Below are 72,089 nucleotides of genomic sequence, written 5' to 3' on the forward strand. Positions count from 1 at the left end.
AACCCTCCCATGAAAGCTCATGCCCACCCTCACTATTGCCAGCAATACATTGCCTCCCTCACTTTCACCGACACCAACCCCAGACATCATAAACCCTGTATGACTCCTGTGCTGGCTAATTGTTTATTAGGGAGATCTCCACAGCTGCACCCAAAATTACAACCGTGCAACCCACTTTCATCATCCATAATACCTGCCTCTTTCTCAATATAAATGAAAAACAGCCCACAATAGGGCAGAAGGAGTAAGATGGGTAGTGAGCTGCCCGATATTTTCCTCTTCATCCCTTTTGTACAGAGAATCCTGACGTTAACAGCTGCAAGCAGGTCCTGGACTGGTTTCAGAGGCTGGCTTTGGGTTACTGTGCCAGAACGTTTGGGTGAGGGTGAGTCAGGCTATCTCCCATGACTTGTGCTAGAGATAAGGGAAAGTAGTGGCCTAGTGGTAATATTGCTGGACTGTTAATCTGGAGACCTAGGTAATGTACCTGTGGACATGGATTCAAATCCTGCCGTGGGAGATGGTGGAATTTTAATTCATTAGGGGTGGCATGATGGCTCAGTGGTCAGCACTGCTGCCTCACATCACCAGGGACCCCGGTTCCATTCCAGCCTCAGGCGACTGTGTTTGTGGAGTTTAACAAATTCTCCCCGTGTCTGTGTAGGTTTCCTTCAGGTGCTCTGGTTTCCTCCCACAATTCAAAGATGTGCAGGTTAGGTGAGTTGGCCATGCAAAATTGCACAAGGATGTGCAGGCTAGGTGGATTAGTGATGGGAAATGTAGCGCTACAGAGAAAGGGTAGGAGGGTGGTTCTAGGTGCAATGTTCTTTGGAGGGTTGGTGTGGACTCAATAGGCTGAATGGCCTGCTTCGACACTGTAGGGATTCTATGGTTGATATGGCTTTGTTTAAATCCTCCACATTGTATGGTTCGAACTAAATAGAAATTGTATCAAAGCATGGGCATACGCAAATATTCCACAATCCAAGCATGCATCAGTATCTGTGTAGTCACTTTGAAGTGATAACCTCTCAGTATCCGTGACCTAATTTATAAATTTAGATTACAGTTGTGCTCTGATGAATGCTAGTCTGTGGAACAGTGGAAGAAAATTAAGGCAAATGTGTAACAAGAATTACAATATAGGCGACAATGAAACATGGAATGTTAGACACAATATATAAAAGTAAATACATATAGATTAAAAACCTAAGAAATGTGCAAAAACTGCAATGAAATGTCATCACAACAAAGTCTTCTGTTGGAGGTCACCAAGAGAAGATAGGATGCCAGTAATGGCAAGGGAGTTCAGTAGAGCTTGGAATGCCATTCGATGACCTCTTCTGTCTGTCATATTCACTGGCTTATATATTAACGTTTAGTTTGCAAGCAAACTAAAGGTCAGGAATGTGAGGATCAGCTATCAATTTGAATTATTTTTTTCAAATTTACCTGTGAGACATGGGTGCCGCTAATGCTTGCATTTATTGCCTGTTCCTAGTTGCCCTTGAGAAAATGGTGGTGAACTCCCTCTTGAACTGCTGCAATCCACATCTGTGGGTTGCCCACAATACCCTTAGGGAGTGAATTCTGGGAGTTTGACCCAGTGACGGTTAAGGAATGGCGATATATTTCCAAGTCAGGATGGTGAGTGGTTTGGAGGGAAACTTGTAGATTTTAGTGTTCCGATGTATCTTCTGCCCTTGTCCTTCTGGATGTTAGTGGTTTAGTGTTTGGAAGGTGCTTTCTAAGGATCTTTGGTGGATTTCTGCATCTTGTAGATAGCATACACTGCTGCTACTGAGAGCTGTTGGTGAGGAAATCGATGCTTACGGATGTGCTGGCAATCAAGTGGGCTGCTTTATCCTGGATAATGTCATACTTCTTAAATACTGTTGGAGCTGTGCCAATCCAGGAAAATGGGGACTATTCCATCACACTGCTGATTTGTGCCCTGTAGATGGTAGGAAGGCTTAAGGTAGACAGTAGGCGAGTTTCTTGCCACAACATTCCCAGCTGCTGACCTGTTATTGTAGCCACTGTGTTTATGTGGCGAGTCCAGTTGAGTTTCTGGTCAAAGGTAACTCCAAAGGTGATTCAAGGATTCATATTGAATGTCAAGGGGCAATTATTAGATTGTCTCTTATTGCTGATGGTCATAGCCTGGCATTTGTATGGTGCAAATATTTCTTGTCACTTATCAGTCCAAGCCTGGATATTGTCCAAATCTTGTTGCTTTTGAATAAAGATTGCTTCATTATCTGAGGAGTTGCAAATAGTGCTGAACATTATGCAATCATCAATAAACATCCTCACTTCTGACCTTGTAATGGAGGGAAGGTTATTGATGAAGTCACAGAAGATGTTTGGACCTGGGACATTACCGTGAGGAAATCCTACAGAGATGTCCTGGAGCTGAGATGATTGATCTTCAACAACAATCATCTTCCTTTGTGCCAGGTATGACTTCAACCAGCAAAGAGTTTGCCCCCGATACCCCCAACTTTTGTAGAGCTCTCTGAAGCCACACTCGGTCAAATGCAGCCTTATTGTCAAAGGCTATCACTCTCACTTCACCTCTTGTAATCAGTTCTTTTGTCCGCATTTGACCCAATGCTGTAATGAGATCAGGAGTTGAATAGCCCTAGCAGAACCCAAATTGGGTGTCACTGAGAAGATTATTGCTGTTCAAGTGCTGCTTGATAGCGTTGTTGTTGATACCATCCATCATAGTACTGATGGTTAAGAATAGATTGATGGGGCAGTTATTGGCTAGATTGAATTTGTCCTGCTTTTTGTTTTCAAGACCTATTTGGGCAATTTTCCACATTGTCGGATAGATGCCAGTGTCGAAACTAATCTGGAGCAGCTAGTGAATGGGAACGGCAAGTTCTGCATCAAATCTTCAGTACAAATGCTGGCATGTTGTCAGGGTCCATAGCCTTTGCAGTATCCAGTGTCTCTAGCCATATCTTGACATCACATAGAGTGAATAAAATTATGGAAGACTTGTTTCAGTGATGCTGGGGATTACCAACAGAAGCCAAGATGGATCATCTACTTGGCACTTCTGGCTGAAGATTACTTAAATGCATCAACCTTATCATTTTCACTGATGTGCATTGGGATCTTCCATCACTGAGGATGAGAATCTTTTGTGGAGTTGTTTAATTGTCCACCATTATTCACAACTGAATGTGACAGGACTGCGGACCTTAGACATGATTTGTTGATTGTGATTGCTTATTTCTGTCTATCACTTGCTCCTCATCTTTTATCAGGTTGAAACCTCAGTTTCAGATATGCTAATGCTGCTCCTGGCATGCCTTCCTGTACTCTCTATTGAACAAAGGTTGATCGCCTGGCTTGATGGTGATGGTTCAGTGAGGGATATAGAGTCATAGAGTCCTACAGCATGGATATAGGACCTTCAGTCCAGCTCATCTATGCTGACCAGCTTTCTTAAACTGAACTAGTCCCACCTGCCCGTGTTTGGCCCATATCCCTCTAAACCTTTCCTATCCATGTATATGTCCAAATGTCTTTTAAATGTTGTAATTATACTTGCCTTTATCACTTCTGGCAGCTCGTTCTGTATATGCAACACCCACTGTGTGATAAGTTTGCCCTTCAAGTCCCTTTTAAATCTTCCCTTCTCAAGGACCCCGAGTACAGAAACTCCACCTTGCAATAGTTTCTAGATGACCAGAGAATGGCAGTTGTTTTGAATGACAATGCTTCTGGGGAAGCTGGGACTACTGCCAGAAAACATCTACTGGAAGCTCAGGATTCAGGAGGGACTCAGGCCACAGGTAAGTAAATGATGCACGGGGTTTAGGAAGGTCAACAGCAAGATTAGGCGTAGCATCTCAGCGATGGGTCTCTCTCAGTGATATTGTATCCCTTGATCAGGTGTTCAGTGTCTTTGAAAGAGAGACCCCATTCCTTCAGGAGACCACAAGCAGACCAAACAATTTTACCTGTCATGCCTGGAATGTTAATCCACTGGTCTGCAACTGGGCTAATGCCCTTTCCACCATGATTTAATTCTGGCAGAGAGAGGAAATGTGGCAGAATTCAAGTAAATGACAATCCTACCTAATTAAATGCCCTTCCCTCCACCAAACACACTGTAAGAGAGGCCATAAAATTCCACCAAAAGTAAATTAACATGTTAATTAGAAGCTGAACTAGCCTGTTTGAAAATCATTTTGAAAGCTGCTTTGCTGCAGTTCTGACAAGTGATTTCAGTAGATTAATTTGACTGAACATTTACATAAATCACACAGTATGAGGGCACTGTTTTACTGTAACAGGTATTCCTGAAAGTCTGAGAGTACCATCAATCATTTGTTGCATGACGGGCCTTGTAACATACTTGCCCACAGTATTGGCTGTTAACTAGAGTAGCTGATGTAGATCTGCACTTTTGCCCAACCAATTGACACTTATTTCCATTGGCAAGCCACCTTTCAGTTGCAGTTCACATCTAGAGAATAGCAAGTGGTGGCAGGGAATGCAGCTTGCTCTGGAAACCACCAGCACCAATAAATCCCACCTCACTGGCCCAGAAGTCTCCATGTCCCCCTTTCCCCACACAAACAAAATAGCCCATTTTCACTCATTTAACCAATGTGGAAACTCACCACATTTAACTTTACTATCCCTTCAGTGTTGTTGGGTCAAAATCCTACAACTTTCTCTCCATCAGCTATGTGGGCATAGCTATATCAAATAGACTGTGGCTTACCATTGCCTTCTGAAGGGCAGCTAAGGATAGGCAATAAATGCTGGCACCGCTAGTGCTTCCACATTTCATGAAAGAAATAAGACATGTTGCCATTTTTTTGTCCTTCCCTTTCACATGGTTATTAACACCTTGAATGTGATCAAATCTCAGCAGGCCATAACCGCAGATGTACAAGTGACATGAGGGTAGGAATTGGGATTGCAGTTCTAGACTTAGGATGAGGCAAAGCCATGGAGAGAATTTTGATGAGAAAAGTACAATTATATCTGGTACTTATTCTACATTTATATTTCCAATCACCTGTAACATATCCATTATGGTGAAGAGAAGCATTTATCTCTTCTGCTTCTGTACACTGATGTATTTGATCCAAATGCTGAACTCTTTCAGAGGCTCAGTTCTATCTGAATATAAGTCTGTGCTCATATTAGTAATTTTGTCATGAAGTTGATATTTATAGAAGACTCTCCATTACATCCTATCTAGTCTGAGAGTGCCATCAATCATTTGTTGCATGAGGGATCTTGTAACGTCTTTATCATCCCAGAGCTCATTCTCAGTGCTACTGACCTAAATACTCTGTATTAGGATGGAGATAACAGTTCCTATTCAAGCATAAACTATCATAGATAAGGCATTTAAACTGAACTAACAAGAATGGGAAGAAAACAATGATTAAAGCTATTTCACTCAGGTTTAAAGTTTACTATAAATCAGGCAGGAGTACCTAAGACATCTATTATGGATTGGAAAAATCCACTGAGGTTGTAACTGAAAATATCCCAAACAAAAATGAGATATAGAACTGAAGTAAAGTTAAAGATAAAGTCGCAAAGTGATATTGTATATATACACATATACCCTAACAGAATACTTGGCATTACCCCCTGCTGTGCACTTCAGTGAATCACCTCTATATATAGATTTCAAGGCAAAATTGGCTTAGGTGGTGGGAGTAGTTCCCTGTGAGACCTGCCAGCTGTAACAATGTACCACAGGAAGCTGTTCTAAATTGTTATAGATAAGCTGTGTTCAAAGTGCCAGGCCAAATTGTAATTGTCACCTTCAGGTTCTTGTTTTTTTTGTATAATTCAAGTTCCAATGTTTTAAACAAAATCACAAGAACCACATAAAGTGGGAAAGAAACAAATAATAGCCTTGAAACTTATATTGTGGGAATCTAGTGTGAGGGGGTTGGTATATTTATTTTAAGCCAATTAATGTCTGCCAAAGTAGGAGATAAATGAACTTCAGGTAAAACACATTAAGCATTGTATTCTAGCATCGAGGCCAAATCTATCACCAGAATAAATTTTTATTATACATTAACTTCTGCAGTGCAACCAATACAATCTGCAAGCTGAGTTTGGAGAGGCTAGGTGGGCAGATTTCAGATGTTCAGCAGGAATGAAGACAATAACTGGGTGACATGATCGAAGTTGTGACAGATGATGTGGATTTTCAAACAGCATTTTGGCGTTGAAGAAATAAGTAATGAGGTAGAGGAATATAGGACAAGAATTCCAGATATTAGTGCTAAAATAGCAGGGAGTGATATAGAAGAGATATTAAGGGGACAAACCCAGCAAAGCACTATGTCACTTGACACATTTTGTTTATAAATTATACCATGGTTACAAAATTTCTGATCAATTAATTACTTGGAACAAACTTTGAGCTGAATCTTCATCCCAAACTGGGGGCAGGTTTGGAAGCAGATGTGCTAGTGATTTCTTGCAACCAGCCAAAATGTCAGTCTGCCAGCATATATCCTTTCTGATCTATTTTCAGGGAAGCAGCTCCTAGGATTGATGGCTGCATGTCTGTCAGCAATGTGTGGCCTTGTATCAATTAAGGGCACTCATTACAGTATCTGGACTTTTGAGATGGAAGTGCAGCTGGAGCTCATAAATGAAGGATTGGTGGTCTTAAAGATATGTCTTTGAGAGGAAAGGTGGGCCTGGGGCATCCCCTTCAAAGCGGTCCAGCATAGATCTACTGAGTTGCAAGGCTCACATTTGCAGTGATATCCTGGGAACAGCTGCCAGGCTATCATTTATTCCATTTACCACTTTTCAGAGGGTACTTCTACCTTGAGGTCAAGACACCATGTGGTTATCCATCTACAGAGGCACAGCCATCTCTCCCAGTGGGGCAGCCAGCCACCCAAAGCTTTCTGTCCAGCCATTGATCCTGTCAAGATACAGAGTTCATCCATTTTCTTAGGTGATGGTATTTCTTGAAAGTCTTCTTTGGGGTACTGTCATGTTTACTTCTGCGAATCCCACCAAGAATTATGTTTGGCATGCTTTTGTGACCTGGAATTGAATATCCTTCACATCTGCTTTCTATTTGATCAGAATTTATCTTCTAATTACATATGCTTCCTATTACTAAGACAATCTACTTCTTCTTCCATAGTATTGTTTGTTTCATTTGCTGTACTTGCTTATCTGATGCTGAAGCTCTTAGTCATGCCTTTGCATCAAGATTTGGCTATTTCCTCCATAAACTCACACTTGTCCAAGGTTCAGATGCCCATGTCATAACTCATATCAAATTTCATTCAGCCCCTCAACTTTGTGCTCACTAAATTTTATTGACCCTTGGCTTATGAATATTTTACAGGTTTTAAAAGTTTTCATTTTAATTTTCATTTTGACATTCTCACCCTTATCTTTGTAAACTTTCCAGCCTTGTAACCCTCAAGTATCTCTACACTTTTTTCATTTCTGGTATCTAGTGCCCATGCAATTTTCGTCCCTCCACAAATGCTGCTGGATCTGCTACATTTCTCCAGCATTCTCTGTGTTTGTTTCTTCTCTCCAATATTGGCAGACACACCCTCAGCTGCCTAGGCATTAAGCTGTGTAATAACCCTAAAACTCTCTGGTCATGAGAGTTGGGAGCAAGGTTAGGTCACTCAACCTGTCACCCTTGCACCATCATTTGATATAATCATGATTGATCTGAATGTAATCTCAATTGTACTTTCTAGCTTACCCTCTTACTACTATGTCAAAACAAGAATCTATCTAACTTGGCTTTAAAAATATTCAACAATGCTGCCTTCAGTTCGCCAAGAAACAAAAATTTCTGAGGTTTGGGAGCTATTTACAATTCAGCAAAGAAGGACCAAGGAATTGATTAAGAAGGGAAAATACAGTACAAAAGCAAGCTTGCAGGAAACATAAAGACTGATACAAAGAATCTCTACAATATGTGAAGAGAAACAGATTGGTGAAGACAAATCTAGGTCCCCTACAGACAGAAATGGGGGAACATATAATAGGGAACAAAGAAATTTCTGAGCAACTGTATGCATACTTTGGTTCTGTCCTCACAAAAGAGGACACAAATCAGATACCAGGATTGTTGAAGAATGCAAGATTTAGTGAGAGGAAAGAATTGAGGGAGATCAATATGAGTACAGAAATGGTGCTAGGGAAATTGATGGGATTGAAGGTGGGTGAATCCCCAGGGCATGATAATCTACATCCCAAAGTACTTATGGAAGTGGCTCTAGAAATGGTGGTCATCTTTCAGGATTCTATAGGCTCTGGAACAGTCCCTGCAGATTGGAGTGCAGCTAATGTCACTCCAATATTTGAAAAGGGACGTAGAGAGAAAACAGGGAATTATAGACCAGTAAGCCTAATCAGTAATGGGGAAAGTTCTCGAATACATTATCAAAGACCTTACAGCAGAACATTTCTAAAGCAGTGGTAGGATTAGACAGAGTCAGCATGGATTTATGAAGGGGAAATTTCGGGGTGGCTCAGTGGTTTAGTACTGCTGCCTCACAGCGCCAGGGACCTGGGTTTGGTTCCACCCTCAGGCAACTGTCTGTGTGGACTTTGCATGTTCTCCCTGTTTGTGTGGGTTTCTTTTGGGTGCTCCGGTGTCCTCCCACAGTCTAAAGATATGCAGGATAGGTGGATTGGCCACGCTAAATTGTCTGTAGTGTTCAGGGGTGTTTAGGTTAGGTGGGTTATAGAGGAATGGGTCTGAGTGGGATGCTCTGACAGTCGGTGTGGACTTGTTGGGCTGAAGAGCTTGTTTCCATTCTATGATTTTCTATGATCTACTTCAAGAAATCATGCTTGACAAATCTGTTGGAATTCTATGAAAATGTAACTAGTAGCATTGATAAGGGGAGTCAGTCGATGTGGTATATTTGGACTTTCAAAATGCGTTTGACAAAGTCCTGCAAAAGGGATTATTCTGCAAGATTAAAATGCATAGGATTGGGGGAATTGTATTGAGATGGATAGAAAACTGGTTGGCAGAGAGGAAATAGAGGAGGAAGTAATGGGTCCTTTTCAAATTAGTAGGCAGTAACTAGTGAGGTGCCATAGAGATTGGTGCTGGGACCCCAGCTATTCACAATAGATATTAATTATTTGGATGACAGAGAAAAATGTAACATCTCAAAGTTTACACATGATACCAAGTTGCATGGGAAGACGGGCTGTGATGAGAGTGCAGAGATTCTTCAGCATCGTCTTGACAGGTTGAGTGAGTGGGCAAATCAATGGCAGATGCAGTGTAATTTAGATAAATGTGAGATTATTCACTTTGAAAGCAAAAACAAAAAGGCAGATTACTACCTGAATGGCTATAAACTGGGAGAAGGGAGTGTGCAGCAGGACCTGGGAATCCTTGTGCACCAGTCACTGAAGGTAAGCATGCAGGTGTAGCAGGTGGTAAGAAGGAAAATAGTATGTTGGCCATCATTGCAAGAGGTTTCGAGTACAGGAGCGGGGAAGTGTTGTTGCAGCTGTACAGGGTCTTGATGAGGCCACACCCAGAATGCAGTTTTGGTCTCCTTTTCTGAGTAAGGATGTTCTTGCTCTCGAGGGAGGGCAGTGAAGGTTTGCCAGGCTGATTCCAGGGATAGCAGGACTGACATATGAAGAGAGATTGAAGAGGCTGGGATTGTTTTCGCTGGAGTTCAGATGGATGAGGGGGGAATCTCATAGAGACTTATAAAATTCTAACAGGACTAGACAGGGTAGATGCAGGGAGTATGTTCCTGATGGTAAGAGTGTCCAGAACCAGGGGTCACAGTCTGAGGATTCAGTGTGGACCATTTAGGATGGAGATGAAGTGATATGTCTTCACCCAAAGAGTGGTGAGCCTGTGGAATTCATTATCACAGTAAGTAGTTGATGGAAAATATTGTATGTATTCAGGAGGCAGCTAGATATAACACTTGGGGTGAGTGGAATCAAAGGCTGAATTAGGCTATTAAGTTGGATAATCAGCCATGATCGTGATGGATGGCGGAGCAGGCTTTAAGGGATAAATGGCCTCCTCCTGCTCCTTTCTTCCATATTTCTATGTTTCATTGTTCTCTAGGGAAAGGGAATTCAATAGATAATCGACTGAATGAAAAAGAATGCTTCTCTTTATCTCTGTCTTAAATTGGAGAAGCTTTATTTTAAAGCTGTGTCACCTGGTTCTATTCTGTCCCATAATAAAGGAGACACAGTCTCTTTTTATTCATTTATGGCAAATGGGCTGCCCAGGCTAGGTGACAATTTATTGACTATCACTCATTGCCCATGAGAAGGTGACAGTGCTCTATGTTCTTGAAATATTGCAGTCTTGGTGTAGATATGCCCACATTGCTGTTGGGATGCAGGTTTCAGGATTTCGATCATACAACATTGAAAAATCAACAAAGTATTTCCAGGGTAGGATCATTTTCTAACACTGCAAAACATAGAGTTGATAGCCAGAGACTATTTCCCAGGGCAGAAATGGCTAGCACGAGGGGTCATAGTTTTAAGCTGGTTGGTGCTAAGTATAGAGGGGATGTCAGAGGCGGGTTCTTTACACAGAGAGTTGTGAGAGGATGGAATGCGTTGCCAGCAGCAGTTGTGGAAGCAAGGTCGTTGGGGTCATTTAAGAGACTGTTGGACATGCATATGGTCACAGAAATTTGAGGGTGCATACATGAGGATCAATGGTCGGCACAACATTGTGGGCTGAAGGGCCTGTTCTGTGCTGTACTGTTCTATGTTCTATGTTCTAAGTAAGGCCGTAGACCAGTCAAGGAAAGAGGACAGTGGCATATACCAACCTCAATGTGGTAATGGCTGACATAGCAGCAGCTATAATAGATGATATTCTATTATAACCCAAAAAAGCAAACAATAAAACATCCCATCAAATCATTAGGACTCCTGGAAAAGTGTGTTAATAGCACTATTCTGGTTGATCAGAGCATGGCTTTTATCAGATGGCCAAATTAATTTTATTTTCATATTAAATCAGTCCTGCCTAAACACTGTCATTACTACAACGTTTTTCAATGTTCAAATCTGTGATATAATAATAAAAATCCTTGCATTGCTTTTATTATAATTGATAACAATCTACTTTTGTTAAGCCTAATTTCCCTTATTTTTGACTCACCTTATGTAGGAAGGCTGCATAACAAAACTAAATACTGCATTTGAAACAACTGTATCAGACTGACTATTTGAATATTTGCAGAAGAATGCATATGCCATTTGGAAGAGATGAGAAATTAAAGATTGTATCTTTTTGTTTTACTTATTTTTGGTTGTGAACTGAACTGTGTATAGGAAGGTGTATAGCTGGATGAACACAGCAGGCCAAGCAGCATCAGAGCAGTAGGAAAGCTGACATTTCGGATCGAGACCCTTCTTCAGAAAACTGATTTCTGAAGAAGGATTCCGAACTGAAACGTCAGCTTTCCTGCTCGGCCTGCTGTGTTCATCCAGCTATACACCTTGTTATCTCAGATTCTCCAGCATCGGCAGTTCCTACTGTCTCTGAGGAGAGGAAGGATTTTCTTTTAGAAAGCAAATTACTGAAAGTCATTGTAAGTTGCTTTGCAACTTAAGTACAAGAGGACATGACACAACTCTGAGGAGATGTGTATGAAATGAGATTAGGCTGGCACCAAGTTGCTGATTGGTTTGTGAAATAATGAGCAGTTGTGGATGCTAAAGGCCATAGTCATTGTCATGCCAATCAGATTGGCTCTTGGATAGCTGAAGAGCTTGTAGATGTGAACAATGCTGGCAGAAATGTTCAGGCTATTGAAAAGGGCAGATGGTGTGCATGCATGTGCATCTCTCTCTCTCTCTCCTCCCCCCCAGTAAAATACCTAAAGCCTGAAGATAGCCAGTTTATTTTCTCCACTAATTGCTGTAACGTATTACTTTTAAATCAATAAATCAGAGATTTTATGATTCACAAACCAGTCACTTTGTGCCTACTATGAAGAAGTGGAAGAATACAAAGGATTTGGGAAACAAAAGGAGTACACCATCAAATCTTGCAGATTAGTTTTATTGGACACCTTCTCCAGCACTTTCTTCTCCTCCACCTGTATTGCCGACATTTTTGGTCTATCTGTAAGTGAGAGTATGCATGTAGGTGGAATTGTAAGTAGGAGTTGAGTTTTAATAGTAAAATTATAAGCCAATAATTTTCTGTTCTTTAACTGTGGGTAAATTTTATTTATTTGTAATAATTAGTAGTTCTTGTTAAGTGTGGAAACCCGGACCAGTTTTTCTGTTAACTTGGGCCTGTCTGGTGCAAATTGAGGACTTCGTGTAGTTTGATAAAATTTTTAACTTTTGTGCTAATTCTGCGGTTGATTTCCACAACACTACCCCTTGAGAGGCTTGATAAGAACCTCAGGACATTTAACCGACTGGTTTAGCTACATACATATTATGATCAGGTGACGAGTTACGAGCCAGAACTGCTCTTTTCAACCGAGATAACAAAGTGTGAGGCTGGATGAACACAGCAGGCCAAGCAGCATCTTAGGAGTACAACAGCTGATGTTTTGGGCCTAGACCCTTCATCAGAAGAGGGGATGGGGAGGGGATTCTGAAATAAATAGGGGGAAGGCAGACTGAAGATGGATAGAGGAGAACATAGGTGGAGAGGTAGGGAGGAGATAGGACAGACAAGTCAAGGGGGCAGGATGAGGTTAGTAGGTAGGAAATGGAGGTGTGGCTTGAGGTGAGGGGAAGAACAGGTTAGGATGAGCTGGGCTGGTTTTGGGATGGGGGGGGGCGGGGGGAGAGATTTTGAAACTGGTGAAATCCACATTGATACCATTGGGCTGCAGGGTTCCCAAGCAGAATATGAGTTGCTGTTCCGACAACCTTCGGGTGGCATCATTGTGGCACTGCAGGAGGCCCAGGATGGACATGTCATCTGAGGAATGGGAGGGGGAGTTGAAATGGTTCACAACTGGGAGGTGCCGTTGTTCATTGCAAACAGAGCATAGGTGTTCTGCAAAGCAGTCCCCAAGCCTCTGCTTGGTTTCTCCAATGTAGAAGAAGCCACAATGGGCACAGCAGATTCTGCAAATCCAGATGGACATGTCATCTATGGAATGGGAGGGTAAGTTGAAATGGTTTCAACCTCCTTGGTCAGCCACCAATATTTTATGCTCTTTTCACAAACGAATGTGCCTCTCTTCAGTTAAAATGTATTTAACTAGCTCACCAGAAACAATAAGGAACCAATAAGATTTTCTTAATAAATGATTTTATTATCTGCTAACTCCAAGGAACATAATAAAAATGATACCAAATCTACACAGGTGCAAGGTTTAAAAGGGATGGTATCCAGCACAAAGATGAAACATAGTTTTCAAATCTGAGGGTATCGTTGAAGAAGAAATGTTTTAAAATGAGACTACAGTTGTTTAATTGATGTCCTATACCTTCAGCAGTAGCAAATATTTCAGGTGCACTTTTAAAATACAATGTTTTAAAGTTTGGTTTAAATTAGCTCTGTCACTGGGCATTTTTCCTTCAAGAATCTGAGAGAGCACACTTCCCAAATGGTTCTAATCACAAATTCTTATCTTCTGTTCTGCCAAAAACAGCTCTCTGAAAAACACTTGGTTTGTGTTCCAATATATGTGTTCCTTGCCTTCAATCTCCAATGTGAAACTTGCCATATAGGCGTAAACCAAATTAAGAGGACAGCAACTTTTCCACACCTGACTAGTTTATGTCTTGAGACAAATATTCACTTCATTTGAGATGATTTTGTTCAGTCCATACTGGAATAACAACAGTTAGCAAATCAGCTGACCAGAGGTTAGCTATGTTCATTTAAGTCAGCGGTTTTCCCTTTTTAAGAACTTTTCATGAAGATCCAGGCTATTAAAACTTGAAACTCAATCATCCACATTTTATCACAATCATGGCATTTCCTGATGAAAGTAGTCAAAATCAAAACATTCAGAATGAGTAGCTTGCATTGGTGTATTTCCAGTAGAAGCCAATTTTGGGTGATTACACCAGGATACTGGGTGAATATACAACTAGGAGTTGGTGTGATACCACCTAAAAGAGCAATTGTCCCAAAAAACACACATGCTTACTAAGAATTACAGCAAAGTATTCCTGGCATCCAGTGAAACTGCTCCAGCATTAGTCACAATCTTCAGGAAAATAGGAAATTTGAAATCTAAGATAAAGATCAGATTTCAGAAATACAATGCTGCTTACAGGAATCTTACAGTTAAGTTGAACAAAAAAATTTAGCTGGTAAGTGTATTTTTATTACTTTAAAAGTATTTACAATTAAATATAGGGTTGTGGAATTGACAGATTTTTAAGGTCATTCAGATTTAAAATAGTATGTTATTAATTACTTTGTTAATTCCATTCTGAAACAGATGCAGATCTTTGTGTAATCATTATGGTAAGTTTTCTGACAACTGCAACTTTTATTTAACCAAAACTTAGAATCTAAAGGCAAATAATTAGTCTTGAAATCACAAATTTTGAGTTATACCTTATAAAAAGGAAGCGAATACTAAGACATGAAGTTGAGCCGTTCCAGTATTTGGAAATCCTGCAGTGAGTTATGGTAGCAGGTGGTGCAGTGGGTGTTGATTTTAAGGGTGGTGCAGTGGGTGTTGATTTTAAGAAAGGCACATGGAGCCATAGATTTGTACAGCTTGGAAACAATTGGTCCAACTTGTCCACGACGATCAGATGGTCTAAATTAATTCAGTTCCATTTGCCAGCATTTGGCCCATATCTTTCTAAACTCTTCCTATTCGTCCAGATACCTTTTAAATGATGTAATTGCACCAGCTACCACCACTCTCTCTGGTAGCTCATTCCATACATAAACCACCTTCCACGTGAAAAGGTTGCCCCTTAGGTTCCTTTTAAATTTTTCTTATTTTTTTAAAATATAAAATTTATATAAATTTCTCTTCTTCTTGTGCCTCCCCAATCCTGTCCATCATTCATCCTCCACTTCTCTCCCCTATGCTGCACATTTCCCCACCATCATGCCACTGCTACGCCCTCACTTCTTCTGTCCTTCCCCCAGCCAGTGCAGCATTCCTCCTCCTGCATCCTGCCCATCACTCCTCTTCCTGTTGTCCCCAGCCTACCACTTCTCTCACCGCCCCCAAAGTGACCCTTACTCCTCTCCATCCTGCCACCATTCCTCCTCCTGCCTCATTTGCTGCCCATCACTCCTCCCCCTGTTCTTCCTGCATTCTGTCCATCACGCCTCGTGTTGCCCCCGACATGCCCCTTACTCCTCCTGTCCTTCCAGCATCCTACCCCTTCGCGATCCCCCTACACCTCTTGTATACTGTCTCTTACTCCACCCCCTGTCCCTCGCTCCGCCTCCATTCCGCCCATCATTTCTCCTCCCCCCCCCCCTTTCTCCTCCCCCCCTCACGTTCTCGCGGCATTCCGGCTCACGGAGAGCCTAGAGGACACGAAGACGGGCGAGACAGACATAACATTTCAACAGAGCAGGTGAAGGAGGAAAAAAAAAGAGTAGAGAATAATAAACAGCGGGAGCCACCGGGGGAGAAGAATGGGGATAAGAACGACAAGTAGTCTGGGCATCGTGATGCTGCTGGTTTACAGCGCGAGTGCTTTCACAGGTAAATAACAAATTTTCATTTTGTCATCTATCTCCAAATTAAACTCAGTACTGGATTTTAAAAAAGTAGTAACTTTTCACCTTGTCTTCAGTCGATGGTCGGTCCGCCGATTGTTGGGGAAAAAACATTTAATGAGGCCTCTCTTCGGCCGCCCCCCATTTTTCCTCTCTCCTTTTCTTCGAAGGGATTATTTAAACCGGTCTATTTTAAAGATGGTCGGTGGGGCCGAGGCAGCCGTTGCTCAGTCGGTCGGTCGGTATTTTACGGACTGGCTCCGGTTGTGGCTGGATTAACTGGTTTGAACCTGTTTCCAAGGACGGCAACCGAGCGCCACCAAACGCCGTCCGCCGTCTCGAAATCGTGGCTCTTTGTCGCAGCGCACCCTCCGCTAGCGCCCGCTCACACTCATTATATAACTTATCAGGTCGTCAAATACTTAACCTTCCCTCTTCTCCCTCCATTTCTAATTACCCCCTCCTTCCCCCCCCCCGAAAAAAACACCCAAATTAAATTGACACGTGGCCACGGATATTGAAAGGCTGCTTCTCAATTTCTGGTAAATCATGAACGGGACGATTTGCAAGTGGGAATAGTAATTCAGTCCCTCGTGTTTGTTAAAATCATGGCTGAGTTAATTCTGGCCTCAACTTTTCTTTCTTGTGTGTACGCTTTGACCCTCGATTGCCTTATTGCCAGCAGGTTTTAAGGCCTCCGATTTAACTCTTCATTTTGTAGCTCAAGCAATATTATAACTATTCTGTGGCTTTCTTTTTTTTAAAAAAAGCTTGGCTTTTACTTCATGCCCTGTTATTTTAAGATGAATTTAAAGTTGAGACCAAAAAATTGAGTTTTTTTAATATAAGTCTGAATCAGTATAGGTGTTTCCTTGGTAAATCGTGATAATCTGGAACAAAGACAATAATCCACCTCCAGACATAATTTTCTCTACTTTGACCATTGCTGAAATGTAATGGTTTGAATGATTGAGAAGTAGTGTGTGTGTGTGATCACTTGACTGGAAGATTATCGTAAACGTTCCTCAAGGGGAAACTGGGCGATTCCACGGTTTGAGACTTTGCAGTGTAAACGAGCCGGAAATGTGTGGTTTACTTGCGTCAGGGGCGTTCAACTGACGTTTTTGAGACTGATGCAATTTTTATTTCCATGGTGATGAACATCAGAGTCTGATTTTCTTTTAATTTAGCATAAGTTTAGCTCGGACTATTGAGTTTTAAATTGAAACTAGGTCAATAATAGCTTCAATGCAGTTAGCTTTACTTAGTAATCCTTTACTGTGAAAGTCCACGTGATAATTCAGAATCGAGTCTACAGCGCAAATAGCAAAGGTTTGTTTTGTTCAAGTCAAGCGATGACTAATCTGATTATTATATTTCATTTAATTTGGTTCTAAGGACTAGTAAGCGATAAAAAAAACTAATTTTTTTGTGAATGTTTCACTATTGGTGTAAAAGGCATTGGAAACATAATGTATGTTCACAATCTCGTGTATGCATCTGAGAGAAATGTGTTCAACCTTCAGGTTTTACTGGATGAGGTCAGTCGAGTTAAATCTATTGTTGGATGGAGTGTTGTAATGCAGATGCAAAAATTGTTCATTTTTAACTATACAGAAATGAACATTTTCATTAAAAATCAAGGTCACTTTATGTTTTGTAAATGCATTCCGCCGACTTCACAGTACACCAGTTAGCTATTGTTTATTGATTTTCTTTTTGTCAGCAGCTGTAGTTGAAAAATAAAAAGCTGGCGATGTCCATAAAAGACACATTGAATGATGGAAGTCTTAAAATAGTAGCCTACAGGCTAGTTATGGGGGACAGTTTTTAATCAAACATCAAATATTTGGTGCTTGGACCTCTGATTTGGGTCAAAAAATGTCCCTAATCTTTAGTGCCCAACTTTTGCATATTGTGATATTAGGCTGGATGTGTTATCAGGCCTTATGGGCCTCATTTAATTTCTTAAAACACGCCTGAAATTTACTACTTTGACTTGCCATGTTGCCTTGTGTATTACCTAAATACGAACTGACTGCACAGAGTTCTGAGATCTTGGAATGCTTACTGGAGTTGTAGTAATATGTAGGACCTCCGTCTGCCTAGATATGTCACAATAACAAATTACACTCTTTCTGTCTGCTCCAAACGAACACCCGAGAGAGAGACATCCAGGGAAATTGCAGCAATGTGAAATTTTCTTGCTTTAGGCGTTCATTATATCGCAAGAAAGTTGAGCACATTTGGAATTTGAAAAAGTGACAATCTTATTGACATAGTAAACACTGAGATGGTTCCACTTGTGGGAGACTCAAGACCCAGAGGCCGCAGTTTAGAGGTCTCCCATTCAAAACTGAGATGTGGCAAAATTGTTTCTCTGAGGGTCAATAGTTTATAGAGTCATAGATTCATATAGCACAGAAGTGGACCCTTTGGCCTACCATAATCCCAAATCAAACGAAACCCACACAGACACTGGGAGAATGTGCAAATTCTGCATAGGCAGTCGCCTGAGGCTGGGATTGAACCTGGGTCCCTGGTGCTGTGAGGCTGCAGTGCTAACCACTGAGCCACCGTGTCACCAGTTTTTTTTTATTGTTTCATGGTTTGCCTTCTGCACGCCCATTTCCCTTCAAACCTTTCCAATTTGTGTACTTATCTAAGTGTCTTTTAAACATCGTAACTGTGACTGCATCCACCTCTTCCTCAGGAAATTCAATCCATGTATGAACCACCGTCTATGTAAAACAAAAACAAAATTTGGCTCATGTCTTTTTTTAAATCTATCTCCTCTTACATTAAAGGTATGGACCCTAGTTCTGAAATCCACAATTCTAGGGAAAAGACAGTTACCATTAACCAAATCTATATGCCTTATGATTTTATAAACCTGAGGTCTCCTGTTAATTATGGAATTCCCTTCCACAGAAAGCCATGGGGGCTGTGTCATTGAACTTTTTTGTGGCTCAGTTGGATTTTTAGTTAGCAAGGGAGTCAGGATCTGTTGCCAAGTTGGGTGGGGAGAGCGGAAAGTAAAGTGGAATTGAAGCCACTGTCCGTTTAGTCATGATCTTAACAAATGGTGGTGGAGGAAGCTTGAGAGGCTAAATGCCTGCTCTTTTTATTCTTCTTTCATTTGCTTGTGAATGAAATAAACGCATGTTAAATATGCTCAGGTCCCATTCCCAGTTTAACATTAATATGATATAGGGTTCACTGAAACCTATTTATTTCTCACATAATTAAAACGTTCCATGTGGGTTATGGCAGCTTAGTTGTCAAAAGTTACAATGTGTTATAATCATTGCAGACGTTATCACAAATGAATTGCAGTGTGTTGTTTTGTGACATGATGCAGCTTTCTGTGACTTCCTCCATTCACACCCACTAGATGATTCATGTTCAATATGGTTGCCTGCAAAAGTATCAACAAATCAATCTTCTGTTAAATGATGTTAGACATTCAAGAATTAACTTGTGGATTGGAATCTCTTCTGATAAATATTCTGAATCAATGGTATGGTTGGTGTCTAAATTTATACGCCTTTAGTAATTTTTTTTTTGAAATTTTGTTTTATTGAGCCTTTTTTTAATGTACGGCTTACTCAATGGTTTAGGTGTTAGTTATCCAGCATGTAAATCCAAACCTTACTTGCATAAGATTAGATTTTCCTACAGTGTGGAAACAGGCACTTTGGCCCAAGCCCACACCGCCCCTTGCGGCATCCCACCCAGACCCATCCCCCACACACCCCTGAACACTACGGGCAATTTAGCATGGCCAGTCCACCTAACCTGCACATCTTTGGACTGTGGGAAGAAACAGGAGCACCCGGAGGAAACCCACGCAGACACTGGGAGAATGTGCAAACTCTGCATAGGCAGTCGCCCGACGCTGGAATTGAACCTGAGTCCCTGGCGCTGAGGCTGCAGTGCTAACCACTGAGCCACCGTGTCACCAGTTTTTTTTTTATCGTTTCATGGTTTATTGCTCAACCCTAATTGCCTGTGAAAAGGTGACAGTGGTTTTAGAACTGCTGGAGTTATTGTGTACACCCACAGTGTTGTTATGGAGCGAATGCAGTATTTTGATGCAGCACCAGTGCAAAGACAACAATACCGTTTTAAGTTAGCATGATGTGTGGCTTGGAAGGGGTAATATTTCCATGCACTCCAACCATTTCCTCCTCGGTGATAGAGATCATGTGTTTAGAAGATGCCAGTGAAGTAGCCTTGGTGAATTGCAACAATACATTGTGTGATTGTACGCAGTGTTGCTGTGTTGCGTTGTTGGTGGAGGCATTAATTATTTAAGGTGATGAGATGGGATGACTGTATTGCCGTAGGTGGTGTCAAGCATTTTGAGGGTAATTGGAGTTGCGCTCATCCAAGCAAATGGAGGCTTCTCCATGACGTTCCGGATTTTCTGTCTTTACGTGGAGGGCAGGTTTTGGGAACCTAGGAGATCGGTTTCTCACTGAAAATTTTCCAGCCTGTGACATTCTCTTGGAACTACTGTATTTATATGACATGTCAGTAAAACAAAAACCCAGGATGTTGATAGGCTTTATAAATGTAATGTCACTGAATGTCAAGGGAGGTACTTTCTCTTGTTGGAGATGGATGTTTCTTGGCACTTGTGTGAACGTTATTTGTCACCTATCAGCCCAAGCCCGATCGTGTTGTTCAGGTATTCCTGCACGTGGGCCTCAACTGTTTTAGCATCTGAGGATTTGCAGATGGTACTGAGCACTGATTATCAGGCCATCACCATCTTATGTTGGAGGGAAAGTTATTAAAATAAAAGGTGAAAATGAGTAGTTCTTCACTACTATTAGTGATTCTTGAAGTGATGGCTTGTGGCTGTGTGGACTGGCCTCCAACAGGCATAACTTTCCAACTAGTGGATAGTTTTCGACTGATTCACATTGTTTTGATTCTTGATGACCATATTCATTCAAATGCTGCTTCGATGGCAAGGACAGTTACATTCATCTCAGCCTTAGGCATGATGTGGGGATGCAAGTGTTAGTTTGGGGTGGACAAGGTCACATGGCACCAGATTATAGTTCAGCAGGTTTATTTCAGGTCTCAAAGCTTTTGTAGTATTGCCACTTGTCAGGTGACGAAGGAGCAGCTGTCTGAAAACTTGTGATTTCAAATAAGCCTTTCAAATAATATACTGGACTATAACCTGGTGTCACCTGACTTCTGACCTCATCCTTAGGGTTCAACCTGTTTCTCCATGTTTGGAGCAGCTAAATGAGGAAATTGAAAGGTTTAGAGCAAATAACCTCTGAATTGAATCCATTTATGTTGTGATTTCATCTTGGAGCCCTGTTTTACTTGTGTCTGATAGTGATGTACTGAAGTTTTGGTGCAGGTCTTGTGCCATTTGAATTATGGAAAGAGTTTTTAAAATGTGATTCCCTGAATGTCATTCCTGTACAGTCCAACCTGAAAATGCATTTAAACGATACTTTGATCATGCATTTTCTGAATGGAATGAATCTAATCCAGATTTTAAGGGCAGTTGGGTAAACTTTTAGTGGAGAACATTGCAGAACTATAAGGCTAAGTAAGGGGAATAATAGTCTTCTGAGCTTTGATTCTTTTATATAAACCTTGGTTTTTATTAGTCCGGAGATCATTTCATATTAAAATATATTGGTGTTGGCACTGTGAATCAACAGCTAGTGGGAAATAGAATGTCTTAATGTCTTAAGCTACCCTGGATAAAAATGTTGCAAAATAATTGTATTGTGTAATTTTGTCACGTTGTCTATGCAATGACCATAAATGTTTCTTATACGTTTAGCGGTAGGGCCTTGGATGTTGCTGGAGAGTGACCTAGGGGTGCAGGTGCATAGTTTCTTGAAAGTGGAGTCATAGGTAGACAGGGTGGTGAAGACAGCTTTTCGCATGCTTGCCTTCATTAGAACATAGAGAAGTACAGCACAGTACAGGCCCTTCGGCCCACGATGTTGTGCTGTGGAATAATCCTAATGCAAAAATAAAATAACCTAACCTACATTCCCCTCAATTCACTGCTGTCCATGTGCATGCCCAGCAGTCGCTTAAATGTTACTAATGACTCTGCTTCCACGACTACCACTGGTAAACTATTCCATGCGCTCACAACTCTCTGGGTGAAGAACCTCCCACTGACGTCTCCTCTATACCTTCCTCCTAACACTTTAAAACTATCACCCCTCGTGGCAGTCAGTCCTGCCCTGGGGAAAAGTCTCTGGCTATCAACTCTGTCAATGCCTTTCATTACCTTGTACACCTCGATCAGGTCACCTCTCTTCCTCCTTCTCTCCAGAGAGAAAAGCCCAAGCTCAGTCAACCACTCCTCATAAGACAAGCCCTCCAGTCCAGGCAGCAATCTGGTAAACCTCCTTTGCAACCTCTCCAAAGCCTCCACATCTTTCCTATAATAGGGTGACCAGAACTGGACACAATATTCCAAGTGTAGTCTCACCAGGGTTTTGTAGAGCTGCAGCATAACCTCGCGGCTCTTAAACTCGATCCCCCTGTTAATGAAAGCCAAAACACCATGTGCTTTCTTAACAACCTTATCCACCTGGGTGGTCACCGTTGAATACAGGAGTTGGGATGTCATGTTGCAGCTGTATAGGACATTGAGGCCAGTTTTAGAATACTGTGTACAATTGTGATCATCCTTTCATAGGAAGAATATTGTTAAAATTTGGGAGGGTGCAGGAAATCTTTGCAAGAATGTTGCTGGGGCTGGATGGTTTGAGTTATAGGGAGAGGGGAGCATTGGAGGCTGAGGGGGACCATTTATAGAGGTTTATAAAATCTTTAGGGACATGGAAAGGGTGGGTAGCCAAGGTCTTTTTCCTAGGTTGGGCGAGACCAAAACTAGAGGGCATTGGTTTATGGTGAGAGGGGAAATATTTAAAACGAACCTGAGGGGTAACTTTTTAATGCGGAGCATGGTGCCTGTATGGAATGAGCTGTCAGAGGAAGTAGTGGAGGTAGATACACTTGGAACACTTAAAATGATCTGGATCGGTACACGAATAGGAAGAGTTTAGAGGAATATGGGCCAAATGCTAACAAATAGGGCTAAGTCAGATTGGGATGCCTGGTTGGCGTGGATAAGTTGGCCGGAAGAATCTGTCTCCGTGCTCTGTGACTCTGAATTTGTCTGCACAGAAGCTTAATTTTGGCTTTCATATATGCTACAATTTGAACCGTAACTAATATGAACTCCATTAAATCAAATTCTCTTGTAACTTTCACACTTTTGCGGGGGTTTTTTGGTACATGTTTTCAGTCAAATTTCTTTCAACAAATAGATCACTGCCTGTGGTGGGAGTTTTCTGCCAGAATTTCATGTAGGTGACTAATCTTCTGTTTCATTGATCACCAAGTACAATATCATTCAGTAATAGCTGTGTTAACTGCAATGTTGTTGATCCCCATTATTTTTGGTAATATGGATTGTTCACTAAGATGGGCATTAGATTTCCAGTTCCATAAAATGGAGTTACAGATTGAATACTATACACTGCCTTTGACTGCTCCCTATACTGGATTATACATGTGAGCAAATTCCTTAGCACTGCAAAGTGTGTCCACTTGAACTGATATTAATTTACACTTTAAATAAAGCTATGCTTTGGAATGTTCAAATATTTTAGTTTGAGAAAGTTTGTGATAGAACTTCAGTTCTGTGCTGCTGTGTGTGAAACTAAGTGATGGTACTAAAATGGTGTCAGGAAAAGGAAAATTGTAAGTGTCCAATAAGTGATTTAGTAAGCATTCATTACCACCATTTGCCAGAAAGTAACAGTGAGAAAAGAAGGGAAAACGATACCAACAGTTGTGTGCTCTATGTTACTGGATTGAGAAAAATGAGGCAGAATTGAAACGCCAGTTAGAGTGAACTGTGAAAGCAGAAATCAGAAGAACTACTGATCATCTATCATTCAGAGGAACTGAAACAGTTATTTGGATGGAAAAATGATTCTTGCCACCACCTTGTGGTGCAAATACAGCTATTTCAGATTTCTAAACATGTGAGTCACTTAGTTAATCTGCTTTCTCCTCATCTTGTTAAGAATATCTTCAATCTCTGTTGGCACCCATTTTGTAAACGTACTGTAAGATTTGTTACTACAGTATAATCTGGTCAATTCAAAATGCTATGGGTATTGGAAATCTGAAATAAAAGCAGAGCGCGCTGGAGAAACTTGGCAGCAGGCAGAACGGTGGCTCAGTGGTACTTACTTTTAAGTTTTTTTACCGTATTTTGTCTCCAACAAGCCACTGGTTAATACACGAAAGAATATTGCAACACGTTACAGGAAGATTGAGCTTCCAGTCAACACTTTCTTTAGTTGGAAGTATAAATATTTGGTGCCATTATGAGTGCGTCACTGGCCACTTTTCTGTGACTCTTTTAAGGCCAAACATTTGGTCTTTTTGCATTTGTTTTAATTCACTTGTACGATCTAGATTCACTTGTTTACCATCCCTTTTAGGATCAGAGAATCGTACAATTTGGAAGGGGCCCTTTGGCCATCAAGCCTGTACCTTTGCTGCCTTCCCGCTTGCAGATTGTACTCGTTAATTAAGTGGAGAGGTTGCACATATTGGGAGCATTGGTTGCCCACTCCTGAATGCCGTTGAGAAGTTCATCGTGAGGGTAAAGTGGACCAAGGATAGATATTTGTAGGGACTCTTTTTAGTTTAGTTTTCACCAAAAGGTACAAAACATTTTTTTTATCCTTGATTCCTGTGACAAAATTTAGCTTTGTTTTATCCTTGGCTCCAGTAACTTTCCCACATTGTATCAGCCACTATATGTACATTAACACCAGTCATTTCTTCCACTGCTTATGGATGGTTCCACCAGTTTGTTAGTTAGGACTTTTTCATTCAATAAATTATCTTCCCACAGTACCAGCAGGCCACTGCTGACTTTTTTTCTTCTGTTTTTCCAACATGTTTTGTTATCTGATCTCAACTCTGCACTCTTGATTTTGTGACTTAGAAATTCTCTCTCTAGCCTTTAATGCCCTTGTGACAAGTGACATTACATTTCATGAGGCATTCCAAAAGATTATTCATGAGCTGGAGTTGATTTCCAGGTCTCCAATCTCCTGAAACGGTCATTCATTAAAGCGAGCTACTTTGTAAATTATCTATGTAGTTACATTAAAGCATATACTTCACAAGAGCTCATACATTACAAATTTCAGTAACTAAACTTCAGTTGCACAGAGCTTTGGGACATCCCAAGGACATGAAAGTACGACATAAATGTAATTTCTTTCCTCCTGTTCGTTAACAGGCAAAAAGCATTCAGAAAATTTAAGGAATAAGAAACAATTTTATGCAGAGTTAAATTTCTTATTGTGACACAATGTATTTTGTGCTATCATTATGTGCATGATCTTATGTTTAGTGTATTAATGTGTTGCTTATATTTTACTGCACTTTCTTGCTTAACTACCTGCTTTTTACCCCCCCCTTAAAGTTAATAATCTTAAGAGAAAGGACTGAAATAATCTCCTTTTGATTTAGGTTAAAAATCGAGACAGAAAAATTATAGTTGTCATATTCTATTTCTCTATTATAGTTAAGTCTATTAAATTTTGCATGGTGTTGAAGTAGTTATTTATTGCTTCAACAGCTCCCCATCATTTTTAACGTGAAATTGTCCGTGTGAAATTTTCACTCTGCGCATTGAAATTCCATGATAGCTTTATTTACTGATCTTTCCCTTCCAAAGTTTGAATCAATTAAATGAGTATCAGAAGTGTTTGTTGAAAAGTTTTAACATGCTGGTCATTATTACATTGTATAAATGAGTGAATAGCGCACACATTGAATATGGCCAGTGCTGGTGGCAAGCATAACTCGATACGAGTGCTGCAGTGGTATAACATTACTAGCTGATACGTTTTGATTTGGAAATTGAGGCAAGGCTCCTATATATAACTTTAATCAGTCGATCAATAAATATATAAATTTATAACGAATCACTGAAATAGGTGGCACATGAACCTGGGACACCATGTGCCAAAGGCACCTATATGCTTGTGTTTGGGGAATGATGTTGTTTGAGAGAGATCTTTTCTGTTGTATTCCTTTAATATTGTTGTGTATGGTCATAAAATGAAGCATGCAGCTTAAATTTATTGAATTTTCTGTTTTGTTGCAAATGGCCTTTTTGTTGCAGCTGGCTTTATAAAGTCACCTCTGTCTGAAGTAAAGCTAATGGAAGACGATGTAGAATTGAACTGTGAGGTAATTGGAAAGCCCACACCTGAAATTCAGTGGTGGGGCACAGAGGGCAATGATTCAGAGGTAATGTCACAGCTCTACGATGGTGCACGGCAACAGCGAGTCAAAATCAACTCCAGTTATAACATTGATGCCAAGAGCTCCATCAAGATAATGAATCTAAGTATCGAGGACACTGGTATATATGAATGCAGAGCCAGTAATGATCCCTACCGTAATGATTTACAGAAGAGTCCAAAAGTCAAGTGGATACGGTCTCAGGCGACGTTAATAGTCATTGAACGTGAGTGGTGGTTGCCAAGTTGAGGCAGACATGTGTACCAGTAGCTTTGTCCCAAGTGCCTGGTATGCATATTGGCATCCCTTTTGCCATCCTTGCAAGAAAAGCTCCTGGCACATGTAATGCTGTCCTGTGATCAATACCTTCCCAACCCCTCTCCACCTTGGCAGTTAACCTGTTTTTATCCAGTGACTTGGTGCAAGGTTGTGAGATTGTTCTGCAACATTTAGATATTGAAAGCAAAATGATTTAGTTAAGCCATTTTGACGGCTATGAGAACAACTCTTGAATTGATGGATTTCTTGCTGTGTCATGAAACTGATCAGGCCCAAAATTTAGAGAACCGGTGGATACTAGGCATTTTTATTGCTTAAATAAGACCCAAGCATATGTTAAACTTGTTTAGCCTTCTCCAAAGAATCATGAACCAAATTTTGAAATAAGATAAATGGTCATAAGAAAAGTTAAAATGTTTTGCTGACCATTTATCTTCTCAGTGAAATAGAAATCCTTTTCTAATGTTACAATCTCACACTTTGTTATTAGAATTGCATTTTATCTTCATTGTCAGAAGATGGCACCTGAAAACTTTAGGAAGGCATTGCATATTCTGTGGTTCCTATAAAGCCACCCTAGATTCTCACAGGCTACATTGTGATTGTCATTTTGATATCCGTAATGGTTGCCATGTTCTCCCCATCCATGCTTTGACTTTGAGTGCATAAAATTCTCCTTAATCTTCTCCTTGCCTTGTCCTATGCTGTAGTGCCCTCGCATTTTGCTGGTTATGTTACAGTAGCTAAAATATCACAGCGCAAACCTTTTAATAGGGGGAAAATGAAAATGAACAGGAATCTCAAACTTTTGTGATCAGACTTCTTTGCTGTAATGTTATCTTCCATACTAATGGATGAACTGGTTATTGTATGCTCTTATTTAAGAACAGCAACCAGTCTCTCTAAGATGATGCTGGCATATTACCAAGGGATTTAGATAGTGCTGAGGATACGTGACTCTCTTCTTGGGTTTTACAGAATGATCTCTGTTTCAATACATTTTTAATCAACTTTGATCTCTGCATGAAAAGATACAAACTAGTAGAGTGCTCCAGTATCCTATTTATTCTGTGTAGGCTGAATTTTGTGGCCGCAAAACAGGAGTTTGGTTACTATGATATTGATGTTTTTCTAATGAGCTTGCCCAGAAATATAATCCCACATCTGGAGAAGGTGGGACTCGAACCCAGGTCTCATCTTTCTAGTTCCACGTACAGACCAGATCAGAGATTTATGTACACACTGACTCTTCAGATTAGTAGGTTATCAACATTCTGTACTTGATGGTCAGCAGAAAAGCTGTTCTTGATCATTCTTTAGGGGGTAGTTTGGAGAGGGTTTGCATTTTGCTACTGTAATGCGCTTAAGTAGTTTACTTTCCTTCTTTTGAAACCAATTAGTGCAAATGTCTCAACAAAGCAATTATACTTTTGTAATACTAGTAAAGACTGTACAACAGTATTTACCAGTTCACTCTGCAAGTTTTCACTTAACTGTTATTTGAGTTGAAAGTCATATATTGTACATTTATAGTTCATGCTCTTAAATAATAAGATTGTTCACCAAATTACTTCTGGGTTTACTGTTATCAATGCTTTGTGTGGCTCATTCATTCTGTTTTAGTGTATACATGCACATCTAATGAAATATGACAGCTTGATTACTTTTTGTGGCAATCTTAGTCTCAGTCTGAAACTTGTTCTTTTCTTACAACCAGACCCAATAATTGTTGTGGATCCTCCTTTCTTGGAGCCAGGGGAAAATTTACCAGAAACTGTACTTCGCTGCAACCTGACAAATCCGCCCTCTCCTATTGAGGGGCATGTGTGGAAAAAGGATGGCATGAATATCTCTGCCACCAGTAACAGTGGGAATTCAACAATTATGGAATACAAGTATGTATCAGTGTGTCCGCTGTCAGCTAGCCCTTGAATAATTCTATAATTAATGTTAAAAAGTCAATAACTTAACTGGTGCCAGAAATGCCACGTAGGATGTTTTTCTTCCATTAGTTCGTTGTTGTGATGCTTTGTTCCTGTTACTGTTTTCCTTTAACCTATCCTCCTCCTTTCCCTCAGCCCCTGCCCTTTACGGGATTTTTGTCCATGAGCAAAGTCCTATTTCATTAAATATCCAAATTAGTATTAGGCATTGGTATTATACCTTTCAGTATAATTGCTGTTATATTTACTGTCACAATATCTTCCATTCAAATTTAAATTGTAGGCATTTAAGAGTACTTAAGCTTTATGTATTGTAGAGTTTCCTGAATTTTTTCTTTATTTCAAGCATTTTGTGCCACTAATCCAAGAGGGTATTTACATACTATTTATGAATATACTGAGTTTTGAAAAAAACATTGCAGTGCCTCTTGTTTTATTTGGCAGTTTTGTTGAAGGTATCTGCTCATAGTGTTTTGCATTTGGCCCAATAATTGATTAATATTTATCTAAGCCTTTGCACCTGGATTTTGATGCTGTTGGTGGCAATAGTTCTGTAGATTTATATATACATACATATTTTCCTCCAGCCTTGGCCATTTGCCTTTTCCCTTTGACTGTCTATTTAACTTCTTTGTGCATGTCCTTTTATTGTCTCTGCACCATCTCTTATCTGGTTAAGAAATTGTTTTTCTCCTCCATTCTATAATCCTGTCATCCATTTCTCCAGTGTCTAATTTTCTGTTCCTTCGTGCATGAAGTCTTGGGTTCAGATGTTGGATACTGCAACCCTAGCCATAGCCAGAAAGGAGCAATTTAAGCTGGGCTGTAGAGCAGGCCACTTTTAAACTTGCTTTTAGTGACAAGATGACATAATAGAAAGTATGCAGACAGATAAACATAATTAATATAGATAAAAAGTGAAAGAACTGGGGATGTTAATAATCAGAAACAATAACAGAAGTTGCTGGAAAAGCTCAGCAGGAGTGGCAGCATCTGTGAAGAGAAATCGGAGTGAATGTTTCAGATGTCACCAGACCCAAAACATTATTAGTTATCCGAAGAGAAATCAGTTATTGATATCAGCATCCCTGCATAAGTCCTAACCTTGGAAAATGTCAACACTTAATCCGAACCCAAGGAAAGCTTTCTTTCAAACATAGGCACTGGAACATCCTGCTGATTACCACCTACTGCCCCCTCCCCTCCCCTCCTCTGACAAAGTAGCACTCCACCATTGGAGGAAGCACGGAGGATGGCACAAGTACAGTATGCTGTTTGAGTGGGGGCCTTAAATGGTCATCACCAAGAATTGTTTGTTATCACCACTTCTGCTGACATAGCTACTAAACTGGGCTCACAACAAGTGGTGAGGTAACTAATGAGGGAACAGTCCATTTGACCTTGTTCTCACCAACCTCTCTGTTCCGGATATGTCCATTCATAAATAACATTGGTAGTAGTGACAATTCATGTGGAGATGAAGTCTTGTTCTTTTTATAGAGGCTATCCTCCGTTTTGTTGTGTGGTACTACAGTTGTGATAAATGAGATAGACTTCAAACAGATCTAGTCGCTCACCTGGCATCCAAGAAGTGCTACGGGCCATCAGCAGAATTGTATTGAACCACAGTCTGTAATCTCATCGTCCAGTATATCCTCCAGTCTATCATTACCATCAATCCAGGCAACCAACTGTACCTAATTCCAAGATAATAAAATGTGAGGCTGGATGAACACAGCAGGCCAAGCAGCATCTCAGGAGCACAAAAGCTGACGTTTCGGGCCTAGACCCTTCATCAGAGCCCTCTGATGAAGGGTCTAGGCCCGAAACGTCAGCTTTTGTGCTCCTGAGATGCTGCTTGGCCTGCTGTGTTCATCCAGCCTCACATTTTATTATCTTGGAATTCTCCAGCATCTGCAGTTCCCATTATCTCTGTACCTAATTCAATAAGGAGTGCAGATGGATGTGCTAGGAGCAGTGCATTTCAGGAATACTAAACATGACATGTCACTGTGATGTTACAACACAAAAGTACTTGCATGCCAAGCTTCAGAATCAGTATGTAACAGATGGTGCTAGGCATTTGCAACAAGTCGGATTGAATACCACATGCAGTAGTGTGAGTAGTGTGGGCAATTCCATAATTAATGAGATGAAAGTTCACAAATATCTCCAGCCTTACCGATGGGAACGGGCCAGTACGTTTGTACTGAAAACTGCCATATTTGCATCCTCCTTTGTGCATTTGTCTGACAGTGTGAAAAATTTGTCACGTGCGTCCTGTATTCAAGAAGCAGAACAAATCCAACCTGGCCAATTATTGCCAAAAGTCTCTCTCCAAATCAGTAGCAAAGTATTGGTGACCCCATCCATCAGTATTATTAATTAGCAGTTGAAAATAGTAACTGACTCACTGATGCCCAGTTTGGCTTCTACTGGGGCCACTTAGCTCCTGACCTCATTACAACCTTGGTCCAAACGTTGACAACAAAACTGAACTCCAGAGGTGAGGTGAAAGTGGCTGGCTTTGACATAAAGGCAATTTTTGATCCAAGTGTGACATCGAAGAGCCCTAGCAAAACTGGTCTAAATGGGAGTTGAGGCAAACCTCTTTTCTGGTTAGAGTCATACCTGACTCCAAGTAAGATGGTGTGATTGTTGGATCATCTCAGCATCAGAGCACACTGGAATAGTTCATTGGTAATGAATGGGCCCAACCAATTTCAGCAGTTTAATCATAAACCTTCCCTCAATCATGAGGATGTGGTGAGGGTGTTCATTGTACAGTATTCAGCACCACTCACGACTCCTGAGATACTGACACAATCTGCACATGTGCAGTAAAACCTAGTGCAATATTTAGGCTCAGGCTGATAAGTAGCAAGCAACACTTGTGTCACACAACTGCTAGCAATGACCATTTCTTATAGAAGAGAATATAACCATCACCCCTTGATATTCAGTAGCATTACCATTGCTGAACTCTTTACTATCAACATTTTGAGGATTACCATTGACCAGAAACTGAGCTGGACCAGCCATATAAATACTGAAGCTACAGACCAGATTGGAATCATGGAGTCATACATCATGGAAACAGACCCTTCAGTCCGGCCAGTTTATGCTGAACATAAGCTCAAACTAAACTAGTCCCACCTGTCTGGTCTTAGCTTATATATCTCAATCTTTCCTATTCGTGTATCTATCCAAATGTCTTTTAATGTTGTAAATGTACCTACATCCACCACTTAGGAAGTTCATTCCAGTATGAACCCCCTCTGTGTTTTTAAAAAAGAAAAAATTTCCCTCTCGTGCCTTTTTTTTCAATCTCTCTCCTCTCGCGTTAAAAATGTGCCCCCTCGTCTTGAAATTCTGCCGCCCCCATCTAGGGAAGATACGGCTACCATTATTTCTATTTATACCCCTCATTATTTTATAAACTTCTATTGGCTTGCCTCTCCCATAGAAGAACAATTGGCGTATCCAGCCTTTCCTTATAACTCAAAATTTCTATATCCAACAATATCCTTGTAAATCTGTTCTGAACCCGCTCCAGCTTGATAGTATCCTTCCTATAACTGGGCGTTCAGAACTTGACGCAATATTCCAGAAGAGGCCTTAGCAATGTTCTTTACAACCTCAACATGACTTCCCAACTCCTTTTACTCAAAGGACTGAGCAATGAAGGCAACTGTGCCAAAATCCTTTTTAACCATCCTATCTATCTGTGTCGCAAACTTCAAAGACTTATGTACCTGCACCCCTAGGTCCCTCTGTTCTACAGCACTATCCAAGGCCCTACCCTTAATTGTATAAGCTCTACCCTTGTTTGTTGTACCAAAATGCAATATCTCGCATTTATTCAGATTGAACTCCATGTCCATTTTTCAGCCCATTGACTCATTTGATCAAGATTCTTCAGTAATCTTAGCAGATATTAAAGGAAGTTTTCTATGCTGTTAAGCTTGCAGATGACACCAAAATTACTAATGAAGTTTCCATATTCTCATACAAATCATTTATATAAATGGCAAACAAGAGACCCAGAACCGATCCCTCTGCAACACTACTGATCATAGAGCTCCAGTCCAAAAAATAGCCCTCCACCATTATTCTCTGTCTCCTGCCGTTAAGCTAATTATGTATGCAGTTGGCAAGCTTGTCCTGAATAGTGCATATCAACCATTTCTAACACGTGAGTTAAGAATGTGACAGAATACACTCTGCTTGCCTGGATGGCTGCTACACCAACACTCAAGGAGCTTTGACACCATCCAGGACCAAGCAACCTGTTTGACTCGCCCTCCCCAGCCACCCTCCTCAGCACTCACTCTCCACCACCGATGCAATGCAGCTATGTGTACCATCTACATGTTGCACTGTTAGGGCTCACCAAGACTCCTCTAACAATATCTTTATAAACTTGCTACCTGTGCCATCTGGAAGGAGAAGGCCGAAGATGCGTAGTGCCTTCATGCTTTTGCTAATAACTGTTAATGGTGGAGCTAGACAGTTGTCTCCAAGACCTCTAATGCCACATTACAACACTTCACAAATTTTTTGTCATTGTGACCCCATTTCAAAGCTTGAAAATTGTCATGACCCCTCCGTGAGAACTGAGATTATAAAATAGGAGTAGTGACTGTACGAGTAGGAGCATAGCTGTTATAAATTTCCGATCTCCATGGCAACCATTGCTGCCTCCAAGTTTGGTGCACGAAAATTTCAGCTGTTAATCCCACTTGAGATTTCAAACCTTGTTTTGAGAAGCTCTGCCTTGTTAGTTTGAAATGCCAAATGTATTTAATGAAAAATATAATAGCAAAAGGCAGAGGATCAAATGGATTAAAAAGTTTTGTACAGTTCACACACAGGATCCATAAGAAACTCAATATATAATTACATGAAATGTTGACTTAAAATTGATTAAAATCTCTAAAATTTTGGCCCTTGCATTGTTTCTGACTAAGGGGTTTGAATTATGAATGCAATATATGTGGAGTGTTGACTGACATCACGTTCATATCTCATGGAACAAGCAATGTAATTGGAATCAAAATAAGACGCCTTTAATTTCGTGTTTCTGGTGTAGGATGGCCTTTAGGAAGTAGTCACATGTCATAAACGCTTCATTTCGTTATGATTAGCACGCAGCAATATTTCAAAGTTCATCAGTTTCCCTTGGGATTCAGATCCATTTTTAGATTTTAATTTTGGAAAATGCTCTCAGGGTAAACTTAGTTTTCTTAATTGGGTAAACATTTCACCCAGAAAATCTGTTATTGTTCCTGATAATTCATTACAGAATGTTTTGTATAAAATTGGAATATCTTCCTTTTTGATTGTTCCTTTTTTCTTTAGACTGACTGCTGTTGATGCAAAATATTCAGGAGAGTACAGCTGCCATTACTTCACTATACCTGTTATCAACGGTAGTATCTATGTGAAAGGTAAGGAATTTTAAATGCAAATTCCTTGTAGATAATGCTGTGAACAAGCTGATTGAAAGTGCAGACTGGACTCATGCCTGTTTGCTGTAGTAGATGTATATAAGAATTGTTGAAAGAAAGATGAACTTTCCCACATTCTGTCGATGTCTCTATTGGGGAGTTTGGATGGTTTTCCCCCCATTATCCTTGGCTACTTTTGCAATTCACTGTTACTTCCCTACACACCCATCTCCATGACTGTACTGTGGCATAGTCTTGTACTCGCCAGGAACAAAAACTCAAGTTGCTGGAAAAGCTGAGCAGGCCTGGCAGCATCTGTGAAGAAAAAGTCCGAGTTTAATGTTTCAGGCCTGGTGACCCTTCCTCAGAATTGAAGGAGCGCATGTGCCTTTGCAAAAATTAATAAAATGTTGTTCTTAGGCTTTACTTTGTGTGGATCGCCGGCTGATAATTTTGGGGTAGACGTCGGTCAGTTCTGAAATGGTGTCTGCATCATATTGAGATTACAGATCTTGTATCTAAATTAGCCCTTTGCTTCTAATATTCACTGCTCTTGCCACCTATTCTTCTGTTCAAAATCTTGTTCCTAAGCAAGGGTTGGCAAAAACACCAAAGCTCTGAAATTTTGGCTTTTTGTTTAAACATTTCAGTGGCTGAATTTACATCACTGAAATGACTATATAGTGGCATATGGGTATGTACTCTCCATTTTGTTATTTTTATATGTTGAGTCCAAATTGAAATGAGCCAGGACAAGAAACCGAATTGTTGTCTGGCATTAATTCAGAATATGTTCCATGATTCTTGAGCTTTCATAGTACATAAATGTTACATTGCCTGACTCCCTTGGTGCCATGAAAAGGACTGGGCTTGTTTTGAAAATATGTAAAAATAATTTTTTTTTGAAACCTAGCTGCACCTGGTGTAAGCAGTGACAAGAAATCTGAACATGGAAACGAAGGTGATATTGGAGTGCTCACGTGCAAAAGCAGCGGGTATCCACCAGTTGATAGCTGGTTGTGGTCTCGAAAGACTGATCAGAGTGATGAGGTAAACAAGGACATAATCAACTAACAGTTCATAACTTTCTAAGATATTTCTACATTTTGATCACATCCAATCAATGTTACTTGCTCTTTTTCTCTTAGCTTTTTTTTGCTATGAAATTCAACATCAACCTTTTTAATCAACCATTAAAATACTTCTCCTCTTCCTCACATTGAGATAAGTATGATTGAAGTGCAGCCATTGCAGAAGTGTTTATTGTGTTCTAGTAATTCGGCTTTTGTGTCACAGTTCACAATTTTGTTCATAATTTTACAATTGGATTCATGAGCACGCTGAATACTTTTCTAATGTAATTGAGATCTTCTGTGGATTAAAAACTGATTAAGATAGCATTTTAAAGCATGTAATTAAGGGAAATATGTGTAAATATATAAATTTTAAAATCCCGTTATCTTTTGCTAAATATCACTGAATTTTATCAGTGTTTTTGGTTTGTTCACCAAACAAAACCCGGAATGAGGGAGCTGTTGGAGTACTGTTATTACATTGAATAACGTGTTTTACATTATGTAGTATTGGACGCATTTCAGTCATTTCAGCTGAGTTAACTGACCTTCAGCACCAGCCAGGACACTTTTCCAGAACATCCTCAATAGTGTCCTATTTACAAACATCTTCAGCTGCCGCATCAATGACCTTCTGTCCATCATAAGGTCAGAAGTTGAGATGTTTACTGATGACCTGAAAAAGTTCTGTCACCATTTGTCACTCATCAGATCCTGAAGCAGTCCATGCCATGCAGCAAGATCTGGGCATTATCTAGCTTGGGCTGACAAGTGGCAAGTAACATTTGTGCCACATAAATGCTAGGGAATGACCATCTCCAGTAAGAGAGAACTAACTACTGACCCTTGACATTCAGTGCGTTACCATCACTGAATACCCCACTATCAACATCGAGAGAGTTAGTATTGACCAAAATCTTAACAGGACTAGCCATGTGAATACAGTGAATGTAGGAACAGGGCAGAGGCAAGGAATACTGCAGCATGTAACTCAACACTTGACTATTCAAAGCCTGCCAGCATCTACAAGGCACAAATCAGTGTGATGGAATACTCATCACGTGTCTGGATAAGTGCAGCTCAAACAGCACTCGAAGCTTAGCACTGTTCAGGGCGAATTCAGCCTGCTTGATATGGCTCCAAATCTACAAACGTTCAGTTCCCCTCTCCACTGCCAATTTTTGTTTTGCAGCAGCATATTACTATCTACAAGATGCGTTGCAAAAATTCTTCAAGTTTCCTTAGACAGCACCTGCAAACTGCAGTCATTTCCACATAGAAGGAAAAGAAATGCAGATAAACCTGCAAATTCTCCAAATCGCACTCCATCCTGGCTTGGAAACATACTCATATTCCTTCGGTTTTGTTGGGTTAAATGCCTGGAATCCCTTCCCTACGGCATGGGTGGTTTCTCTATAGCACATGAACTGCAACATTTCAAGAACAGCTGCTCACCACTACCTTCAAGGGTATCTAGGGACAGGTAAGAAATGTTGGCCCAGCCAGTGATGTCAGCATCCCATACTGAATAAAAAGCATCAACATAAATGTTAACTGTGTCGCAAATAGTGATACCAGATAGCTAATTGGTCCTGACTAAGATGTTGATGGCAGAGTGTTTAGTTCTTGTGTCTCGCCACACCAGGGTCCCAGTTTTGACTCCAGCCTTGAGTGATTGTGCGGAATTTGCACATTCTCCCCATGCCTGCTTGCGTGTCTGTTGGATGCCCTGGTTTTGTTGCACAATCCAAGCGTGCAGGTTAGGTGGATTGGCTGTTGAAAATACAGGGGTAGGGTGGGAAGGGAAGGAGGTTGGGGTGATGAGTCTGGATGGGATGCTGTTTGCAGAGTTGACATGGACGCAATGGGCGAATGGCCTGCTTACACATAAGGGTTTCTGTGGAAGACATCAGAAACAACCATGGCAAGTTCAGCCTTTTCGACACTTCAGAATTCTCTTTGTCAACACCTGGGAGCTAATTTCAAAATTGGGAGAGCTGTCTAACAGCTTTTCAAGCAGAACTATCACTATTCTGTGGTACGATGTGTACCACTGGCAGGAATGTCCAGCGGAGGTGGTCACAAAATGATGTATAGTCAGGAAGGAGTTGTCCAAGGACTTGTCAACATTGACTCTGCACCTTGTGAAAACTCAGTCTCCCGTTTAGTGTATGCTTCCAGCACTTTCCTGAATGAGTTAACTCCCAACAACGTTCAGGCAGCTTGACACTGTCTAGGAGATAACCCATTTATCAAACATTGCTTCCACAAATGTTCACTCCCTCTCCTGAGTAGCTGCAGTGTGTACCGTCTACAAGATGAACTGTGAAACTCACCAAGACTCACTAAACAGCCCCTTCCAAATCCACCAATGCTACTAACTAGAAAAATGACTGGCAGAAACATGGAAACTCCACCTTTTGTAAATTTACTGCAAGCCACTCACCATTTAGACTTGGAAATATATGTGTCTTCCTTCCCTGTCACTCTAAAGAACCCGTAGCTCCCTACCAAATGCATTGTGGAACTATCTTCACCAAATAGACTGCAACAGTTCAGGGAGGCAGGTCACACCCACTTTCATGAGGGCAACCATGACTGAGCAGTCAATGATAGCCCAAATATGATGCCCACATCCAGTGAATGAGTTAAAAAAAACATACTATCATGTAAAAAGCAGATATCCACCATGTAAAAACATGATATATTTGAAAACCTGATATGCCTAATACATATAGAAGCATTTCATTAGAACTCAGAATATTTAAGTACTTTTTGCTGCTTGCAGATTTGAAATTAGTATTTTAAAAGAACATTTGTCTCCAATGTAGGTAATTGCCAATAAAACAATGAAATTTGAAATCAGGAGTACATCACATGAGACACAGTTGCGCATCCATTCTCTGAATATTAAGGAAGACCAAGGAGATTATGTTTGTAATGCAACCAATGAGGTTGGCACACGAGCGGTGACTATTCACCTTCGAGTTCGTGGTCGTTTCGCTGCTTTCTGGCCCTTTTTGGGAATTGTTGCAGAGGTGATTGTGCTTGTTGCAATTATCTTCATTTATGAGAAAAGGAGAAAGCCTGATGAAATTTCAGATGGTAAGTTAACAACAGACTTTTTAATCACTTATGATATAAGTGAGCTTGTGCTGTCTAGAAATTTAGAACTTGATCTCTACCAAAGTTAACCGAAAGAATTATACTCCATTTCATTCGTGGATGGAGTTTCTCAAAAATTAGGAGTGAAGATACGCATTGACTATCTGTCTCGCTCTCGCTGGCTATCATATGCCAGAACATGATGCTAGAGACTATTTAATACCAGGAACATGCTGGGAATGAATTTATGATGCCCTGATCATTAAGAAGGAGAACACTGAAGTTTTAGCAATTTTTTTTTGTGGCATCCAGTCTCCATCCTTCTGTTTTGCTGTTCAGCCATTCTGTTTTTGTGATACCATGTTTCGCTTGTAACAGCACAACTTATGGTAGGGCAAGTAGAAAGAAAGATTAAACATCCTGCACTAGTCTCAATTCTGGCAGTCTAAAAACTGGACATTTCTATAAATTGCTATACACTGTCAGTTTTCATTGTTATCGGATCAAAATGACTAGGTAGAGTAATTTAGCAGATGTTGTATTGACATGGTAGTTTGTTGGATTCACACAACTGTCTTGTTCTCTGCTTTAGCCTAAATTACCCTTCGTACCACCTAAAAGCACATTCACTTGATTTCATGCCTCCCGTGTACTGAACTAAGATTCAAGTTTCTTTTTCGCAAACACAAGATCCCAGAATTTTTAGTAACTGTCTGATTCTCTAATTGTGACACTCCTCTGCTTATGAGAGGAGTCTAATTCACTCTATCATATTTATTGTTCACACATTTGAATTAAAGGCTGACTTGTATTTGGTCATCAACATTCTGTGGTATTGTAGAGATTAGAATCACACTCAGACTAGCTAGACATTGCATGAAAATGGGGCATTAAAAGAATTTTCAGGTAGAATTTCTCTCGGGCTTTCGCAGTTGCGGCAACCTGTCTATCTCCTTTCTTTGTCAGAGTCCTAGAATACAACTAAAAAGATTTTATTTTCCATTGAACTTGCAACATTCTCTTATGACTTATAGCAGTTCATGTCATTTAACGGATGTGTAATTGGCAAATCCAGTGAAGAACTTGGGAGGTGTAAAGGCAGGTGACCATAAATGTGATCAACAAGGTTGATCTTAAGCACCATCATAAAGGTTGAGGGGAATGACATACTTAAGGATGTGAGTGCCAGGAGAATTTTGTTACAAGTGTAAGTGCTGATATGAATTCATAAAGCTCCCCTTTTAAGCCAGTATTGTAGATATTCTTTGCATTATGCTTCTTATAAGGTTTTGTTGCTATGAAAGTAAGGTACATATAAGTTTCCCAAAGTAATTACCAAATTTCATGTTGCCACCCTTTGATTCTGTTTTAATTTGAAGTGAATTGTACATCGATAATGGGTATTTGTCATTTAATTGTGTGCTAAATTGACCAAAATTTTAATTTCTGTTCAATGGGATCTGTTTGTTAACCAGAAACCATTGATAAAATAAAAACAGTGCTGGAAATGCACATCTGGCTGGTGGGAATTTAAAGGTAAAGTAAAAGTTAATAATTTGTATAAAACCTTTTGTCAGTGTAGGATGCATAAAACATGAATTTTCTTCGAGAATCTGTGTAATAAGATTGAGAGTTCGAACATGTTGCACAACTAAAAAACAAGTGAGGAAGATCTTATCCACTTTGCAGGACTTGGTTTGTACATCACCACATCCTCGCCCAATGCGTTTATTGTTTTGTGCGTTGGTCTTCAATTGGAGTAGCTAATTAGCCACTAAGTAGCTAACATAATGGCATGTGCTCGAGCATATGCCACAGTGTGAAGTGTTTTTGTAATAATTATCTGAAACAAGATTTCAGTTCGATTGACCATGCCTCACTTGTCGGTCCATTTAGACAATATGTAACCTCAAACTGAATATAGTCATCACCATAGTTACAGGGATGGTGTGAGGCTCATGCCAGCTGCTGTGATAACAACTGAACCTTTTTTAAAAACTATTTCATACTTGTCCAGTCTTGATATGGTCAGTAGACTAGGAAGGCTGCAGTGGGAGGAGAGAGAGAAGGACTGGGAGAAGTCGTTGGGAGGAGTGGAGAGGGTTGGTGGTCAGTCAATTATTAGGTTATCTTGAGGAACAAACGGAAGGGAAGCACTGTTCCATCTGACCTGCAAAAGGTGCTGAAGAAACATTGGCTGATACCATGCAGCAATCCTCATATCCCTTTAATTGCCCAATTTCCCCAAGCCTGGGGAACAGTTCCCTCACCCATTAAATCAAAATAATTTCAAATCAGTGGAAACATAATTTTGATAATCTGCACATCTTTAATTCCAGCAAAAATGGATTTTGGATCCAACAGTCTGCATGGCTTGCACAGTTCCATGTCATTCAAAATACAATATAGAGAACTGACAAGTGCAGATACTGGAACTCTGAAGCTAAAACAGAAATTGCTGGAGAAACTCAGCCGGTTTGCCAGCATCTGTGGTGAGAAAAGTGTTAATGTTTCAAGTCCAGTAATCATTCTTTTCAGAACAGAAGTAGGGTCACTGGACTTGAAACAATAGCTCTGTTTTCTCTCCACAATTACTGCAGAACCTGCTGAGTTTCTCCATTTTCTGTTTATGTGCCTTCCGATGTACTTATAACGTATAAAACTGAATGCTGAGCAGCAAACAGGCTCTAGAATTCACTTACCTCTTAGTTTAAATTGGGAGCATTGGACAGTAACAATGTTAGGTCCTGCTATTTTAGGACTTCAGTCTAGAATGAAATTGACCTTCACCAAAGGAGAAAAACTTGAGTTATAGTGCATCAGTAGTCCATTTACACTGGTCCCTTTTTTGTCTTCATAGCACTCTGGTTTGTTTTCATCAAACCACAGTAGAAATGAAAATTGGAACATGATGTAAAATAGGTTGGTCGTTGGTTTTCAACCCGCTTTGAGCTACTGCTGAAGACACATTTCAGTCCTAAACTATTTGGTTAAGATAGTGTGGCAATTGAAACTCTGTGGAGCATTGAACTTTTAAAGCTGCTTTTCACTTGCTGCTAGTTTAGAACTAGGTCTCTCTTTATGTAGTTGAAGCAAAATGCTATTCCTTGATGAAAAATGTTTTCTTTCTCATTTGCTGCTGGTTCATATCCTGCGGTAAGTGGAATAAAATGCATGTCAGTCTGAAGCGACATAGCTCTGTTAGCTGAGTCGCTCAGAATTAGGTTCCTACCATTTCTGCACTGTTGTGCTTCTTACATGTTTAGCATTAAGTTACTGTAAATCGAACAAACTGCTTATTAAACATGCCCTTTATCTGTCACTTCTGAATGCTGTAAAGCCATTTGTCGTGCTTAGCTATGTTTGTTTCTCAGCACATCATTCTAAAATTGAATAATAATTTTGAATGGGTTATATGGAACATAGCATAAATATCCAAAGTTGTAACATCAGACAGAAAGATATTTGTAAATGTCCTTGCATCCCACATTATTTTATTTATATTCAAAATAGAGTAGAATACTGTGCATCATGTAAGTTTTTTATGGTTGTGACACATCACTAATCATAGAGTATGCAGGTCACTGCACCATGGCCGACAGATGGCAAACGTTTACTATATTGTGCGCTTCATGGTAAAGCGGTCTGAGGGCTTTCATTTTGTAAACTAAATGACACATGATATTCAAGCGATTACTTCTCATCTTGATAACATCAAAACGGCATGTAACATAAATGTAAAGAAAATGCAGTAGAAAGATCGTGGAGAATTTGTTTGGATGGAAGACATAACCTGTCACCGGTACCTTCATTTCCACAGGTACTTGCCCCATAGCTCTGAGTATTTCAGAAATTATAACCATTCCCTCCCCTCTTCCCCACCCTAATTTACCTGTTTGATAAAGTAATTTTCATACTTGGTAGCGCTTTAAGTACAAATTATTTTGACCAAACCACATCCCTTTCTCAATTAAAATGGCTCTGTAGCCAGGAGCAAATCAGAGCCTAACTCTATGGCAAATACGTTTATTTAGTTGTGCTTTTATATGTAACTATAATCAGCTTCTGTCAGTGACAGTTTTTCGATTTACAGCACTGCTGAAATGGAAGCAAACATGATTAGGCAAAAGGTGCATTCACCTAATCCAAGTTGATGAGTAATTCACAATGTCTCCAAACCATTTTCATTTAGAAATTGGTTTAAAAAATAATCTTGACTCAAAATTGTAATTCAAACAAAAATACTTTTCAGTCGATAAGTGAATATTCTGATGGAGAGCTTTTGGAGACTTCCAAGACCTTGAGCCTAAACTTGTGTCTCATTTAGGATGAACACTTCTTAGCAGCTTGCCAACAGCATAAGGCTGCAGCTGATCTGCAGCTCCACTCTGGTGCTAATTTTAAAATTCTACCTATTTTAGTGCTGGTTTTAGGAGTAAGAAATGGCAGCTTTTTTGCATATAGGTTTAAGGTAGTAGGTCTGAGACCTATCAATTAAAGCTGAAGTGGCAAGACGAATTCTTATGGGTAATCATCTGCTTCTAGGGAAAACATCCATTACTGCAGTAAACATGTTTGACACCTGAAGGTAACTTCTCAAACAGTGCCTTGTGAAATTGAGGTGCAGTCTTGTTGTCGGGTTTGCTGAGGACCCCAAGAAGCAATGAAAAACAACTGCAATTTCTAGGGAACCTAGCAAAACGAATACTAAATGGCAGTTTATACATTTGGCTTCAATAATATCTGAAAGGTGATATGCCACTGTATAGTCACATTGGCCTGTTTTTTGAATTGTGTTCTGTCTTTCAATGTTAGCAGTTTATTCTGTAGCTTCTATACCAGAAATTGTTTTGATGATCTGCCACATTGTAATAGTGTCTGAAGTCTATTGCTCTTGAGAGAGTAACGTTTGTTACAAAGCTGAATGAAAATCTGCATTTCGTATTAAGAAATTGAATGACAAAACAAAATGTGAATTCATTAAAAATTTTCATATACCCTTACTGATGGTTTTTTTTTGTGATTTGCATGTTGGTTTGATAACCAGATGATGAACAAGGATCTGCACCCTTGTAAGTTTGTCCACATAATTTCACATTTAAAGATTTGTTTTTGCATTAGCTATTGCAAGTAGCTTGTAACTGAATTATACTCCTCCTCTTATAGGAAAAGTAATGCATCCTTGAATCATAAGGATAAAAATATCAGACAGCGAAACTCCAACTGATTTGGTTTCGTCCTTCAGGAAAGGTCTGTAGATTTTTCCACTAAATAGTTAAATCTTTGCTCACTTTTGTGAACTGTTTCTTGTTTCACCAAGTTCCAGATGCTGAACCTTAATATTTGTGGTGATAATTATTTCTAGATACTTGCATAAAATGCACTGCACAATGCAACCTGCAATTTTGTTTTAACTTGCATGTGGTACGTAACAAGGCAGATTGGCACCTACTGACCTAAACTAGTATTTCTTAAATATTTTGAAGAATACCACCATATAAACAGAAAAAAATGGTAATGTGTTGTATTTATATTGAGCCTTACATGGCCACAGAATGATCCAAAGTGCTTTACAGCCAGTGGTTTTATTTTAAGAATAGGCACCAGTTATAAGGAAAAATGACTGCCAGTTTGCTCACGGCCTGTAATTTCATAATGACCAGATAATTAACTTTGAGTTTGACTGAGGGAACAAGCATGAGTCAGGACAAAGATTATGGTTCTGTCATGATGAGCATAGGATTTACGAAATTATGTTATAAATCTAAATGCTGACTTTATGCTGACTATCTTCTGTTAAAATCTTCTTAATGAATGCAATGAATTGAAACTGTTAAAGTTCCTATGGACTGTAATTGGCTCATGAGTTTGAGAGTAATAGTCCATGTTGATGTTGCACCTACCATGGAGATGTTGGAGCCTGTTCAAATGGGTTGATAAATAATAATTAAATGCGGGGTGATGTTTTCTTAATTAGCTGTCTATGCTATGAAAGATCCATGGTATAACAACTATTTCAGTGAATTAATACTACATGTAGTAGAGCTACGAGGTTGATATTTCTCTATTAACCAAAAGCAGGTGGGCACCAAGATTCTATTGGTTGTCTGTTGACAAAAACTATGTAGGTCAGTTGCTCAAGAAAAGTTAAATGTGAGAAGAACAATACCATGAACATTTTGTTTAGACCTGCCATTTCTTTGAAATATTAGGCCATCATAAGTAGCCACCCACCTATAATTACAATTTTTCTTGAGGTGAATGGAAGTTTAGTACAGAAATACCAGAGCAAAAAATAGCTTCTAGCATCCTGAAATCTGACAGTGGGCAGGTGCTGCCTGACCTGCCAGTATTTCTAGCATCTTCATTTACTGCTGGTTTTACTTGAGATTTTCATCTGCTGTGTTTTGTTAATGATTACAGTCATTTGTTCAAGATAACTAAGTAACTGAACTGATTTTTGCTTCCCTAGGAAGAAGCCTACACAAAATAAGCAAAACTACAGAATGGATGAGTTTTGTAGATGTCACAGAGAATGTCATCTTCAACACGATTAAAGTATTGATGATTCGGATCCTAAAGTATTTGGATTTCTACAGATTAATTAAAATTTAACTGCTGATGTCTTTCAGCCTACTGTAAGATGCCATTGGCACTAGCAGTCAATTGGTTAAAGGGACAGTATATCATTTAGGCCTATTTCACCTGTATAAACTGGACTAAAATGCTTCTGGTAACAATTTTGCTTTTACTTAGACAGAAATCTGTTTTCTGTTATGTATAAATGATTAATATTAGTTCAGTTCTATAAATTACAGATTATTGTAATTGATTTGATACAGCTGGAATTTATGAATGCAAATGCTTCACCCTTCAACTTTTGAAATGTAGTCCAATAGGTGTGCTGTCTCAGTTCTGCATGCTTAGAGTGAAAATTGGCTTCTGCATTTCATAGTACGATGCTGTTCTAATGTTTTCAGGTTGTTCCTGTTATTGCAGTGGTACTTCACGAAGAAAATGTTGTTTTGGTATTTAAATATAATGCTTGTGGGAGTCCTCCATTAAACAAGTTTATCATGAATAGAGACTTTTTAAAATGACAGGATAATACTATAGACCACGACTTTATAATTACATTTAACAAGATGGGGAATGTATTTCTCATATGAAAACAGGGTAGTATGGCGATTAAAATCAAAGTAATGAACATAATAGTATTTAAGCCTCACTGTGAGCTTCCTGGTACTGGTTTTATTGTTAGTCTGTGGAGTTTACCTGAATCAGGCAAAAATCTAATGAATATGTTTAAATCAAGACCCTATTGTCCAAATAGAGCTCATGTACCACAAACATTGCTCACTAATATACAGTAGTTGCAAGCTGTCGGAAGTTGGTGAAAAATAATTTTGTAGGACCTGAATATGCAAGACTTCTCCCAGACTTCATAATACTTTTGCTTTGGACTTGAACCACCAAAGTTCGCCTTCTCCGAATCCAGCAATCTATTTGGAGTGAATGTGTTGCTGGTTCTAATTAACTTGGGTCTACAAATTCTGCTGTCTTCCACCCAATGATTGAACAATCTAAGAGACTCACTTTGTAGCACTGGTTTCCCTTGAGACATTTCTAGGTCATGGAGGCACTGTAAAATATACCAGAGTTATTACTTGCAAATGTTTTTTGTCATTGAGCTTAAAATGTTTGTCATCTCCCACTCCTCAGTATTGTTGGTATGATTGTGTACTATGTTATCTCTAGAGTAAGTTATTTTCTTGTTTTATGGACTGCGATTCCCAATAGACTGCAGCTAATATATTTATAGCACAGTTTTGCTACTGTCCAGTTAGTCGTAATATCTGATGGAGTTTGATTTGCCAATATTTTGTTGTCCTTTTGTCCAGGAAAGAAAAGGCCCAATTAATATGGTGGTCATTTTGTTGTTTTGTGATTTTTCACCTTTTTATCCTTCAAAATATGCCCTTCTGAAGGATCAACTTTGTTTGAAGTTTGAAATCATTCTACTTGAGTCACACTTGTTCCATAAATAATTTCTTTAAAAATGATAGACTAAATATGATTATTGAGAATTAACCTTTGATTGAAATCCTTGAGAGTGAGAAACCCTGAGAAATGTGTTTGATTTGGATTATACCATTTTGTATAAATGTGGGCTGGTTTATGGTATTTGGCCATTACACTGTACTAATGTTTGGTCGTGTTACATGTAATGCACTAACTTTTGTGCTGAATCTGTACTGCTAAAGTATAATAATTCTTTAAAAATGAAACTTGATAACTTTTTCATGTTGCCACACCATCTTAGCAGAATGTGATACTGATGTCAGAATTTGCATCAATAAAAATTCCTTTGATTTTATTGACTTAATCTGTAAAATTTATTTTAATATTTCTTAAAACATTTTTCTTCCCCAAAGCTAATCCATAGTTCTATTTCATGATTGAAGAAAATTTTATGTTCAAAAGTATCATAGCTGCAGTGCTGAAGAGTCCCCACTGACTGTACATCGCTTTCTGCAAGTGAACTGCCTGGAGATCTGATGTGTTAACAGTTTTGTGTATGGTCAACAATGCAGGAGAATTCTAACAAATTTTTCCATAGCCACACTTAACATCACTTTCTTTATTATAAGCCTGTACTTGATTCAAATTATAGCACCATAGTTTACAAGTGATGTACAAGGTTAAATGCTCCTTCATGGGTGCATTGTTACAGTCCATTGATTGCATCTGTGATCAATGAAGTGCACAGACCTGTGAAGAGAATGTTAAAACATGCTTACAATTATATTTGTGTCCTTTATGTGACCTCCAAGGTACTTGCTGGCACAAAACACCTACTTAAATGGATATATTTAGATTTAAATCCCTGAATGGGAAAATAGCATGCAGTATTGACATTCTTATAGTGTCTGTTTAAAATACTTACCTTACACAAGAACGCCAAACTGGGAAGTTGTGGCTATTTGTGAGCTGATGCTAATCTTAGGCTAGCACAATGGGCAGACGTGATAGATGGAATTTAGTACAGGAAAGTGCAACTGGATGCATTTTGGCTGAATGAGTAGTGAGAGACAGACTAAATGGCACATTTCTAAAGAGTGGATGTGGACCTGTGCAGAAATGTATGAAAACGAGAGGACATATTAAGAAAAACATATCAGCAAAACATAGGATTTTGTGCTTAATTTAAAAAAGAGGGATTGAGTGGAAAAGTAGGGGATTTATGCTGAAATTATAGTTAGGCCATGGCTAAAGTACTGTGTCAAATTCTGGAATGAGATTGACAGATTTAAGGTTTTGGCAAGAGTGTCAATGATAATGTGAAGGAGAACTCCTTTATTTAAAAGAATAATGACTTGGAACTCTGCTCAGAAGGTGATAGAAACAGAGAAGGTGAATGATTTTGAAAGGAAATTGGCATACAAGGAAAATAAGTTTGCCAGACAATGGGGATAGAAACAGCAGAATAGAACTGGTTGAATTGCTGGACAGCTGACATGAACTCACTAGGTTGGATAACATGCTTTTGCACCATAATCTCTGACCTTCAGTTTACTACTTCTACAAAATTATGGAGCATATTAAGCTTTATTGAATGAGGTATAACTGTGGTTTTAGGATGCTGTAATTATTTCTGAGCAACCTCAATGGCACTGAAAATCAAATTTCACAGGTGTAGACAATCATTTCCCAGAGCATTTTGAAAATATGAACAAACACTTTTTTTGATTTTTTTTTCCCACCTTCTATCTTAATACTGTCATGGACAAAGGAGGAATGATGAACTAAAATTGATTACATTTTCCTCCTTGAGCCTGAGGCAGAAAGGTATAGTTTGATTTTTCTTTTTTCCTTTTACCCCCTCTATGTTCCCATCCATGAGGTAAGTTGAAGTGTGTTCCCCACATTCTGGTTTTTGGATTCTAATTTTGAAGTAAACCCATAGGCAAATCTTTTTAAGATAAAATCAAAGATAGGATTTATTAACAAAGCATTCAAAATACAGGGAATTGCCTCTATTAGATTTGTACACAGAAGCACTCAGGAAATAATTAAGCAGCACAGGAGAGGAGAGCTTATAAATTGTTAGTAGGTTTCCCTTGTAGAAATTCTTTATGGATAGCAACTTGGAGATGAAGGCTCCAGTGCACCCTGCCACCTCAGCCTGGAGTCCTGATTTCTCTGTAGAAGCCAAACAGCAACTGGCTTAGAATTGCAGAATTGTAAATTTAAGCAATTTAACAGGACTGATTTCAGCCATGTGACAAGCATGGGCATTCCAGGCAATGATAGATTAATTGGAAGGAGAATAAGAATGCAGCATAACTTTGCCTGTCCTGAGTTTCCATTGCAAGAATTCCCTCCTTAAGGGCATTGTGGGTCAACCTAAGTTCAAGCAGGTACCTCACCACCACCTACTGAAGGACAACTAGGGATGGGCTGGAGATGGTGACCCAGCCAATGATGCATGCAATCCAAAGAGCTGTACAGGACATTGAATACTATATTCAATTCTGGTCTTCCTGCAAAGGAAATACGTGGATCTTGATACGGTTCAGGAAAGATTTATAAGAATGCTGCCTGAATTGGAGTGCTTGATCTATAGGGAAAAGCTGAATAGGCAGGGGCTATTTTCATTGGAGTGTTGCAGACAGGGGTGGCCCTGTAGAGGTTTATAAAATATTGAGGGGCATGGATAGGGTGAATAGCTGAGGTCTTTTCCCAGGGTTGAGGGAGTTCAAAGCTAGAGGGCATAGTTTTAAGGTGAGAGGGGAAAGATTTATAAAGGACCTAAGGGGCAAATTTTTCACACAGCGGTTGGTGGGTCTCTGGAATGAGTTGACAGAGAAAGTGGATGCTGGTACAATTACAACATTTAAAAGGCATCTGGATGAGTATATGAATAGAAAGGGTTTAGTGGCAAATGGGACTAAATTAGTTTTGGATATCTGGTCAGCATGGATGAGTTGAACCTGCCTTCCAGTCTTGACAGCATCCTGGTAAATCTTCTCTGCACCCTCTGTAAGCCTTCCACATTCTTCCGAGAATGAGGTGACTGGATCTGAACACACTATTCCAAGTGTGGTCTAACCAGGGTTTTACATAGCTGGAGCATAATCTCGAGGCTCTTAAACTTAATTCCCCTGCCAATGCAACCCTACATACCATATGCCTTCTTTACAACCCTATCAACTTGGGTAGCAACTTTGAGGGATCTGTGGACATGGACCCCAAGATCCCTCAGTTCATCCACACTGCCAAGGATCCTGTCATTAACCCTGTATTCTGCATTCAAATTTGACATTCCAAAATGAATATCACCACGCTTTTCCAGGTTGAATTCCATCTGCCACTTCTTTGCCTAGCTCGGCATCCTGTCAATGTCCAGTTGCAACCTACAACAGCCCTCCACGCTGTTTGCAACTCCACCAACCTTCGTGTCATCTACAAATTTACTAACCTACCCTTGCACTTCCTTAATCCAAGTCATTTATAAATATCACAAAGAGCAGAGGCCCCAGAACAGATTGCTGTGGAACACCATTGGTCACTGAGCTCCAGGCTAACTACTTTCCATCGACCGCCATCCTCTGTCTTCCATTGGATAGCCAGTTCTGTATCCAGGCAGCTAAATTTCCCTGAATCCCATGCCTCCTCACTTTCTGAATGACCCTACTATGTGGAACCTTATCAAATGCCATGTTAATACCCATGTACTCCACATTCACTACTCTGCCTTTATCAATGTGTATAGTCACATCCTCAAAGAATTCAATAAGGCATGTGAGGCATAACCTGCCCCTCTCAAAGCATTGTTGACTACTTCTAATCAAACTATGCTTTTCCAAATAATCATAAATACTATCTCAGAATCCTCTGCAATAATTTTTTGCCCACCACAGAAGTAAGACTGACCGGTCTGTAATTCCCAGGATTATTCCTATTCCCTTTCTTGAACAAGGGAATGACATTGGCCACCCTCCAATCATCTGGTACTAGTCCAGTGGACAGTGAGGACGCAAAGATCATTGGCAAAGGGGCAGTAATCTCTTCCCTTGTTTCCCATAGAAACCTTGAGTATATCTCGTCTGGCCCAGGGGATTTATCTATCCTCATGTTTTTCAAAATTTCTAGCACATCCTCTTTCCTAACATAAACCTGTTTGAGCATATCTGCCTGTTTCGTGCTGTCCTCACAAATGTCAAGGTCCCTCTTACTGGGAGTACTGAAGCAAAGTATTCATTAAGGACCTCCCCTACCTCCTCTGACTCAGTGCACAGCTTTCCTCCACTATCCCTGATTGGCCCTTTCCTCACACTGGCCATCCTCTTGTTCCTCACATAAGGAAAGAATGCCTTGTGGTTTTCCTTGATCCTACCAGCCAGAGTTTTCTTATACCCGCTTCTAGCTCTCCTAAGTCCATTCTTCAGTTCCTTCCTGGCTACCTCGTAGACCTCTGGAGCCCTGTCCGATCCTTGCTTCCTCAACCTTACGTAAGCTTCCTTCTTCCTCTTGACTAGGTGTTCCACATGTCTTTCCATCCAAGGTTCCTTCACCTTACCATCCTTTCCTTGCCTCAGTGGGACAAACCTATCCAGTACCTGTAGCAACTTCTCCGTAAACAACATCCACATTTCTGTTGTGCAGTTCCTTGAGAACATCTGATGCCAGTTTATGCTCCACAGTTCTTGCCTGATAGCATTTGTAATTCCCACTCCCCCAATTAAATACTTACCCACACCATCTTCTCCTACCCCTCTCCATGATTACAGTAAAGGCCAGGGAGTTGTGATCACGATCACCGGAATGCTCTCCCACCGACAGATTTGATACCTGGCCTGGTTCTTTGCCAAGCAACAAATCCAATATGGCCTCCCCTCTAGTCGACCTATCTGCATATCAGAAATCCTTCCTGGACATATTTGACAAAATCTGCTCCATCCAAACTATTTGCACTTAGGATATTCCCGTTTATAATAGGGAAGTTGAAGTTACACATAACAAGAACCCAATTACTTCTGCACCTTCCCACAGTCCGTCTTCCAGTCTGTTCCTCAGTGCTTCTGTTGCTATTGGGGAGGGGGGGGGGTCTATAGAAAACTCATAATAAAGTGACTGCTCCTTTCCTGTTTCTGATTTCCACCCACACTGACCTAGTGGAGAAATCCTCCTCCACAACTTCCCTTTCTGTAGCTGTGGTACCATCCAGATTAACAATGTCACTCCCCACCTCTTTTACCTCCCTCCCTATTTCCTTTGAAATATCTATACCCCAGAACATGCAATAACCGTTCCTGCCCCTATGTTATCTAAGTTTCCGTAATGGTCACAACATTGTAGTTCCAAATACTAAGTTCATCACCCTTATTCCTGGCCCTTCTTGCATTAAAATTGACACACTTCAACTCATTGCACTGACTGCAACTTGCCCTATCAACTGCCTGTCCTTCCTCACAGACTCTCTGCATGCTCTATCTGCCTGTATACCAGCTACCCCATCCTCTGATCCATCTCCCTGCCAACCTAATTTAAACCCTCTCGAAGAGCTCTAGCAAACCTCCTGCCCAGGATATTGGTGCCCCCTCCCCCCAGTTCAGATGCAACCCGACCTTTCAGTACAGGCCCCATCTTCCTCAAAAGGTACCCCAATGATCCACATATCTGAAGCTCTCGCTGCTACACCAGCTCTGTTGCCATGTGTTCAGCTGCATTCACACTCTATTTCTGGCCTCACTACTCTGTGGCACCAGTAGTAACCCTGAGATTACTACTCTGCTTGTCCTGGCTTTTAGCTTCCATCCTAAGTCCCTACATTCACTTTTCAGGTCATCATCCCTTTTCCTAGTTATGTCATTGGTACCAATGTATACCACGACTTCTGGCTGCTCTCCCTTCCCCTTAAGAATCCTGTAGACTTGATCTGAGACATCCCTGACCCTGGCACCCGGAATGCAACATACCATCCTTGAGTCTCACTCGGTACCACAGAACCTCCTGTCTGTTCCCCTAACTATTGAACGGCCTATCACTATCGCTGTCCTATTCTCCCCCCTTCCCTTCTGAACCGCAGAGCCAGGCTCAGTGCCAGAGACCTGGCTACTATGGCTTTCCCCTGGTAGGTTGTCCCTCCCCCCAACAGTATGCAAAGCGGTATACTTATTATTGAGCAGAATGGCCACAGCGGATCCCTGCACTGTCTGCCTATTCCCTTTCCCTCTCCTGACAATCACCCAGCTACCTTTATCCTGTAACTTGAGTGTGACTACCCTCCTATAACTCCCCTCTATCACCCCCTCAGCCTCCGGAATGATCCAGAGTTCATCCAGCCACAGCTCCAGTTCCCCAGCGCAGTCTGTGAGGAGCTGGAGTTGGGTGCACTTCTCGCAGGTGAAGTCAGAAGTGACACTAGTCCTACAAGAGAAGCATGCAACTGCCCTAGCTCTCATTCCCTCTACTCTCAATTGCCAAAATAAAAAAGAAAATAAAGCTTACCTTACTGATCCTCCACAGTGTCGTTTTGTTTGCTTGGAGGGTGGGAGACACTTCACATGTTTGTTTTAGGTTTAGACGATGCCCGAATATAATGCTTCACTTCCCGGCTCGCGCTCCCGCGGCTCCAATCAAGAACATTCAAAAAGTTGATTTTCAAAATATGGCGACATATTAATGGTTCATTAGTGATAACACTTAGCTTTGGATATTTGTAGGCAATGTTCTAGAAGTGGACTAAAACACTCTACTAATGGATTGACTCTGGCCTGGAACCTCTACTTATATCTTGGTTTATCGCAAACAAGTAATCGAGAAGGTTGGTAAATATAGGGCCTACAGTTAAGAATCATCCAGCTTTTGCTAAACTGCATTTTGAAGCTTTTAAGTGTACTTCCTCTTCTCCTTATCTGTACCCCCGTCACTTGCTGCCTTCTCCACTCTCCGTTGCTTGGTAAATTAAAGTAGCTTGACTCAGCACCTTGATGATCTCTGACATTAAATTGGTTTTAATGGGAGAATTTAACAATGTTGATGTTATCACCTTGTATAATGTTAAAGGCCATCATCCATTTCAATGCAAGTTGGAAAGCTTACATGCCTATTAAATGTGTGGAAAATGAAAATACGTGATTTGACACCATTTCCAGAATGTTTGAATCTCCTCCTCAAATAAGTATCCTCTTGGGATCTCTGAAGATGTGAATTAGTGCAAACAGCATAACCTATTAGTTAAAATCTAATTAGTCCTAATAGACAGCTGCTCTTAGTAGCAAAAGCATAAACTCATTAGCAATGGCAATTTGTTTTCTCCAGGGCTCCTCTTGAAATTTTCTCAACGGCTATGTTTTGGATTTCAGGAACTACTTTTTCATTCTCACTAACTCCATGAGGTGATGCAGTCTCTCTTTGGTTTGATGTGATGAATTCGGACTCATTTTAGGATTAGATTTAATTAATGTGATGATTATTTAAGATTCTAAACATACAAGAAAAGAACTTGTTAAACAAAATGGACAAATTGCTACAACTTGGAGCAATGAGCAGAAGTTAGCAATAAACACTTTTATAGGATAAACTGACATGTATACACTCAACACAATTTTCATGACTATTGAGGTACAGCTAAGCTGTTATATTATTGTCTCTAACACAGTTACTGTATCCCAAGTAACTAGTAGTGTGAGAGAGGCATGAAATGTGATAACACAACTGTTCAATAGAAAAATAACGTAGCCAATTACAAAGCAACGTGTATTTTAACCTCTTACAGCAGCAACCTGCCTCCTGCAGCCTTAAGTTAGAGATTCTACATTCACTGCAAAGATTTAATTCCCTCAGTTTTCTTGATTTCCATTAGCTGCGAATCCCTTTGTTGACATATTTGAAACTATAATTACCTCATTGCAGGCCCTTTCCTCCTTTCACAGACCTTGGTCTCCAACTCTGTTCCCCCATCACCCCTCCTACCATTACAATCACTGTTTCCTCCCCCAACCCTTGCAGCTCTCTATGCAGCAGGATTGAAATGGATCAAATCAGCTCAAGGAACATGTAAAAATTTGAAGAAATTACAAGACGATATTATTGCCAACTGAAATTGTAGGCTGCAGTACCTTTTGGAGAATTGCCAAAAGTAAATAGTAAGCTGCATTACTGATAATGGGAACTGCAGATGCTGGAGAATCCAAGATAATAAAATGTGAGGCTGGATGAACACAGCAAGCCCAGCAGCATCTCAGGAGCACAAAAGCTGACGATTCAGGCCTAGACCCTTCATCTGGAAGAGACGCGCATTGGTAGATCTGCCAGCTTTGTAATTATACCGTGGCAATTTAGTACACCAGCTTGTTGCAATGGATTTACAAGGAGGTTTATCTGCTACCTGTGCAGTGCTCAAAATGTGTAACGCTAGCTGAAGGAATCTACAGCTGTAAGCCAGAAATATTTTGTTACAGGAGCTAGCCTATATGGAGCCAACTTTGAAAACGTGAGTGAACAGTGCAGGTGAGTTATTCCTGAAACCTGGAGTAGCAGAGACACTAGAAATGGAGCAGTTAGGTAGAATGCCCACCAAATATATCAGGCAACTAAATAAGTGTCAGTACATTCCAATAACAAGATTTAAAATCATGACTGGAGTCTTAATAGGTCAGCAAGGCCTCTAATCCATGTATTTATCGCCATTCAGTGATTTCTTCAACAATAATGTTTCCCTGTGCAGGAAGGTCTATGCGCCCTATCATTTCCGTGATCACATGATGTGGTGTCACATATAAAGCAGTGTAAAGATCAAAGCAAGTTAGCTGATGAGTTCTGGCAGAATGATCATGATCAGCCTGAACCTTGGCTGAAGCACTGGTTGTATGAAGCATTGTGAAAGTCTTTCAAGGAGCCCAGAAATTAGCGTCTTCCCCCTGGGGGGGAGAGAGCCTTCATGTAAAAGTTTAAAAATGTTCATTATAATAGTATTAAAGAGGTGATTTGGGTTTATTTTGATCCATGGTTACGTGGAACTAGATTACTTCGAATTCTTAATCTAGATCATGATTGGTTCAAATTATAAATACTTCTAAAACTGAACCCTCTAAATGATACCTTGAACACTGCTGCCCCCTGGTGGCTTTTTAATTTAAGAACAAGGCTCCCAAAAAGTGCAAGAACAAAATGAAAATAAACAAAATACTGTGGATATTGGAGATTGGAAATAAAAATAGAAAGTACTAGAGAAACTCAGCAGGTCAGGCATCAGAGAAATAGAGACATTGTATTGAGTCCAACATGACTTCAGAACAGAATACATGTGCTGACAAATTTAAGAATGAGTTCCCCATCCTCCTGTCCCTTCCAAATGTTACTTGCAACTGCTTGCATTAATAGTTGTATTATAAGAGCACAAGGATCTTAAAATGAGTGCCTTAAACCATCCTGGATGATGTCATAAGGTCCTGGTGGGAGAACAGCTGAGAATCCCAAAGGAGTAAGACCCACTGTGGTGGGTGGCACAGTGGCTCAGTGGCTAGCACTGCAGCCTCACAGCGCTAGCGACCCGAGTTCAACTCCTGCCTCGGGGAACTGTCTGTGTGGAGTTTGCATATTCTCCCCGTGTCTGCATGGGTTTCCTCCGGGTGCTCCTGTTTCCTCCCACAGTCCAAAGATGTGCAGGTTAGGTGGATTGGCCATGCTAAATTGCCTGTAGTGTACAGGGGTGTGTGGGTTATATGGGGATGGGTCTGGGTGGGATGCTCCAAAGGGCAGTGTGGACTTGTTGGGCTGAAGGGCCTGTTTTCACACTTTCGGGAATCTAATCCACCAGGAGCCTGGTCCTCTCCATGCTTTCTGTAAAAATGTTTTATCATATTAATACAACTTGTACTTCGTTATTGACATGAAAGAAAGTACATCTTCTTTGAGCCCAAAGCTTCTGCTTACTAAGTTAGCAAGAGGTTTTTTTTAGATGAGATCAGATTCCCTACAGTGTGGAAACAGGCCCTTCGGCCCAACAAGCCCACACTGCCACTTGAAGCATCCCACCCAGACCCATCCCCGTATAACCCACACATCTCTGAACACTACAGGCAATTTAGCATGGCTGATCCACCTATCCTGCACATCCTTGGAGGAAACCGGAGCACCTGGAGGAAACGCATGCAGACACGGGGAGAATGTGCAAACTCCACACAGACAGTCGCCCGAGGCTGGATTCGAACCCGGGTCCCTGGCGCTGTGAGGCTGCAGTGCTAACCACTGAGCCACCGTGCCACCCCTAATAGTACGCTCTAGAACGTTATATTTTCTATCACACCAGACTAAGTGAGACGCAGTGGATCCCTATCTTAAAAGAGGATGCCCTGATGTGGAGGTGCCAATGTTGGACTGGGGTGAACAAGGTCAATAGTAACACAGCACCAGGTTATAGCCCAACAGGTTTATTTGAAATCACAAATTTTTGAAACACTATCCCTTCATCAGGTAAAGTCCTTTACTTTGCCTGACGAAGTGGCAGTGCTCTGAAAGCTTGTGATTTCAAATTAACCTGTTGGACTACAACTTGGTATCATGCGATCACTAAAAGAGGATGATGGCAGCAAGCCTCCCCCATGGCCTATTGACAATTGTAATTATGGAGTGAAATGAAATTCTTCTAGAGTCTAAGATTACCATTGACAACACCAGTCAATTGCTACCAACCTGAAGATCTCATTCAAAGCTGCGAGGGCCAAAACAGAACACAGCTCAAAATCACAGCACTATGAAGAAATTCAAGCACCAAATCAGTTTTAAAATGATGACAGAAGAAATAGAGCAGGAAAAGACCATTCATTCCTTGGAGCCTGTTCTGATATTTATTTATATCTTAGCTTCAAATCCACTTATCCACACCACAACTACATCCCTTCTTTCTCTAATTGTCCAAAGCTCTATCGATTTCTATTGAATGTACCCCATGACAGAGCATTCATAGCTTCCTGAAGTACAGTTTTCTTTTATTCTTTCATAGAAGGCTTTTGTCACTTCTCCCTAATTGCCCTTGAACCTGAGTGGCTTGCAAGACCATTTCAGATGGCAATGAAGACTCAACCACATTGCTGTGGGTCTGGAGTTACATGTAGGCCACACCAGGGATGAATGTCATTTATATAATGGACATTTAAAACTAGGTGAGCCTTTACAATTGATGGTAGCTGGACTGAGAGTAACTTTATGTTCCAGATTTATCAATCAAAGTTAAGTTCTACCATCTACACATCCCCACTACAGCACTCTGGGTCTCTGGTTACTATTCCAGTGGCACTACCACTGTGCCACAATTCCTTCAATCAGTCCTAAATGGCCAACTCCCAAGACAGTAATCCCTAGGTCTAGAATAGTCAATGAAAGAAACCACCCTCCCATGTTTGATGATGTCTGAGGATTTGAATTCAGAAGTAACGATCTCTTACTGCTGTTATGCAGAGCCTTGGTGAGACCACAGCAGATATATTGCGTGCAGGTTTTCTCTACCTACTTAAGAAAAGATACATTTACGGTAGAGCAAACATAACAGAGATTCACTAAGCTGATACTGGGGATGGCAGGATTGCCCTACGAGAAGAGGTGAATGGTATTTCACCTCCAGACATAGTGCATAACTCTCACCTCATAGCTAGTGCCATCATCCCCAAGGAAAAATGAGACAATCAATTTTTGACAATTTTAACATCAGAGAACAAAGCTGTGTGGGAAATCGCTACTAAAGCCATAATCATGTCAGTAAATATGTGCATTAATTAAATGATTATTGGGCCAATAAACATGCTTACTAAGCAGTCTGATTGTAAATTAACTTCATAAATTTATGTCATGGTCGAAGCTTAAATGCTGACAAATAATTAGCAAACTAGTCAACGCTGAATTCCTTTGAGCTGGCTTAATTATGCTCATAGCCTTATTTATCATTCTGATATGTTAACCATATTTGCAGTTATGATCCCAAGAGGGAGCCATAAGCCAAAATAGTCAAATTCACCAAACGACTATCAAATGGTGAAATTACCAACAAGATTTTACTTTTGCGTTTTTTTTCTTCAACTTGAGTCTGTACCAATGCACATTAATAGGCAAATTACAGCCTGTATGAGCTTTAAATTACAAATGGAATGGCAGATACAAAACACTTTGCCATGAGATTTACAAGCATATACATCATTCTTCACTGATCTCGTACCATGTGCAATCTCTTAGCCCTTCTTAATACAGCCTCCAGTACCTAGGATCTTTAGTTTCTCTTAGTTAATGGATTTGATTCTCAAATCACCTACAACAGGAACCGTACCCTTCTGAATCCTTTGTCATCACTCCTGCAGAACAGTTTTAGCCTGGTTCACAACTGACTTGATAACACAGAAACCCCAGAGATTCCTTTATCTGACCCCTTTAATAAAACAAACAAACTCTGCTAAGTGACGTTGTCGACTTTCAAAAATCTGAGGCATGGCGGTAAAGAATTGTCCGATTCACAATATTTGCAATAATGCTGTCTTTAGCTTTTTGTCCCAAAAGCACTAAATGAATTCTGAATTGCAGAGGCTAGTTACTCAGCTGCCTGGGGAATGAGAATTTTTGATTTTGACAGTTTCATGATCTTCAGAAGAGTGTAATGCAGATTGGGGGGAATAAAATGAATGCAGGAGAGATTGAGACTACTTCAGGAAGGGCCGGGAGCAGATGCACAGGAGAGACTAAACCATTACTTCAGAAAGGAGTGAGAGCACAACAGGACATAGAGTGTTACAGGAGAGAACAAGACAAGGTAAGAATGAGACAGGAGAGGGCAAGTCCTCATTTCAGCAAGAAATTGAGTGGAGTGCAGCATAGAGAACACAGGAGACAGCAAGATACAGAAAGAAATGAAATCTGACCAGGGCTTATACAGAGTAGAGGGATGCTCAGGAAGGAGAAAGAGTGGAATGAGACATTGAGAACTCATAGAGAGGAAGACTTAACTTCAGGAATGAACAAGAACAGATTAGAGAATAGAAAATCACTTCAGGAAGGACTGAGAGCAGACCAACAATAAAGGATTAAATAGGTCACATACAGAAAGGTAAGACAAGGAAATAAGCAATGAATTTAGTGATTAGTTGGTGAGAATTTCCTTTTTTTGATATAGGCTAGAGAGTTTCAGTTCCAGATTTGATAGGGTGAATGCTGAGGATGTTTCCCCTTGCAGGAAGGACTAGCACTAAGGGATTCTGTTTAAAAATCAGGTGCCTCTCATTTAAGCTGGAGAAGAGAACTTTTTTTCTCTCTCCAAAGGTCATTATCTGGGAATAAGAGTGGGCTCAGAAGTTTTTTTTTTAATTTGTAAGAAACATTTTAACTGAGAAATATGAGGAGTAAGTAAAACAGAGGGCTAATGTATTAAAGTAATATAAATAAGTCAAAGTTGAGAAATGGAACTAAATTGAAGGTAAGGGAAGTAAGTTGAAGACAGGTTGATCAAGTGGAATGTGTGGCCTGCGACAAGTAGGAAGTCATGGAGCCTCCCACCGTTCTGGATGACCACACATGCAGGAAGTGCCTTCAGCCACAGAAATTTGAGCTCCAGGTTTCAGAGCTTGAGCAGCAGCTGGAATCATTGCAGCACATTTGTGAGTTTGAGATTTACATGAATAGTTCATTCAGAAAAGTGGTCACAATAGCTTAAGGTCTTGGAGATAGGAAGTGAATATGTGACTGATGGGCAGACCACATGAAATAGATAGGTAATGCAGGAGTCCCACTGTTCTGGAAGTGGATGACGCTGCTGGTTTCTCAAGGAAGTGCAGTTTATGGCACACTGAATGACCTAGTTGTGCTGGAGGAAGAGTAGAAGAAAGGGGGAGTGATAATGATAAGAGATTCCTTAGCTATGGAACAGAAAGGCATTTCTGTGGCTGTAGACTTCACTCCAGGATGGTATGTTGCTTCCCTGGTGCCAGGGTTAAGGATGTTACAGCTTGGCTACAGGACAGTCTTCTGGGAAAGGGTGAATATCCAGTCATGGCCTACATTAAAACCAATGATTTAGGTACTTTGTGAACTTTTGCATTGCACCTTGTAGATGGTACACACTGCTATTGCTGATGTCCAGGTCTTGCTGCATTTGGGCATAGGCAGCTTCAGCATCTGAGGAGTCATGGTGATGCTCATTCTGTCATCATCAAAGAACATCCCCACTTCTGACCTTATGATCGACGGGAGGTCATTCATAAAGCAGCTGAAGATGGTTGGGTCAAAGCCTCTACCCTGAGAAACTCCTGCAGAGATGACGGGAGTTGAGATGACTGACTACCACAACCATCTGCTTATGTGCCAGTTATGATTGAAACTAACGGAGAGATTTCCTCCAATTCCCATTGACTTCAGTTATGCCAGGGCCCAATCTAAGGCAGCCTTGATGCCAGGGACTATCTCTTTCACCTCATGTCTGGAATTCAGCTCATTTGTCTGTTTGAAATATGACTGTAATGAGGTCAGGAGCTGAATGGCCTTAGAAGAACCCAAATTGAGTATCAAGGAGCAGTTTATTGTTAGGTGCTGCTTAATCGCACTGTCAATCATTCCTTCCATCATTTTACTGATGACCGAAAGTAGGCTCATGGACAGTAATTAGCTGTGTTGAATTTTTTTGTACAGGACATAGATGCACAATTTTTCATACATCAGTTTGATACCAACATTGTGAGTGCACTAGAATAACTTGGCAAGAACACAGCAAGTTCTGGAACATAAATCTTCATACCTATTGTTGGAATGTTGTCAGAGCCCAATGTCTTTGCCGTATCCATTGAGTCTAGCTATTTCTTAATATCATAAGGAGCTGAAGGCTATCAAACTATTTCTTAATATCATAAGGAGCTGAAGGCTATCATCTGTGGCTTTTGGGATTTCTGGAAGAGGTTGAAATGGATCATCCATTTGGCACTTCTTGCTGAAGATTGCTGCAAATACTTCAGCCTTACTTTTGCACTAAAGTGTCGGGCTACCCTTATCATTGAGAATGGGGATATTTGTGGATCCTCCTCCAGTAAGTTGCTTAACTGTCCGTCAACATTCATGACAGGATGTGACAGGACTGCAAAGTGTAGATCTGGTCCCTTGGTTGTGGAATCTCTTAGCTTCGCTGTCACTTGCTGCTTATGCTGTTTGGCATGCAAGTAGTTAGGTGGCTTCACAAGGTTCACACCTCATTTTTAGATATGGCTGATGTTGGTCCTGGCATGCCCTCCTGCACTCTCTATTGAACCATGGATGATTCCTGGCTTGATGGTCGTGGTAGATGAAATTAAGTTGAATGAATTGAGAAGAAGAAAACATAAAACTTGGCAATGACCTAATGATTAGAAAAGTCATTTTTTTTTAATGTGTTTCAGTGTCGCATCGAAGAATGTATGCACTTGTTTCCATCCAGCACTGAACTGAGCAGAAATGAACTGTATTATCATACTAACTCTGGAAAGGCTGAGATTTTGTTTAAAACAGACATGGAGAATCAGATGTGATAATGTGGACAAGTTATCAGCTGAATTTACGATTGTCATAAAACGGTACTGTAGTATATTATAGTTAACTGGATAACATAAAAGTGGTAAACTGCAAGTGTAAGCTAAAGTTTTATGTCAAAATTCAGTATAAGAAAGAGACAAGCATCTTTCCAAGGAGACACAAGCAAGCCTTAATGAAGTAATTGATCAAACAAATGTGGGAAACATGCATGTTTGTGATGTTTGCCATTGGTAACACTAATCATTTGCTGGAGACTGGATAGTTTCAAGACATCTGTATGGAAAGAAAATTAAACAAGCTTTCCTCACGGCAAAAATTTAGGTGGCTCGGGGAAGTTAATTGATCATTGACTAGAAGTTGAGACAGCATGAGCTGATCACTTGTTCAGTTCTGATCTATGGACAAGTCCACATATAAAGGTTCACCTGTGATTGCAGGCATTTGTATGGGTGAGAGTTTTGCAGTATGCTTTTTCGATAAAGAACATTGGGTATATTCCATTGTTATGACTGCCATAAGGTATTGTTATTCAGGGTAATCCTGATGGCCCAGGGAAAGTGGGAATAAAAGCCTTCAGTCATTAAGTAGCAAATTGTGTTGAAGTATAGTTCACCTGCTGCCCAGTTGTGACTTGCTGGATCTGTTTTAAATTTGTCCCATTGAACACTGTGATAGTGCCTTACAACATGATGAAAGATATCCTCAATGTGAAGACAGGACTTCATCTCCACTAGATCTGTGCATCGACAAGGTAGGCAGGGTGCAGTATGTGGTAATCAGCACTTTCCCATTTTGACCTGATGCTATGAGACTTCATGGGGTTCAAAATCAATGTTGAAGATTTCTGAGGCAACCCCCTCCCAACAATATACAATTGTGAAGTTACCTCTGCTGAGTTTGTCAGTGGATCAGGATATACCCAAGGATGGTGATGGAATTGTCTGGGATTTTTTTGTGGAATTCTGTGAGTTTATGTCAGGCTTTTGCCTGACTAGTCTGTGAGGTAACTCTCCCAAATTTGGCATGAGCCCCCAGAGCTTGAGGATGAGGACTTTGCAGGGTCAATAGAGCTGAGTTTGCAATTGTTGTTTCTGGTGCCTTAGTTAATGCCAGGTAGTCCATCCAGTTTTATTCAATCTTTTAATGTAGTAATAGTTAATACAATTAGGTAGCTTACTAGGCCATTTCAAAAGGCAGTTAAGAGTCAACCACATTGCTGTGTAGTCACACATTGGCCAGATTAAGTTAGGGTTGCAGTTTCCATCCCTAAAGGACATTAGTGGACCAGGTGTGTTTCTGTGATAATAGATAGTGTTTTTGCGGTCATCATTAGACTGTTAATTCCGGATTTTTATTGAACAAGGATTTGGCTTACTGATTGCTTGTCACTTTATTAATTGTCTCTGCACGTTCTAATACTACAAAATACTCAGGTCCTGCAACATACTACAGGATGGATTTGCTTTTCTTGTCTATGGCATTAAGTTAATATATTTCAAAGACAATCACTTCTGAGGAAACAAAATGAGAGTCACTTCATTGGGGGGCATACAATGACAAAGCTGAAAGTGGGCTGCTCATACTCATCCATTCAGTGGAGTACGGTCTATGCATGTGTCATCATGCAATCCTAAAGGGATTTGTGGCCTTTTCACTCAGTTGTTTTGGCATTACAGACAACATTTCTATTGATCTAAGGTTAAGACAACAAAGATTCTTTACTTGAAGGGCAATGATTTGGGAAAAAATGAAAGTTGCTGAAGTACAGAACCAAGCCTCATCTAGCATTTAATATCATTCATAAATGCTTCACTTACAGTCTGCCCCTTCATTCCGGGGACACTGCGATGGCTTCTCCCTCGGTACTCTGTCACTAGACTCTCTATGTCATCAATAGGATGGGCTGACAAATGGCAAGTGAAACCTGAGGCAAAAGAATGTGAAGGGATGACGGAGAGTTGGGAGACCTCATGAAGAAAGTCGATGGAGTGGACAGGTGAGGCGTCCAGTTTTGGAGAGCATCTGCAGTAAAAGATGATGTCAGCCATGATTAAATGGCGGAGTGGACTTGATGGGCTAAATGACCTTACTTCCACTCCTATGTCTTATGGTCTTATAGATATCCAGACTTGGCTTTGCTTCCCTCCAGTCATTTCCTGATGCCTGGCAACCTTGGCCATCCAGGATTAAATTTTTAAAAGTGATTAAATACGAGCCTCTTTATAATATTTAAAATGTAAACACATCCCATATGAGCGGAGATAACAAGCTGTAGACTGGATGAACACAGCAGGCCAAGCAGCACGAGAGGAACAGGAAGGCTGAAGTTTCGGGCCTAGACCCTTCTTCAGAAATGGGCTTTTTTTTGCCAGAGATGGAAACAGAAAGTTCTAGGAAGGAGAGAGAGGTTTTTTTTCTTGCGAGAGATGGAGGGGTTTGTTGTCTTCCTCCATGCCTCTTCAGTTAAAATTGTACTGTGAGGGGAGGGGAGGTGATCTGTTTCAGGTCCAGATTTGATTTTCAACATTTAAGCATCCCATCCATTTTCAAAGGTTACAATTCCTTACTCTTCCTCACATTCTGATGAACCTATTTGGCAAAACTCCCCTTTCTTGCTCTGGTAAAATGTGTTTGCTCTGCTATCTGTCATGAAATGTACTGTTTGACATACAGATCTTGCTTAAAAATGTTCAATAGGGATTTCTAAGCAGTCAGAGATAACCTAAATGGAATAATGCCAACTCCTCTCTCAAGAAAACTGTTAAGCATGTCTGATGTATTTCTCTTTGTCACTGATAGGCTGTATATTTTAGTAAGAAACTTGTCAGGGTTCACTGTGTGTAATATAGTTTTGGTTTTTAGAGGGCAAGGACTTTTATCTAATGTGCAGATTTCTGAATCAGGAATCTAAAAAAAAATCTGAAGTTATAAATTAGGGCATTATAACTTTATATCCTAAGAAAATTATTTTCATGATTGTATTTTGAATTGTACGCAAGCTTTAGAAATGAACGTTTTATTTTACTTTTAATCTCAACTTTAAAAAATATACTTCTTACAATTTTTCTCAGAGATAAAGTTTAGATTTCTGCAAATTCCAGACATGTTTTATTTCCTGAGATAGTAGGAACTGCCGATGCTGGAGAATCTGAGAGAAAAGTGTCTCCACCCAAAACGTCAAACTTTCCTGCTCCTCTGATGTTGCTTGGCCTGCTGTGTTCATCCAGCTTCACATCATGTTCTATTTCCTGACGTTATTCTGATATATTGAAAAGTATCCCTAAGTTAAAGATGAAGATGGTAGCATAGGCTGTTGCAATGGTACATGGTACAGGAACTGTGAACTAGTGTTCCAGAGATGATCACTAAAGCTAGATTGATAGCAGACAGGAAACAAGGAGGAGAAATAATTGGGTCTTTTTCTGAATGGCAGTCAGTGGCTAGTGGGGTACGGCAGGAATTGGTACAAGGATGAATATATGAAGTTTATGAAATAATGAGGCCAATAGATAAAGTTAATGGTAGTTGTCATTTCTCTAAGATGGTGAATTTCAAGACTAGTGGGCACATTTTTAAGATGAGAGGAGAGACATTTAAAAAAAGACATAAAGGGCAAACTTTTTACACACAGGGTGGTTCACATGTAGGATGAACTTCCTCAGGAAGTGGTGGATGTGGATACAACTAGAATGTTTAATAGCCATTTAGAAAAATGCATGAATAGGAAATGGATAGAGTTGATAGCCAGAGACTTTTCCCCAGGGCAGGATTGACTGCCACAAGGGGTCATAGTTTTAAGGTGTTAGGAGGAAGGTATGGTGAAGACGTCAGAGGGAGGTTCTTCACCCAGAGAGTTGTGAGCGCATGGAATAGTTTACCAGTGGTAGTCGTGGAAGCAGAGTCATTAGTGACATTTAAGCGACTGCTGGGCATGCACATGGACAGCAGTGAATTGAGGGGTTAGGTTATTTTATTTTTGGATTAGGATTAATCCACGGCACAATATCATGGGCCAAAGGACCTGTACTGTGCTGTACTTTCCTAAGTTCTATGTTCTATGTTTGGCGGGATATGGGTCAGGATCAGACAGGTGGGACTAGATTAATTTGGGCTAATATTTGGTATGAACTGCTTGGACCGATGATTCTGTTTCTGTGTTTTATGACCCTATGACTCTTCGTTGATAATTTAGATGAAGGAACTAAATGCAAAATCTCAAAATTTTCTGGTGCCACAAAGCTGTGAGAAGGACACGGAGATGTTGCAGTGTTATTTGGACAGTCTAAATGAGTGGGTAGATGCATGGCAGATATCATAAAATGTGGATAAATGTGAGGTTATCCACCTTGGTAGAAAAACGAGGAAGACAGATTATTATTTGAGTAGCTGTAAATTAAGAGAAATTATGTTCAATGAGACCTGGATGCCCTCAAGCACCACTCGCTGAAAGCAAGTGCACAGGTGCAGCAGGCAGTAAAGAAGGCAAGCTGTGTGTTGATCTTTATGGTAACACGTTTAGAGTACAGGCGCAATTTTGTCTTGCTGCAATTATATAGGGCATTGGTGAGGCGACACCTGGAAAAACGTGTGCAGTTTTGGTCTCCTTACCTGAGTAAGGATGTCCTTGCTAGAGAGGGATTACAGTGAAGGCATGCCATATTGGTTCTTGAAATGGCAGGACTGATGTATATGTGAGGAAAGATTGAGTCAGTTAGGACTGTATTCACTGAAGTTTAGAAGAATGAGGGGGAGATCTCACTGAAACCTATAAAATTCTAACTGGACTAGATAGGCTGGTTGCAGGAAGGATGATCCTGATGGTGGGTGAGTCTAGAAACAGCATTCATAGTTTGAGGATAAGGGGTCAATCTTTTAGGCCAGAGATGAGTGGAATTTCTTCAGTCAGAGAGTGGTGAGCCTGTGGAATTTACTACCATACAACACAGTTGAGGCTGTAACATTATGTGTTTTCAAGATGGAGATAGATATAGCTCTTGTGGCTAAACAGTTCAGGGACATGGGGTGAGGGCAGTTTAGGGTATTGAACTTCATGATCAGCCATGACAATATTGAATGGGGAAGCATGCTTGATGGACTGAATAGCCTACTCATGCTCCTATTTGTTATGGCCTTATTGTCGTAACAAACATTGCTGGATCTTTGAAAAACTGGTCACTGATCCTAATCTTTCAACCACCCTAATCACAGCTTCCACTGTCCAAATCTATACCAAGATTCCACCTTCACATCCTTCTACACTTGGTAATATTTTAAATCTGAAATTGATATCATCTAATTATTAATCCTACATTCTGTATCAGACCCCTGTTCACCTTAATAAGAGGAATTGTTACATTTAGTATTTGACAAAGTGCGCAATTTATTTGATTAAGTTTTCTGTTTCGAGGAGAAATATTGAAAGTAAAACTTTCTGGGGGTCATTTCCTTTCATTTCCTGTTGCTCATTGATAGATTAGCACATTGAGTTCCAGTTTTGTGCTGCAGACAGATCTACTGGGAACTGGACTGAGAATAATTGAACACATAAAGAGTCTCAGTGGAATTACCCATGCTGATAGCTACACGTTAATACATGCTGGAAATTTACAGTGGAGATTTAATGAATTGTGTAATGTTATTTTGTCTGTGTGATTGCATATCAAGAGTAAAACCTTCCAGTTCCTGACCTACAAGGAGATTTGTGATGAAAAATCAGGGATGTATATCATATTTATTTAAAATCACATACTCCAATTAATATTTGTATTGGGCATCAGTGGAGCTGTATGATGGGTGGGTGAGTCAATGTCATCAGTTAGACTTGTGACCAAAGTCAAAAAGACATCCAATGGGACTTTTTCCCATTTTTGCTCATTAATTTGCTTAATTGGGGAAACCACATGCCCATCTGTAAATGCCACAATGCTCAATATTACGTTTGAGAGCCACCTCCAATATGAAACTAAATTTAAAGAGACTATGTAATGATTGGAACCAGGTGGATTTTATTGACTATGAGATCCTTGATGGGCGTTGGTTAACCTGGGCCAAATTAGGGATTCAGAGTCTCCTGCTTTCAGGGACTGGCTCCGAGAGGGCTGGTCACAGCCAGTGTACTGTGCACATGAAAGTAAAAGGTGACTTGGACATGGGATACTGACCTCTGTGCAGTTATTTCAGACTGCAAGATACCAACAGTCCTCCAGGTGAAGATCAGTATAGTGAATGTTCAGCTTTGAAAAAATGACATGCCTGTAATGAGAACTGAACATTTAAAAACCTATTTTTCAGTCAGGTCTCTCCTCAGTTGTGATCTGCCACTGCTCACTGGAATTGGATGCCCCTTACAGTATGATTAATGTGGCTGAGGACAAGGCTCACTATTTTATAACAACCAAAAATAGGCAATACATTCCAGCTAGGCTCAATTCCGAAGATAAATGATAGTAAAATTCTTGCAGCAATTTTCAAATCAGCATTCGGTGTGCACTCTTACAATCACTGGATATTATAATCCTGAAATTTAACTATTAAGACATGAAGACAAAGAACCCCCTCATACAACTATGTTAGAGGAGGAACTTGCATCGATACGGTGTATTTCATGCAAACCATGTCTGAAATGTAATCTTGTAATGGAAAGAAATATGGACGTGGTAAAATCCCCTGCTGACAGGGCAACCAGGCCTCAGTGTGAAGTCTCAGTTGAAAAGCAGCAGCTTTGGCTATGCAGCATTACCACACTCTGTTATCAAAGATTATAATTGAGAATAATTGTTAAACAATTTGCTAAGTATGTAATGCTGACAAGGTAGAGGTTCATTTCTACATTAACTTTGCAAATTAAGTTAGGTTAATCAGATAATTCCATTAAATACTCTGTTAGAATGTGGTGAATTACAGAAAATCAATGATATGATAGATTTGGTTAAAACAGCACAGAATCACACTGGCAACTGTTTTTATTTTCTTTAAATAGTTCAATTTCAAGGCCACAAAATTTGTTTACTTTCTAGGTTCAAAATCACATCCCGTTGTAGACACATACTTCTTAAACAAGATATGCCAGATGCCATTTTGGGTTGGTTGTTAGTGCAGACAAAGGGAGTGTGTGTTGGGAACATGAAGAGCAGGCATATTACCTTGGGATAATGCTATTGAAAGGGTTAATATGACATTACTCTCTACCCAATCCGATGAAATCATCAGAAAATTGATGGGGAAAGACAGAATAGCTCTGGATCTTGATGGCAACAGACCAATTATCAAGATCTTCTCATTCTTGGAAGCAATATCTTCCTACCAACGTACAGTCACAGAGATGTTCAAAAACAGAACTTCAGTCCAACTTGTCCATGCTGGCCAGATATCCTAAAATAAATCTGTTCCCATTTGATAGTCCACATCTCTCTAAACCGTTCCTACTCACATAGCCACCCAGATGCCTTTTAAATGTTGTAATTGTACCAGCCTCCACCACTTCCTCTGGTCGCTCCTTCCATAAATGCATCACTCTCTACATGAAAGTTTCCCCATCGGTCCCTTTTAAATCTTTCACCTCTCACCTTAAACCTCTGCCCTCTAGTTTTGGACTCCGCCACCATGGGGAAAAAGACCTTGTTTATTTACTCCACCCATGCCCCTCATGATTTTATAAACAGCTACAAGGCCACCTATCAGCCTCTGACATTCCAGGGAAAATACCCCCAGCATATTCAGCTTCTCCCTATGGCTCAAACCTTCCAAAACAGGGAACATCCTTGTAAATCTTTTCTGGACCATTTCAAATTTCACAACCTCCTTCCTATAGCAGGGAGACCAGAATTGCACACAGTATTCCAAAAGTGGCCTAGCCAATGTCCTGTACAGCCACAATATAACCTCCCAGCTCCTATACTCAATGCACTGGCCAATAAGGGCAAGGATACCAAACGTCTTTTTTACTTTCCTATCTACGTGTGATTCTACTTTTAAGCAACTATGAACCTGCACTTGAAGGTCTATTTGTTCAGCAAAACTCCCCAGGACCTTACCATTAAATGTATAAGTCCTGCCCTGATTTGCCTTTGCAAAATGCAGCACGTCACATTTACCTGTATTAAACTCCACCCGCTACCCCGGGCCCATTGTCCCATCTGATCAATGTCCCATTGTACTCTGAGGCAACTTTCTTCACTGTCCCCCACAACTCCAATTTTGGTATCATCTGCAAACTTACTAAACATTCCTCCTATATTCACATCCAAGTTATCCAAATAAATGATGAAAAGCTGTGGACCCAGCACTGACCTTGAGGCACAGCGCTGGCCCCAGGCCTCCTGTCTGAAAAGCAACCTCCCACCCCCACACTCTGTCTTCTACCTTCAAACCAGTTCTGTACCCAAATGGCTAGTTCTCCCTGTATTCCATGTAATCTAACCTTGCTAACCAGTTTACAATGAGACAACTTGTCGAATGCCTTACCAAAGTCCATGTAGATCACGTCCACTGCTCTGCCCTCATCAATCCTCTTTGTCACTTCTTCAAAAAACTCAAATAAGTTAGTGAGACAGATTTCCCAGGCACAAAGCCATGTTGACTCTCTGTAATCAGTTCTTGCCTTTCCAAATACATGTAAATCCTGTCCCTCAGCCCATCAACTCAACTTGCCCATCACTGTTGTCAGGCTCACTGGTCTATAGTTCCCTGGCTTTTCTTTAACACCTTTCTTAAATGGTGGCACCATGTTAGCCAACCTCCAGTCTTCTGGCACCTCACCTGTAGCTACTGATAATACAAATATCTCAGCCAGGAGCCCAGCAATCACTTCCCTTGCTTCCCTCAGAGTTCGAGGGTGCATCTGATCAGGTCCTGGGGATTTAGCCACCTTTATGTGTTTTTAGATGTTCGGCACCTCCTCCTCTGTAATATGGATTCTTTTAAGATGTCGCTATTTATTACCACATGTTTTCTACCTTCCATGTCCTTCTCCACAGTAAACACTGATGCAAAATACTCATTTATTGTCTCCCCCATTTTCTTGCAGTTCCATACATTGGCGGCATCACTGATCTTTAAGGGGCCCTATCCTCTCCATAGTTTCTATTTTGTCCTGAATGTATTTGCAGAATCCCTATGGATTCTCCTTAACCCTATTTGCCAAACCTATCTCATGCACCCTCTTGACCTCCTGATTTCCCTCTTAAGTATACTCCTACTGCTTTATACTTATACTTTTCTAGGGATTCACTCGATCTCTGCTGTCTATCCCTGACATATGCTTTCTTTTCATTCTTGAGCAAAACTTCAATTTCTCTACTCATCCAGCATTCCCTACACCTACCAGCCTTGCCCTGCACCTTAACTGGAACATACTGTCTCTGGACTCTTGATATCTCATTTTTGAATGCCTCCCATTTTACAGCCACCCCTTTATCTGAAAACATTCGCTCCCCACACCCCAATCAACCTTTGAAAGTTCTTGCCTAACACTGTCAGAATTGACCTTCCTCCAATTTAGAACTTTAGCTTTTACATTAAGTTTATCCTTTTCCATCACTATTTTAAAAATCATAGAATTATGGTCACTGGCCCCAACGTGCTCCCCCACTGACACCTCAGTCACCTGCTCTACCTTATGTCCCAAGAGTAGGTCAAGTTTTGCAGCTTCCCTACTAGGTATATCCCCATACTGAATCATAAAACTTTATTGTACACATTTAACAAATTCCTCTCCTTCCAAGCCCTTAACATTATGGCAATCCCAGTCCATGTTTGCAAAGTCAAAAATCTCCTACCATAACACCCTATTATTCTCACAGATAACGAAGATTTCCTTACAAATATGTTTCTCAATTTCCTGCTGCCTACTGAGGGGTGGGTGGGGGGGGGGGTGGTGGTGGAGGGAGGTGGGTCCATAGTGCAATCCCAATAGGGTGATCATCCCTTTCTTATTTCTCAGTTCCATCCAAATAACTTTCCTGGATGTATCCTCAGGAATATGCTCCCTCAGTGTAGCTGTAATGTTATCTCTAATCAAAACCGCCACACCCCCTCCTCTCTTACCCACTCCCTCCCCAACTTTCTGTCCCTCCTATAACATGTATACCCTGGAACATTAAGCTGCCAGTCCTGTGAACCCCTGAGCCACAACTCTGTAATCACTATGATATCCCAGTCCCATATTCCCAACTATGCCCTGATTTCATCTGCCTTACCTGTTGAGCCTCTTGCATTGAAATAAGTACAGTTTAACTTATCAGTCCTATCTCATTCTCTGCTTTGTTCCTGCCTGCCCTGAATGTTTGACTTGCTCCTTTTCCCAACTGCTCCAGTCTCAGACTGATCTCCTTCCTCACTATCTCCCTGTGTCACACTGCAGCCCACCATGCCCACCTTAATAGTTTAAATCCTCCTGAGCAGTTCTGGCCAATCTCCTCACCAACACGTTAATCCCCTTCTAACTCAGGTGCAACCCATTCTTCTTGTACAGGTCACTTCTACCCCAGAAGAGATTCCAATTATCCAAAAATGGCGAATCCTTCTTCCCTGCACCCACTCCTCAGCCAGGTATTCATCTGCTCTATCCTCCTAATCCTACCTCACTAGCTCAATGCACCTTGACTAACCCAGATGTTATTTACCTCAAGGTTCTCCTTTTCAAATTTCTGCCTAACGTCCT

General features: G+C 40.4%; 1 protein-coding gene across 1 annotated transcript; it reads left to right on the plus strand.

Annotated features, from left to right (window-relative positions):
* Positions 1-25,882: 25,882 nt before the first annotated feature.
* bsg (basigin) lies at positions 25,883-46,265 on the plus strand (the record flags this gene model as incomplete). The annotated part of the gene is made up of 8 exons (XM_048559523.2): positions 25,883-26,264; positions 28,035-28,212; positions 33,622-33,710; positions 34,624-34,760; positions 37,615-37,888; positions 42,936-42,960; positions 43,055-43,138; positions 44,361-46,265. Coding segments are annotated over 7 exons (1,146 nt in total), but the record flags the coding sequence as incomplete, so codon positions are not given.
* Positions 46,266-72,089: the final 25,824 nt, after the last annotated feature.

The sequence above is a fragment of the Stegostoma tigrinum genome, chromosome 30 (genome assembly GCF_030684315.1).
Source record: "Stegostoma tigrinum isolate sSteTig4 chromosome 30, sSteTig4.hap1, whole genome shotgun sequence".
Lineage (NCBI taxonomy): Eukaryota > Metazoa > Chordata > Chondrichthyes > Orectolobiformes > Stegostomatidae > Stegostoma > Stegostoma tigrinum.